This window comes from Panthera leo, chromosome C1 (assembly GCF_018350215.1).
Source record: "Panthera leo isolate Ple1 chromosome C1, P.leo_Ple1_pat1.1, whole genome shotgun sequence".
Taxonomy (NCBI): Eukaryota; Metazoa; Chordata; class Mammalia; order Carnivora; family Felidae; genus Panthera; species Panthera leo.
In genome coordinates, this window is record NC_056686.1 from 76,366,918 (window position 1) to 76,439,006 (window position 72,089).

Below are 72,089 nucleotides of genomic sequence, written 5' to 3' on the forward strand. Positions count from 1 at the left end.
GTAACAATTACATGTTTAAAGCTTGTGGCAAAGCTTCAGTGATCCAAATGCTGGGAACGTACTTGTGCATATTTCTTTGACAGGCCAGAGCTGCTGAGCCGCCATGACATTGACTTCTGTATGTTTACTACTTTCAACAGCTCTTACGCTATGCTCACTTTTCTAAAAAAATGGGCTGAATATTCTTATTTCAGATGGCTGATAAATGACATGTTTACCTCTTCTCCCTCCCCAAAATGCAAAAATTACAGAATAAATACATTTTTAAAAAATCCACTGCAGTGCCAGAAGCAGAGGAGAGGTGCCACCTACAAATCAAAACAAGGAGAAATTTCTGGAGACGGGAAAGTCAACAAGAAAAAGGCTGACAGAGACAACAGCATTTGGCTTCTTCTCTGCTCTTTGACCTTATTTTCCCTGCCACAGGAACAGCTGCGAACACAGTCACCTCCATTTCAAAAACGAAAATAAACAGAGACCATATCTGAACAAGGAGAAAATGCATCTGAAAGAATAAAAAGGTAGACCAAAGGAAACGCTGAAAGATTTTAGAAATGAAGGAAGCTGTGCTACCAGACACTAAAATGAACAATAAGAGTGTGGCACATAACTAAGTGCTCTTGAACTTCCAGCAATGCACCCAAGCATATACATAGATGGCTGTTCACATCAGTGCGGAAAGAGTAATGATTCAATAAATGGTGCTGGGGTCACTGGTTAGCTACGTAAGAGGGGGGAAAGTTGATCCTTACATTGTTATTCACAAAAATAAATCATTTTCATGTAGACTGGGAATCAAAATTTTTAAACAAAATCATGTAAATTTTAAATGTGTACAGTCTAGCAGTGATGGGAGAAGAGGGAACTTTCTGGCATAAAAGCAAGACATGATCATCAAAACACCAATGATATGCCATTTTTACCAAGGAAATATGGCCCTCAGTCATTGCAATAAAAAGCAAAAATTGATGCAAACTCTCTGGGTGGCATTTTGATGGTAGGTATCAAAAGTGTTAAAAATACATATGCCTTTTAATCAAGAGAAATAATTAAGAATGTGAGAATATAATTGGCTGTAAGAATATTCATCATCACAATACTCTCAGGGAAAGACTGACAACTATCTAAGGTGCACTAGTGGTGAATTAGTGAAACAACAGGATCACAACAACAGGATCAAAATAAAGACATGTTGGTAAAAGAAACAGAAACAGATTTTGAAAGAATATATACTATCTTTCATAATGTGGACCATCTGCTCTGTTCACAAGTATATGCCAAGTGTCTAGTACACGGTAGGGTCTCATTAAATATGTCAAGTGCATGACTGGTGAAATGTAATTATATACATTATAAACACAACTAGCCATACAGAAACATTAATTACAAAGACTGTACAATACAGTACAGTTGTTTAATGTACAATTGTACATTAAACAATATGTTTAATGTTAAACACACTTAAGATAAATCTTAATAATAAATGAAAATATCTATGTCATACAGTTAAACAAAAGGCAGAAGACAAATTATAAACATAGTGAAAATGGTTAGAAAAACAGACTGGAGTGCCTGGGTGGCTCAGTCAGTTGAGTGTCCAACTTTGGCTCAGGTCATAGTCTCATGGTTCGCGAGTTCGAGCCCCACCTTGGGCTCTGGGCTGACAGCTCAGAGCCTGGAGCCTGCTTCGGATTTTGTGTCTCCCTCTCTCTCTGCCCTTCCCGCACTTGTGCCCTATCTCTCAAAAGTAAATAAACACTAGGGGCGCCTGGGTGGCTCAGTCGGTTAAGCGGCTGGCTTCGGCTCAGGTCATGATCTCGCGGTCGGTGAGTTCGAGCCCCGCGTCGGGCTCTGTGCTGACAGCTCAGAGCCTGGAGCCTGTTTCAGATTCTGTGTCTCCCTCTCTCTGACCCTCCCCTGTTCATGCTCTGTCTCTCTCTGTCTCCAAAATAAATAAACGTTAAAAAAAATTTTTTTTTAAAGTAAAGAAACATTAAAAAAAAGAAAAAGAAAAACAGACCAGAGACTGATTTCTGTGAATAGAATTATCATTGATTTTATTTTTCTTCTTTCTCTCTTTCTACATTTACCAAATTTGTTGCCAATGAACATTTTGTAATGGGAAAGAAAATCTTTTAAATAAGTTGCATGCTCTAGAATACTAATTTAAAATTATATTTTAGAAGAATACTCGAGCTGAGAAAGTGTTCACAGTATACTATTAAATTAAAACAATACACTGGAAATACTGCAGTCAGTGTGATTCCAATTATATGTATATACATATACACGTACAGAGGAAAGGAACAATAATTAAAATCCTAAAGGCTTGATTTCTGGGGAATAAAATTTTTTTCACTTCTTCCTTGTAATCTTCTGTATTTTCCAAATTTTCTACAAAAAGAAAACCTCTCTTGTAATCAGGAGGATGGGCAGCAGGAAGGAGAGGAAGAGGTGTTTTTGCTTTTCAGAAATGAAAAATATATGGATGGGTTGAAGGTCAAGCCATCAATCCTTAACAGATTCTTTTAGCTTTGTGGGAATCCATTCTCAATGATAAACTTATTTTTCCCTCAAGTACATATTTTCTACAACTGTTCATGCTTATGTCTCTGAACACTATTAAAATATTAATGTATTCTTCTCATGTTGTCCTCTCATGTTGCCCACTTTCTATCTGAGCAATAAATCTATACTTTTCTAACCTCTGAAAGAGCATGGAAACTTGCCTAAGGTGACACAATTACTTACTGGTGGCAATAGGCCTAGACCACAGTAGTCCTGGCTCCTAGTCCAAGATTGTCCTCTTGGGAAACAAGTCTCTAAAATTCATTCAACAATTTTGAAATATTTGTCCTTGACATACTCTTCTTCAAGTAGCAACAAGGAAAGTTTGACCACTTCGATTATGGACCCAATTCCAAACAGCCTCCAAAGACTCCTGTCTTTTGGAGGAAGAAGACACACTAAGATCATTAAACACCAGTGTGCCCACAATACTAGGTACCTAAGGAATGTTTAATCACTACTTTTTATTTGGTTGTTATCCTGCTTCATCAGTGGGTAGAAAGCCTACAACATGAATTGCGGAACCAGGAAAGTCTAGCTTAGGCCACCACCTACAGTCTCCTTATCCATGTTGAAAGTCCCCTGGAATTCTGTAAAGCTTCCACAAGCACCAGGACACCGACACACTTAGGGAGAAACAGCAACCATTCACACATATGTAAGAAATACACACACTTCACACACATAGCGTTATGTCAACACCCCTCCCCACGAAAAACAAAAAACAAAACAAAACAGATTTCAACAATCTGTCAAATCCATAAATGGCATGCCATCTAATAACTTGTAATAGGTTGTAAAACACATCAGTCTTTCAAATGGTAAATTTCCATCAACTATTAATGAAATAGCATCACTCTCTTTTTAAAAATTCCTCAAGTCTAGCATTTGAAATCTCAGCCAACTCAGAACCCTTTAAACATCAAATCCAACTTCCCATTCACAGTAAACACCATGTTCAGAAAGCATCATTAGCCCTAAGTTAGTTAATGAAATATTTGCTGCTATTTCTTCCCATCATAATAAGAAATGCTACTCAACAGGGGATGATTAAAAAACCCATATGCCCCATAAACCTCATGAATATAGCTCTCTCAGTTGCTTTAAGTATCAATCACAAAAAGAGAACTAATACTGTGGCTTAATATTCTTTTTACTTTGCTAAAAACCTCTCAACCACCACATACACACACACACAAAAAAAAAAAAAGGCAGTAAAATCTAATTAACTTCTTTGCAAGTTAGTGCACAATTTATATCCTAGTATGTGTATACAGGCCATTTTAATTTCCAACCAAAGGAAGTAAGAACAGAGGCCTTTGGGTCTCCCTTGCTGTGCCTTCTACTACCATAACCCTAATCATGTTACAAAAAAGAAAATTAGCAATATCCCAAACTAAAGATTTCCATTGTAAGCTTTTTAATCCATCATTAATTTTCTCTTTACTCATAAGACAGAATTTCACATTCTGGAATTTAAGAGTGCTAAGATAAATAACCTTTTATGCTTATAGGAAGCAGATTAACTTTTGAGGAAATTACTGTTTCTTCTTAGAAAGACAAAATAGTATATCAAGGAAAAAAATACTAATTGATGGCTTTCTAAATAAAGCATGATCATTGAGCAATACTAAATTGGTTGTCTTGTGTGCCAAATTAATCTCTTCATTATATGGAACCAGGCTGGCTATTTTATGTTTCAATCCATCTTTAAGAGCAGCATTTGATTAATCAAGTTAATGATGACAGTTTTTAGCCAGTGACAAATGATACATTTATTCGGGCCCTTTTTCAGATGATACAAGCTATTGTGAGCAAAAGAAAAAGAAGCATCAATTTGGAAGATTAGATTAGATGCCTAGTTTAAACTCTTCACTTACCCTAGCAAATGAGATTAGAAGTAAAGACTGGGTTCATGAGTAAATCTCTATCGTAAAAAATAATTATCATCAAATATAAGGCATACAAACTCTTTCAGATTATTTTATGTTAAGGAACATATAAAACGTTGCATATTGGGGATAATTCAAAGTTGGTGGATTTAGAGGCACCTGGGTGGCTCAGTCGGTTAAGCGTCCGACTTCAGCTCAGGTCATGATCTCGCAGTTCTTGAGTTCAAGCCCCGCAACGGGCTCTGGTGCTGACAGCTCAGAGTCTGGAGCCTCCTTCAGATTCTGTGTCTCCCTCTCTCTCTGCCCCTCCCCCACTCACTCTGTCTCTCTATCCTTCAAAAATAAATAAACATTAAACAAAATTAAAGTTGGTGGATTTCAAAAACAATGAGACCAAACAATTTCAGTTAAGCTACCAGCAAGGTAACTTTAACTAAAATCAGAATTGTTTAAGACGAGTCCTCTTGAAAGTAAGTCCTAATACAGAATGAGAGCAAGGCTCATGTGCTTCCTTTATTAAAGGTAACTATGTAAGTAGTCTGAATAGTCCAATTTATCCATTTATGGCAAAAGCTCTAATACAAGGGTTGGCAAACTATAGCCCAACCCCCAGGCCAAATCCAGCCTGCCTCCAGTTTTTGTAAATAAAGTTTTATTGGAACAGTCACCACAGTTCATTTATGTATCATCTATAGCTGGTTTCACACTATAAAGGCAGAGTTGAATCATTGCAACAGAGACCATATGGCCCACAAAAGTCTAAATTATCTACTACATGGCCCTTTACAGAAACTTTGCTAACCCCTGCTCTAATATACTGGTTTTCAGATCTTTACCAGTAGAACCCTTTCCAATGAAATCTTACAAGACAATAAAACATCTGAAAGCAATATTTTTAGTATACATTAATTTTATAAATTAAAATGTACAAAATTTACTTAATATGAAGTCAATCAATGAGAACAGCCAGCAGTTTTGTTGAACACAAAATTAGAAATTGGGAGTGGCATGAAAAGATGCTCAATATCGGTCAATATCAGGGAAATACAAATCAAAGCCACACTGAGATACCACCTCACACCTGTCAGAGTGGCTAAAATGAACAACTCAGGAAACAACAGATGCTGGAGAGGATGTGGAGAAATGGGAACCCTCTTGCACTGTTGGTGGGAATGCAAACTCGTGCAGCTGCTCTGGAAAACAGTGTGGAGGTTCCTCAAAAAATTAAAAATAAAGCTACCCTTTGACCCAGCCATAGCAATACTAGGAACTTACCCAAGGGATACAGGAGTGCTGATGCACAGGGGCACGTGTACCCCAATGTTTATAGCAGCACTTTCAACAATAGCCAAATCATGGAAAGAGCCCAAAGGCTCATCAATGGATGAATGGATAAAGAAGATGTGGTTTACTCAGGTATCACCTCATGCCAGTCAGAGTGGCCAAAATGAACAAATCAAGAGACTATAGATGCTGGAGAGGATGTGGAGAAACGGGAACCCTCTTGCACTGTTGGTGGGAATGTAAATTGGTGCAGCCACTCTGGAAAACAGTGTGGAGGTTCCTCAGAAAATTAAAAATAGACCTACCCTATGACCCAGCAATAGCACTGCTAGGAATTTACCCAAGGGATACAGGAGTACTGATGCATAGGGGCACTTGTACCCCAATGTTTATAGCAGCACTCTCAACAATAGCCAATTATGGAAAGAGCCTAAATGTCCATCAACTGATGAATGGATAAAGAAATTGTGGTTTATATACACAATGGAGTACTACGTGGCAATGAGAAAGAATGAAATATGGCCCTTTGTAGCAACATGGATGGAACTGGAGAGTATTATGCTAAGTGAAATAAGCTATACAGAAAAAGACAGATACCATATGTTTTCACTCTTATGTGGATCCTGAGAAACTTAACAGAAGCCCATGGGGGAGGGGAAGGAAAAAAAAAAAAAGAGGTTAGAGTGGGAGAGAGGTTAGAGTGGGAGAGAGCCAAAGCATAAGAGACTCTTAAAAACTGAGAACAAACTGAGGGTTGATGGGGGGTGGGAGGGAGGGGAGGGTGGGTGATGGATATTGAGGAGGGCACCTTTTGGGATGAGCACTGGGTGTTGTATGGAAACCAATTTGACAATAAATTTCATAAAAAAGAAAGAAGATGTGGTTTATATATGCAATGGAATACTACTTGGCAATGAGAAAAGATGAAATCTTGCCATTTGCAGCAACATGTATGAAACTGGAGGGTATTATGCTAAGTAAAAGAAGTCAGTCAGTGAAAGACAGATACCATATGTTTTCACTCAGATGTGGATCTTGAGAAACTGAACAGAAGACCACAGTTTCAAGCAGAGAGAGAGGCAAATCCATAAAACACTCTTAAATACAGAGAACAAACTGAGGGCTGATGGGGGGCTGGGAGAGAGGGGAAAATGGGTGATGGGCATTGAGGAGGGCACTTGTTGGGATGAGCACTGGGTGTTGTATGTAAGCAATGAATCATGGGAACCTACCCCCAAAACCAAAAGCACACTGTATACAATGTATGTTAGCTAACTTGACAATAAATTATATTTAAAAAATAAATAAATAAAAATAAAAGATCTTTTCCTATTGATGAATTAATAACTTAAAAAAAAGAAGGAAATTGGGAGTGGCAGATAACAGCCACAGTCATAGCTGTATCCCTGTTTTTTGTTTTGTTGTATTTTGTTTAGTTGCAGAGAATTGATTCACACAGATAAGTGGTTGCAAATAGTAACAGTTGTTTTTTAAAGCTCCCTTGCAACTCAGGATATTCAAAGATTGAAAGATGATAGAGGTTTATTCCAAGGAACCGTAGAAGTTAACCTGGCAGCCCAAGTTAACACACTGCTGATCTCCAATGTATTAAAAATCAGTACCTAGCACTTCTGTTATATGTGACTTTTATTTCTATCTTAAAAATAGATTTTTTAATTTAAAGGAATTTTTAGCTTGCCATAAAGGTTAATTATAAAGTACATAAAACTGCATGCCAAATACTCCTTCCCTATTTCTGAAAAATGGTTTTCCCAAATTTGAAAAACGCAGTCTTAGTAGGAGCTTCCATGCTCCCTGATGATAACCTACCCAGCCACAGTGATGGGCCCAAGCCAACCCACACCTGTTCCCAGAATTACTTGCCTGGGCATCAGGGGAAGACACTTCCACTTCCTCACTGATGTTGAAGCAGAAAAATATAAGGCCCAATGTTGCCAGAGATGGTACTTGTCATCTTGTAGAAGAATTCGACGTAAGAGAATGTTACTGATAGACCAAGAGAAAACAGAGGTAAGTGATGGAAAGAGTGTTAGTGCCACTGAATGCTATGCTTCCAGTTGTCCTTAAGACCTTGCTGCATCCCTGTCCTCTTTGTGGTTTGATTATAAAAGCCAATAAATTCCCACTCTTCGTGTCTGAGGTTCTTTGAACTAGATTTGAATTGAGTATCCTAACTGATACACACACACACACACACACACACACACACACACACACACACACACACACAGGTCTTCATTGCAAATGGATCTGTGAAAGTCTGGAAGGACACCTGTGAAAATAAATACTTGATGCCCACTGTATAAACTCCTTTTCTAAATTTGTGTAATCCTCCTCTTCCACATACATCTTAAGGGGAAGAATCAAGTTTCACTACATAATCTGAAATCGTAATAGTAATAATAATAACTAACATTTCATATATTTATCATCATTTCTAAGCAATTTGCCTCAAATAACTTATTTAATTTTAACTACAACCCCATGAAGCAGTTATAACTATTATCCCTACTTTACAGAAAAGGAAACCGAGATGCAGAGAGGTCAAGTAACCTGCCAAGAGTTACAACCAATAAATAGATGAACATATTGCAACCCAAGAACTTTGGTTCCAGAGTCCCTACTCATAATTTCTTCTTGACATTGTCCCTGAAAATCCCAGATAGTTGTTTTCCGAACCCTCATTGCATCTAGGCTATGCTAAACAAAGCACCCAGCCCAGGCTTGCAGGGACCAGGAAGATGTGTGTCTGCGGTGGTGATGGCAGGGACAGGAGGATGGAGATCCTGAGAAGCAACAACAGTGGGGCCGGGGCCAGCACCGTCCACACAGTGGCCACAACAGTGATGGCCTCCATGTTATTTTGGATGTTGCGTTTTGTTACCTCCTGTCTGTATCATCCTCAACACGGTTCTCCCTTTCCAAGATTCAGAAAGCTACCAAATATTTTTTTTAAGGTTTATTTTTGAGAGAGAGACAGAGCATGAGCAAGGGAGGGACAGAGAGAGAGGGAGACACAGAATCCGAAGCAGGCTCCAGGCTCTGAGCTATCAGCACAGGGACCAATGCGGGGCTTGAACTCACGAACCATGAGATCATGACCTGAGCCGAAATCAAGAGTCAGACGCTTAATCAACTGAGTGCCTAGAATTTATTCTTTTTAAGTTTATTTATTTATTTTGAGAGAAAGAGAGAGTGCGCACAAGCAAGGAAGGGGCAGAGAGAGAGGAAGAGAGAGAATTCCAAGCAGGCTCCTTGCAGTTAGGACAGAACCCGACTTGGGGCTCAATCCCACCAACTGTGAGATCATGACCTGAGCCAAAACCAAGACCAAGAGTCAGATGCTTAACCACCTGAGCCACTCAGGCTCCCCAGGGACCGAGAATTTAAATGTATATAATGGCATCAAAAATAAAACATCAATACATGGGGCACCTGGGGTAGGTTAAGTGTCCTGTGTCAGCTCAGGTCATGGTCTCATGGTTCACGGGTTCAAACCCCGTGTCAGGCTTTGTGCTGACAGCTCAGAGCCTGGATACTGCTTCAGATTCTGTGTCTTCTTCTCTCTGTGCCCCTGCCCCACTCATGCTCTGTCTCTTCCTGTCTCTCAAAAATAAATAAACATTAAAAAAATTGTTTTGACAAAAATAAAAGTAAAACATCAATACAATAAAAGTTCTATTCCGATATGACCCGCTTGTCACTTTTCAAGTAATTAGATTCTGGTTCTGAATGAGGAAGGCAATATTTTACATCTTCTCTGTAGGTTCAGAAGTCCATGAAATGTTTCTTCACACAGCTGAAGGAATTACAAATGATCTACTCCTGAATATACACGCATTCTCTCTTCTCTGTTTTTATTACATTTTAAATAAGACTTTAAAAATGCTAACTTATCAGAAATACACTAGAGGAAAAAGAAACAGCACGGATGTAACCCCCTACTAATGAGGCACTAATGCATAATTATTATAATACATGTACTTCTCTCCACAGACGAATATTTATAAACACTGAAACAGTCTAGTTTGCAGTGAAATCTCATGTACAGATTGTTTTTCTCTTGTGGTTTGTCCTTTTTTCTTATTGTGGCAATATTTAATGAATTTCACAGGCTCTGCTCATTCTCTGAAAATACTGAATGAACCTATATACATAAAATGCACTGCCTTCAATGAGTATATAGAGATGAGATATTAAGCTACATTAAACACACCACCCCACCATCAGTAAAATTAGTCAGTCATCTCAATTTTAAATACTTAGCCTTGCTAAAAGAAAACTTGGGTGAATTAGGTAATTTCAGAAGACAGAGTTTAGGGAGGTGATCTGGAAAAGACTACAATTAAAGTAATTCAGATTAATGCTCATGAGGTTTGAGGAAGCCCATTAAATAGAACCCTTTACTCAGCCAGAGTTCCAAACCAGTTGAGAGCTACACAAGAGATAGAGATCAGACTATCAGCAGGATTATTAGCAAAGGCCAGTCAAGGTGGAAGGACATGACTTAGGTGTGTCATCAATGGATGGAAGTAAATTCATTCACTCAACTCTGTGCAGTGCAGAAATGCAGACCTATCCGGCCATTAGGAACATCAAGCATTGAAGGAATGCATTCTCCAAGACCCCATTGTGTAAATACTACCATCTGTTCATCCAAGTTCTACTTTAGAACCTTTACATAGAAAATCAGATTGGAATGTGTGCAGTTGAACACACACACACACACACACACACACACACACACATACAAACACATGAGTGTGAGCACACATGCACGCACACACATGCACACATGCACACAGGAGAAAATGGCCAGGCTTTGTACGCCCAGTTCCTCTTCCAAACCCCCTAGATAGATAAATCACGGTACCTCTGTGAATTCCTCTGTGGATTGGACTAAAGGGTAGGGCAAGAGGAAGATTCTTCCCTATAGAAACTAGAGGTTTGAGCAGTGATTCCCATAAATGCAAATGATTATTAACTGATTGCAGTCAAGTATATTTTGCTCTCTTTCAAATGCAGGTTGAGAATATAGACACATGGCTATATGCTTCACTTCTCTTCAGTTTTATTGGTCAAGATTACAACCATAAGTCTATAGACATGTACCAAATATGTATCTATAGACTCATTTTAGGGACAGAGCTTGAGCCCAAAATCCTAATTCCTTAAACTGAGATTCAACTGCTGACTAAGGAAAGTTAACACTGAGCTAAAGCATTCTATAAATTACATTCAGCATTGTATGAATACCATTATTCATTCCTTCAATAAACTTTTATTGAGAGTCTACTATATACCAAACAGTGGGGTAAGCCATGGAGATACAAAGATGACCAATTAAAACTCCTGACTTTTAAGAAAATAGGTTCCCCTTAAAAAAGTTCAAAGAGGGGCGCCTGGGTGGCTCAGTCGGTTAAGCGTCCGACTTCAGTTCAGGTCACGATCTCACGGTCCGTAGGTTCGAGCCCCGCGTCCGGCTCTGGGCTGATGGCTCGGAGCCTGGAGCCTCCTTCCGATTCTGTGTCTCCCTCTCTCTCTGCCCCTCCCCCATTCATGCTCTGTCTCTCTCTGTCTCAAAAATAAAGGTTAAAAAAAATTTAAAAAAAAAAGTTCAAAGAAATAATGTATCAAATTACATTCAAGAAATTATGCTACCAAAACATTAAAAGTTTAGAAAATCCCAATACATAAGATAATTCATGAAAAAAAATATCCTCTCCAATCAAAGAGGTATAAGTTGAACCACTAAAGAAGGAGTATCAAGATATCTGGGTGGCCATCCAGACAAAACAAATTTTATCCATTTTCACACCTTAAGCCAAACTAAATTCAAAATGGATCAAATATCTTTAAGTGTATAAAAATAAAATCTTAAAAATTATAGAAGAAAACATGCAGAAATTTTTTATAATCTTAGAACAGGGAAAGTTTTTCCAGTTATGACTCAAAACCTAAAAGCTATGTTCTCATCTCGAGGCTTGACTAGGGAAGGACCCACTTGCAAACTCCCTCATGTGGTTGCCAGAATTCATGGCAGCTACTTCTTCAAGACCAGCAACAAAGAGAACAAGCTTCTGCTGCTCTCAGTCTCTAACCTCTAAAGTCCCATTTAAAGGGCTCACCTGATTAGGTCAGGTCCACCCAGGATGTCCCTTTTGCTTAACTTGAAATTAAGTGGTTAAGGACTTTAATTAGATCTACAAAATCTCTTTATCCCTGACATATTCTCTTTGTTAGAAGGAAGTCACAGGTTCTGCCCTCATCTAAGGAGAGGAAATTATATAAGGGTATCACTCAATAGGGATCGCCTTAGGATGTGTGCCATATCTCCTTAATATATAAAGAGTTCCCAAAAAATCTGTAAGGAAAAGATCCAGTAGAAAAACTGGCAAAGAAAGTGGATATCTGAAAAGTACACATACCAGATAAAGCATACAAGTGGCCCTTAAACATACGCAAAAATTCAACCTCATACATGCCAATAAAAATGCCTTTAAAAAATTTTTTTAATGTTTATTCAATTTTAAGAGAGAGACAAAGCACGAGCCGGGGGGCGGGGGGTGGGCAGAGAGAGAGGGAGACTCTCTCTGAAGAATCCGAATCAGGCTCCAGGCTGTGAGCAGTCATCACGAGCCCGACATGGGGCTCAAACTCACGAACTGTGAGATCATGACCTGAACTGTGAGATCATGACCTGAGCCGAAGTTGGATGCTTAACCGACTGAACCACTCAGGTGCCCCAGAAAAATACGTTTTTAAAAAACCTATCAGAGATGCCTAGGTGGCTCAGCTGGTTAAGCCTCTGACTTCAGCTCAGGTCATGATCTCAACAATTAGTAAGTCTGAGCCCCACGTCCGGCTCTGTGCTGACAGCTCAGATCCTAGAGCCTGCTTCAGATTCTGTCTCCCTCTCTACCTCTGCCCTTCCTCTGCTTATGCTCTCTCTTTCTCTCTCTCTCTCTCTCAAAAAAAAAAAAAAAAAAAAAAAAACAGCAAATAAACATTAAAAAAAAGAAAAAAGAAAAAACTATCCTATTGGCAAAGATATGAAACTGTTAATGTATTATTTGTGAGATAATATGCACTTTTAAGCATTGCTTAGCAGAAGTGTAAATTTGTTTAATACTTATGGAAAACAATTGATAATTGGCAATATTGATAAATTTAATGTCCCATGTGGCCTAGAAATTCCATTTTAAAAATTTTACCATGAAGATCTATCAGCACACACATGAAATTACATTGATTTCAGCAACATTTATAAAAGCAAAAGATTGGAAACAACCCAGATACCAGATGTCCACGAACAAAACTGACTATGGTACATTCATATAGTAGGATAGTATGCAACTACTAAAAAGCATGAAGATGTATACCAAATACTTCTATGGAAAAAAATAATGTGTAGAATAATATATATAACAGCTATCTTTTGTTTTAAAAGAAGAGGAAAATAGTCTAATTTGTATTTGCTGCCAGATGCATAAATAGATCCTAGAGGATATGGATATATACTTGGAGGGGATATATCTGCCTTTACATATATATGTGGTAGAAAAATGATAGGTAGTTGTACATAGAATCTTTTTTAGCTCATACCCTGTGGTTGTTTCTCTGAGGCTACCCTTGCATAGGCAAACCTTCAGTCTTAAATTCAATCAGAACTAAAGTCTTATTATTCCAATATTTAAGGTGGGAAAATTCCAAAAGATATGCAACAGTAAACTGGTTATTGCTAAATCCATAATTTCCCAAAGTCACCATATTCCTACTTTTACTGCATTTTCTCCCTCTTCCTGTTCTTCGAAATCCCACCTCTACACCTGAGGGATCCTAGCCATACATACCAAGTAGTTATGTACTGGATGGAACAAGATTGCACGGGGACCTCTGAACATTATCTCCTGGTATGCTCAACAAATAATCCCTTAACTAACTTCCATAGAACTTTACAGTTGGAAAGTATTTTTCAGACACCTGTAATTGTCTAAGTTGACTTCAGAGAACGTGGCAATTTGAACTCCTGTATTATCTCTACTCCCTCTGGCCCCCTACTAAAATGACAAAAGAGGAATTGAAGGCTACAAACCTACAAGGACAAAGAGGACAGAAAAGGAAACAAAAACAGAAGAGAGATTTTCTTATCTCACTTGAAGTGAACAAGTGGTCGTTCATTTCACAAAGCCAGAAAATCTGAAGCCCGAACCTGTAGAAGGAAAAACTAAGAAAAAGCAACCTTATTCACCTTATTCATGCCACCAGAACCCCAGGAAAGCAAAGAAGGACAAGGCACCAGGAGAGTTGGATGGGTAGACTGTATAAAGCTTTGTTGTTCACAGTCTGTGGACCAGCTACCATAGGCGTCTCTAAAATGCTTGTTAGAAATACAGAATTCCAGGGGCACCTGGGTGGTTCAGTCAATTAAGTGCCTGGCTCTTGGTTTTGACTCAGGTCATGATCACAATGGTCATGGGTTCCAGCCACACATATCAGGCTCTGTGCTGACAGTGGAGCCTGCCTTAGGATTCTCTCTCTCCTTCTCTCTCTGCCCCTCCTCCACTCTCATGCATGCGCTCTCTCTCTCTCTCTCTCAAAATAAATAAATAAAATTTTAAGTTTTATTTATTTTGAGATAGAGCGCATATGCACAAACAAAGGAGGGGCAGAGAGAAGGAGAGAGAGAATCCCAAGCAGGCTCCACACTGTCAGTGCAGAGCCCAATGTAAGGCTTGAACTCACGAACTGTGAGATCATGACCCGAGTTGAAGTCAAATGCTTAACCAACTGAGTCACCCAGACACCCCAATAAATAAAGTAAAAAAAAGAAAAGAAAAAAGAAATCCAGGTACTGCTCTAGACCTACTAATTTGCTTAAGATTCCAAGGTGATCTGTAAACACATTAAAGGTTGTGAGGCATTGGTATAAAGAGCCGTTCAATTCCCAGAACTGCCCCCACATCCTACAGAGCCATGAAACTGCTCTCTCCCACCCTAGCAGGAGATAAGAGGTTTTCTTCTTGGCAGGCTGAACACTCAGGGCCGCTGGCATAGCTGAAGACAGGACTGAAGTGACAATGAACAGAGCTTCTGCTCAAATCTACGTCGTGAAGAGCAAAGCCCACAGAGCCTTTACCCTGTTCAGCTCTCCAAGGCCTAGCAACAGGCTGCCATTCCCAGGTAAACCGTGACACATTTCCCCTTGGAGGAAACCAGCTAGCCCCCAAAGAGAAGACCTACCCACACTGACATTTGGGGATTCCCAATGAAAAGTCAGTTCCTCACTTTATTATGTCAACAGTAGAAAGAGAGCAAAGCACACAAATCTGACCCGTGTCAGAGAAGAAGGTGGTTTTTTTAAATATAGCCTGTTTTCTGTCTCAGATTAATCTCTGGCCCAGCACCTATAGTGAAAATGCCAAGTGCTCCAATCCATTGGTAATTGCTGTCTGTGACACTCAGGCAGGAAACAAAGATGTCATTCATTTGCAATATATTCCAAAAAGTGTGGGAGGGGATGTAGTCCTACAGGTAGTAAAAAGTATTAATACTATACTAACAACCAACATTTACTGAGAGATCATGATTTGTACTTTCCCTGTACTACCTCAATTACATCTTCACAACTGAGGAAAATACTATTATTACCCCATTTCCACAGATGAGGAAAATGAGAGTAGAGGGATTCATAGACTACCAGATGAAACAGCAGATTGAATGCACACCTCCCACTCTTGCTCCCTTTAAATACATCACACACTTTATTTAAGTGAGATAGGGTAAACAGGAGAGGGGGCAAGATCTTTGCAAAACGGTGAATACACTGAGAATGGCAAATGACTTAGCAGACCCGAGAGCACTGAATCCTAAACCGGTGGTGGGGGAAACAGCAAACCAAATACTTCATAAAGCAGTACCCCTGCAAATACAAATCAAAACCACGATGAGACACCGCCTCCCACCTCTCAGAATGGCTAAATATAACACAAGAAACAATAGGTGTTGGCAAGGATGCAAAGAAAGGGGAACCTCCTTGTATTATTGGTGGGAATGCAAACTGGTGCAGCCACTCTGGAAAAAAGTATGGAGGTTCCTCAAGAAACTAAAAATAGAACTACACTACCATCCAGAAATTGCACTGGTAGGTATTTACCCAAAGGATACAAAAATACAGATTCTAAGGGTACATGCACCCCGGTGCTTATAGCAATATTATCAACAATAGCCAAACTATGGAAAGAGTCCAAATGTCCATCAACTGATGAATGGATAAAGAGGATGTGGTGTGTGTGTGTGTGTGTGTGTGTGTGTGTGTGTGTATGTATATGTATATGTATATGTATGTGTATCTGTTACACACACACACACACACACACACACACACACACACACACACACTGGAATATTACTCAGCCATCAAAAAGAATGAAAGCTTGCCATTTGCAATGATGTGTATGGAGCTAGAATGTATTATGCTAAGTGAAATAACTCAATCAGAGAAAGAGAAATACAATATGATTTCACTTATATGTGAAATTTAAAGAACAAAACAGAGGAACAATGGGAAGAAGGGGGAAAAGAGGAGAGAGGGAAACAAACCACCAGAGACTCTTAACAATAGAGAACAAACTGAGGGTTGATGGAGGGAGGCAGGTGGGAGATGGGCTAGATGGGTATTAAGGAGGGCACTCGTTGTGATGAGCATGGTGTTGTATGTAAGTGATGAATCACTAAACTCTACTCCTGTAACCAATATTGCACTGCATAGTAACTAACTGAAATTTACATTAAAAAAAAAAAAAGGCAGAACGCTGCAATGATCAGGAGTAAGAATTTCAGGTTCTTTTGGAAGCAGAGGTGAAAGGGAAAAGCACTAAAAATAAAGAGAATTAGCTGAAACCTTTGTTTGAGAAGCAGTTGGATCCCCCATACCTCCTCCTCCAGCCCTGCCCCCTCTCTCATCTAGGAAAAAAGATGAGATTTCATACTTGGGGGGAGGGTTGGTAACAAGGTCCTTGACCTGGGGACCCCATATACAGTGAAGGGCATGAGTTCTGTACTGAAAACAGATTTCTCTCCTTGGTTCCCAGAGCACTGGCAATGGAGCACTCACCCTTCAGGCAGGAGATCATAGGAGTGTCTGCAACCCCATTAGACTCTAACTAGTGCAAGAGAAAAGGCCTAAAGACACTGACACTACAGGTTCTCCAGGAAACAGATCTCTCTACAGGGAAGTCACAGTGACAACCTGGGTTCATGGGCTTAGAGCCACCAATCCACTTGAAACAATATGCAATTATTCACTACAAGATTGGCAAAGCGCAGGATATGTGGTAGTACTCAATACTGGCGAGGATATAGGGAAGCAGACTCCCTCATACACAAGTGGTGAAAATGTAAATTGGCATAACCTCTTTGGAAAGCGATTGGACAGTACATTTCACAGCAATTTAACTGCCAGTGGTTTACCCTTCAGCAATTTCACTAGCAATTTACTTGCAAAAATAAGCCAAACTATATACACAAAGATGTTCACTGAAGCATTGTTTATCATAAAAACTGAAAGAGGGGCACCTGGGTGGCTCAGTCCATTGGGCGTCCGACTTCGCCTCAGGTCATGATCTCACGGCTTGTGAGTTTGAGCCCCGTGTTGGGCTCCGTGCTGGCAGCTTGGGGCCTGGAGCCTGCTTTGGATTCTGTCTGTCTGTCTGTCTGTCTGTCTGTCTCGCTCTCTCCCCCTCCCCCACTCACGCTCTGTCTCTCTCAAAAATGAATAAACGTTAAGAAAATTTTTTTTAACTGAAAGAAAAAAAAACTTAACCACCAGTAAAAAAAGAAAAATGGTTTAAGACACTCAGTAATATACACAAACACTAAAAAGAATGAAGTAGATCTATATGTATTGATGTGGCATGATTTCCAAGGTACAGTGAAAAGTAAAAACAAATTACATGCAGAAAAGTAAATATAATCTACTACCTTTTCTATTTAAAACACATATATAGGGCACCTGGGTGATTCAGTCAGTTAAGTCTGTCACTCTTGATTTCGACTCAGGTCATGATCTCGTGGTTCATGGGTTCAAGCCCATCATCAGGCTCCACGCTGACAGTACAGAGCCTGCTTGGGATTCTCCCACTCTCCCTCTCTCTCTCTGCTCTTCCCCCATTCATTCTCTCTCCCTCCCTCTCTCTCAAAATAAATACACTTTAAAAAATAAAATAAATAAAATTAAATATGTATATATATTGATATTTACACACAGTCACACCTATTTATACAAACATACCTGTGCTTGTACTTGGAAAGAAAATTTTGTGTGCACTTCTGAAAACTTAACAATAGCTACATCTAAAGACAGAAATCGTGGGTCTGGGATGGGAGGAAGATTTGTTTTTTATTGCATCCATGTGATTGATTTTTTTTTACCATGTACATGTATTTTTCCATTTAAAAAGCAAACAAAATATTGAAAGGACATTTTAAAAGTTATTTTAAAGTCATGAACCTTTATCTGAACCCTTAGCTACTATTAGAAATAAAATATTCTAATCTAGAATTCTCTCTTGACAGTGGGACTTGCAAAATTAAAACCCAACAAGTCTAAAACTAAGCTCCTGATGTGGCCACCTCACCCACAACTGCTGCCACCATGAAACACATTTCTGTTCCTACATTCCCTAATCTGTCCACTCTTCATCCAGCCTCTCGTATCAGAAACCTGGAAGTTGTACAAGACTTTACCTTTCCCCTCGACCCCTATATCCAATCTCCAAATGCAATCAATTCTACCCCCTTGACTGCTCATGAGTCTACACCCAACCAGCCATCCCCTCTGCCTTAATGAACACAAGTTATCATACTTCCCCCAGATTATTCTAGTGTCCTTTTTACTCACTCTGCAGCCAGTATCTCTTGAATCCATATTCCACGCAATTGCCAAGGTGACTTCTCCATAGCCCCAGTTTGATCAGCCTTTCCCCTGCTGAAAATTCATCAGTAGTTCTTTGTCTTCTTATGGCATAATTGCAATCTGGCCCATGCCTGCCTCGTCTACACCCCCCCCCCACTCTACCCCGTCCCCCTCAACACACAAGCCTGCCTCTTCAAATACTTGCATGCTCCTAATTTCACTATGCAGGCCCCATGTTCTTCCTTCTTCCTGAAGTATTTTTGCCCACTTCTGCACCCAATTGACATTATTCCTCAGTGTTGTTTTGCTTGGTACCTCAACTGTGATTATGAACCCCTCTATATTTATATGAACCTCTTTTATTTTCCTATCTTCAAATCCAGGCACATAAAGAGCTCTCAGTCAATACCTGCTGAATCAATGAAGAAAGCTAAAAAAGAAAAAAAAAACACAAAAACAAAAACCCAGGTATCATTCTTTTATTTTTAACATGTTTGTTTATTTTTGAGACATTGAGAGAGGGACAGCGCACATGAGCAGGGGAGGGGCAGATAGGGTGGGGGACAGAGGATCCAAAGGGGGCTCTGTGCTGACAGCAGCGAGTCCACTGCAGGGCTCAAACTCACAAACCATGAGACCGTGACCTGAGCTGAAGCAGGACACTTAACTGACTGAGCCACCCCAGGCACCCCAACCAGGTATCATTCTAATGCAGGTGATGACAACTTCTCTAGCTTCCTATAAGGTCTTTTCTTGAAAACAGTGATTCTTGTCAATGTATCTTTTGATTGTTGTCCACGCCACTTGTTCTTCTAACTCACATATTAAAGATAACTTTAGTGAATAATGTTTTTACACGATGCCTTAACAATTAAAGCAGCCAAACCACCCACTGAGGGGCATTACCAATGAGATGTGACAAAATCAGTATAAATGGCTCAGGTAAGAAAGGAATGGCTTTCAACCAATTAAAGCTAATATAAATAAACTATAAAATATTAAAGAACAGTTCACAGTCTACCTGTGGTTGGTCCTTTAAACTTGTAGCAATGTGTATAAGGGAAACACTTCAATTCATTTCACCTGGGAAAGATTCTAAATCATAGTAAATAATGCTTGCTACAACAATGGAACCAGGAAAAGAAAACTCAAACTATATAAAGCCCTTACGTGGAATGTAAAACATTCAAAGCTCAACTCATTTTCCTGTTGCCTAAATGTCCTGTAGTTGCAGAAACATTCTCCATCACCTTGACAGCTTTCTTTTGTATACAAATTTTATTTACCTGAATTATTAATGCTGCTTTGTTTGTGCCCATATCTTAATTTTCCTCTCTTCATTCACCTGTCATGAGTGTTGTGATTCACATCTCAGGAGATGATGAGCAAAATATTTCTTTGGGAAACTGGGTAGTGTCACCGATGTTTTTGTACTGGTAAGAGATTATTCTGTTTTCCCAGTTAAAAAAAAAAACAGCATTTCTCCTTTTTTTTATAAACTGTCAATCACTGAAATTACACATTTAACTGTATCGAATGGATAAAAGATAGACTTTTAAGTGCGGATTTTGTGTCAGAGGAGAAAAAATAGTACACACAGAATCCAGTGAACAAGCAATTCGCAATATAAAATATGTGTCTTCAGGAAAAATTCCTCAGGCCAAGCATAGCAAACAGCAATTAGTAATGTTCATGAGAGTATTATGTTCATCATACAGCAAAAATGTTCATGTTTTTGCTAGTATCACCTGATGTAATACACAATGTTGAGTCTCAAAACCTATTTTATTTAGCCAGAAGTTTTGCTGAAGCAAAAGTTGTAGACAGAAATACTCAAGGACTGAGATGATAGCAAGACAAAGTAGTCAACTGTCATTGAAAAGGAGGGGGGTGATTAACAGTCTTTCACATTTTCTGTTTAAAAATGTGCTTGTAGTTTATTATTTTACAATCAACTAAACTTTAATAACTGAAGAGGAAGAGAAAGTAAATCAGTCTTTTGGCAAGAGTTCCCTGCAACTTTTTAGGAAGAAAAAGGTCTCACCAGCTCCCAATGAAATTACAAAGATTCAGTTGAGATTTTAGAAGACCATATGTACAAACACCCTATGATTTCAAACAGATAAGCTCATTGAGAGGAAAAAAGTTTTGTCTTTGATTTCTTTTAGAATGATAAAATGAAAGGGACAGTAATACATATTTTAAGCCCTGTGAATTCACAATGGGGCTTTAGAATAAAGAGGTAAAAACCTTTGAACTAACAAAGGTCCATCACCATGCACTTTTTTTTTCACACAGGCGACTTGTGAAGGAAATTATGCTAGATGGAGGGACCAGCTGGCTCTTGCCACTATACCTTTAGCAACATAACCCATTTCCAGACTGTATCAATCCAGCCAGAATGGACCATATCATTGACTTCTGTTGGACCTCTCCTTTTATCGCATAGAGCTGTTTTTAGTCCAGTGCCCTGTGAAAGCATTCACTCACTGGCTTACATCTGAGTATCTCTTTGTACTGACCCAAAGCCTGAAGTCTACAGACTGCATTAAGTTGATTAAAGTAGTCCCAGAGACTACTTAGGCTTTTATACTGCCCTTAGATTAAAGAAAGGAAAAAAAAAAGCCTCTTCTTCTGAGGACATTTCAGTTTTGGTTGGGGAGGTAATTTGGATGAGGTGTTGGGTTTTCTGGAATTTTTTTCTAGTCTCCCTTATTTTTCCTGTAATTTCCAAAGAACTGCACAAAAACACAAAGGCCCTTATATCAGAAAAAGACAGGAGGCTTTTATTACAAATGATTTCTAATTACTCCTTTGTTCCAAAGACAGCAGTTACAGCTATTGAAACAAGAAGCCATCACTATGTCTTAATGAAGCATTCCTCTTGGGCCCTGGGAAAAGAGCCCTATGTAAGTATTAGTAAGTTCCCTAAATGTAACTGAATGGAAATGGCTCCTTGGTCAAATTCAAAATCTAAAGGAAAAACTGGAGGCCAAAAAGTCAAATAGTCTGCAAGTGAACTAATCACAAGCCCACGAAAGAATCAAGAAAATGAAATGGGACACAGCACTATTTGATGTGTATTCTCTAGCATGCTGGAAAAGGTAAAGCATAGTGGTTAAGAACATGGGGACAAGCTAATTTGAATAGCTTCACCAATTATGTGACCTTGCATAAGTTAATGTCAAAAGCTCAGTTTTCTAAACTGTAAAATTGAGGATAATAACAGTATCTACCTTGTTGGGCTATAAAAGAAAAAAGAAAAGACTTTAAATTTTTTTTTTCAACATTTTTTATTTATTTTTGGGACAGAGAGAGACAGAGCATGAACGGGGGAGGGGCAGAGAGAGGGAGACACAGAATCGGAAACAGGCTCCAGGCTCCGAGCCATCAGCCCAGAGCCTGACGCGGGGCTCGAACTCACGGACCGCGAGATCGTGACCTGGCTGAAGTCGGACGCTTAACCGACTGCGCCACCCAGGCGCCCCATTTTTTTTAAATTTTTTTTTTCAACATTTTTTATTTAGAAAAGACTTTAAGAGAAAAGGTATCCTGAGTATTTAGTGCAATTCTTGGTACATAGGAACACTTTAACAATTTCTATTCCATATGAAATATTTTCTAAAGTTCAATGAGGCAAATTTAGAAGTAACACATAATATGGTTTAAGACACTAGGCTTAGCTCCAAATGATCTGGATTTTAGTGCTGGCTGTGCCATTTATTTGCTATGTAACTACAAGCCAATTTTGAAGCCTCAATATCTTCATCTGTAAAATGAGGGAATTACACTAGATTATAGATTCATGTATCCAATGCCTTCTCAGCACCATCACTCTATATGTTCAAAATTGAATTACTGCTATTTCCCTGAACTCTGTTCCACTGGGCCAAAAAATAACTTTTATTTCTCTTTCCTAGCCCTACATCTGAATAAACTTTTCCATTTCAGTAAACAGCACTGCCGTTTACCTAGTCCTTCAAGAAAAAAACCTTAAAGTCATCCTTGACACCTCTTTTTTTTCCCTATCCCATACCAAACCCAATAGCAAGTCCTATTGGCACCTACCCACAATACATATCCAGAATTTGACTACATCCATCTTACATCCACAGCCGTCTTTCTACTCCAGATCACCATCATCTCTGCCATGGATTACTGCAATAGCCTTCTCCCTGTTGGATTGTACCTTTTACAATTATGAAATATTCTTCTTATCACCAATAGTGCTTTTTACCTTAAAGGTCTACTTTGTCTGATATCAGTAAGGCTGAAACAGCTTTCTTTGGTCAGTGTTTTTAAGCTTATCTTTTTCTAGCCTTTTAACCTTTCTATGTCCTCAAATATTTGCATTCTTTATTCTCTGTAAGCAACATATAGTTAGGTTTTATATTTTCATCCAGTCTTACAATTTGTCTCTTACGTGGAGACATTACAACTTATACCACAGAAATACAAGAGATTATAAGAGCTACTATGTACAACTTAATGCCAAAAAATTAGACAACCCAAAAGAAATGGAAAAATTCCTAGAAACACACAACTTAGCAAGACTGAATGAAGAATAACTAGAAAATCTGAATAAGCCAATTACTAGTAAGGAGACTGAATCAGCAATCAAAAACTCCCAACACAGAAAAACCAGAACAAAAAGGCTTCACCAGTGATTTTTACCAAACATTTGAAAAGTTAACACCAAGCCTTCTTAAATTCTTCCAAAAAATCAAAGAGGAGAGAAACTCATGAACTCATTTTATGAGGCAAGATTCATCCTTCTACCAAAATCAGAAAGGATAAAACTAGAAAAGAAAACTACAGGCCAATATCCTTAATAAATACAGATGCAAAAATTCTCAAAAACAAATTCTCAATAAAACGCTAGCAAACTGAATTCAGTAGCACATTAAAAGGATCATTCACCATGACCAAGTACGATTTACACCTGAGATGCAAGGATGGCTCAACATATGGAAATCAGTCAATGTGATACATCCCATTAATAGAATGAAAAAGAATCATATGATCATCTCAATAGACGCAGAAAAAAACACCTGACAAAATTCAACATCCATTCATGATTTAAAAAAAAAAAAAAAAAAAAAACCTCTTAACAAATTAGACATAGCAGGAACACATCCCAACATAATAAGGATATGTAACAAGCCCATAGCTAACATCATACTAAATAGTGAAAAGATGAAAGCTTTTCCTCTACGATCAAGAACAAGACAAGGGTACCTCCTCTGACCACTCCTATTCAACACAGTACTGGAAATCCTACATAGATTTACAGACAACATGATTTTATACATAGAAAATCCTAGGGGCGCCTGGGTGGCGCAGTCGGTTAAGCGTCCGACTTCAGCCAGGTCACGATCTCGCGGTCCGTGAGTTCGAGCCCCGCGTCAGGCTCTGGGCTGATGGCTCGGAGCCTGGAGCCTGTTTCCGATTCTGTGTCTCCCTCTCTCTCTGCCCCTCCCCCGTTCATGCTCTGTCTCTCTCTGTCCCAAAAATAAATAAAAAACGTTGAAAAAAAAAAATAAAAAATAAAAAGAAAATCCTAAAGACTCAACCAAAAAACTGTTGGATACAATCAATAAATTCAGTAAAATTGTAGGATACAGAATAAACATACAAAATCAGTACCATTTCTATACCCTAACAAAATTTCTGAAAAAGAAATCGATCTCATTTACAATAGCATCAAAAAAATAAAATACTTAGGAATAAATGTAACTAAGGATGTGAAAGAGCTCTATTCTAAAAATTATAAGACATTGGTAAAAGAAATTGAAGAAGACACAAGTAAATGGAAAAGTATCCGTGTTCATAAATTGGAAGTATTAGTATTATTAAAATGTCACTACTATCAAAAGCCATCCATAGAGTCAATGTAATCCCTATCAAGATTCCAAAGGCATTTTTTTTACAGAAGTAGAAAAAACACTCCTAAAATTTGGAACCACAAAATAAACCACAACAAATTGGTACAGCCAGTATGGAAAACAATATGGAGAATCTTCAAAAAATTAGGAATAGAACTACCATAAAATCCAGCAATTCCACTTCTGAGAAACAGAAGGTATCATAATTCCTGATTTCAAGCTATACTATAAAGCTTTGGTACTCAAAACAGTATAGTACTGGCATAAAAACAAATAGGCCAATAGAACAGAATCAAAAGCCCATGAATAAACCTAAGCATGTATGGCAAACTTATATTTGCTACCAGAAACACGAATACTCAATGGAGAAAAGACAGTCTCTACAATAAATTGTCACAATGGGATAATTAGATATTCATGTATAAAAGAATAAAAATGGATCCATTTATTACACACAAAAATTAACTCAAAATAGATTAAACAATTAAATGTAAGATCTGAAACCATGAAATTCCTAGAAGAAAACATAGGAATAAATATCCTTGACATGAGTCATGGCAATGATCTTTTTGGATATGACACCTATCTGATGAAAGGTTAACATCTAAAACATAAATAAGTTGTACAACTCAATAGAAAAAAAAAACCACAAAAACAAAAACAGAAACAGAAACAGAAACAAATAACCCAATTAAAAAATGGACAAAGAACCTGAATAGACAGTTCTGCAAAGAAGATACAAGAAAAGCCATTAGGTACATGAAAAGATGATCAACATCACTAGTCCTACAAATTAAGATACACATTAAATACAAATTAAAACCACAATGAGATATCACCTCACACCTGTTAGAATGGCCATCATGAAAAAAATAAGAGATAACAAATGAATGGCATGAATGTGGAGAAAAGGTGGATTACTATTGGTGGGATTACAAATTGGTACAGCCAGTATGGAAAACAATATGGAGAATCCTCAAAAAATTAGGAACAGAACCACCACACAAACCAGCAATTCCACTTCTGAGAATATATCCAAAGGAAACATTAACTCAAAAAGATACCTGCACCCCTATATTTATAGCAACATTATTTACAATAGCCAAGACATGAAAACAATTTAAGTGTCCATCAGTGAATGAATATGGAATATTATTCAGCCACAAAAAATGAGGAAAACCTACCATTTGTGACAACATGGATGAAACTTGAAGGCATTTTGCTAAGTGAAATAAATCAGACAAAGACAAATTCTGCATGATCCAATATGTAGAATCTAAAAACAAACAAACAAAACAAACACAAACCAAGCTCATAGAAAAAGTTATCAGACTTGTGGTTACCAGAGGCAGGGGGTGGGAAGAAGGGGAATTGGAGGAAGATAGCCAAAAGGTACAAACTTCCAGTTATGAGATAAATAAGCACTAGGGATGTAACGCACAACATGATGACTATAGCTAACAGTGATGTATGATATGCAGGAAAGCTGCTAAAAGAGTAAATACTAAGAATTCTTACCACAAGAAGAAAAAATTTCCCCTTTATTCTTTCCCTCTTTCTTTTCTTTTTATTCTATTAATTTGAGAAGATGAATGTCAGCTGAACCTACTGTGGTAAGAATTTCACAATATACGTATTGTATATTGTACCATCATATTGTACATCTTCAATTTATACAGTGATGTGTGTCAATTATTTCTCAATAAAACTAGGGGTAGGGTAAAGATGCTATTCCATTGCCTTCTGATTTCCATGGTCTAAGTCAAGAAGTCAGCTGTAAGTCTTGTTGATGTTCCTTTGAAAGTAATCTTTCTCTGGCTTAATTTTTTTTAAACATTTATCAATGTTTTTGTGTCTTACATGTTTATTTGTTTATTTTTGAGAGAGAGAGAGTAAACAGGAGAGGGGAAGAGGGAGAGAGAGAATCTCAAGCACACTCTGTGCTGTCAGTGCAGAGTTGATATGGGGCTTGAACTCACGAACCATAAGATCATAACCTGAACCAAAATCAAGAGTCAGATGCTTAACCAACTGAACCACCCAGGCACCCCTTTCTCTGGCCTAATTTAAGACTTTCTCTCATTTTTAATTTTTTTTATGTTTTATTTTATATTTATGAGAGAGAGACAGAGGATGAGCAGGAGAGGAAAAGAGAGCAGAGACAGAATCTGAAGCAGGCTCCAGGCTCTGAGCTGTCAGCACAGAGCCCAATGTGGGGCATGAATTCACAGGCAGTGAGATCATAACCTGAGCTAAAGTCAGACTCCCAACCGACTGAGCCACCCAGGCACCCCACTACTCATTAGGTTTTAAGCAGTTTTATATATGAGATTCCAGATACTGTTTTCATTGTACTTATACTACTTAAATCTGTGGATTGATACTTATAATAGTTTTGGAAAACTGGTAGTCATTAACTCTTCAAATTAACTCTCCAAATATCACTTATAGTCTAATCTCTCCTCATTTCCTTCTGGGACTTCCGTTACGTGTCCTTTTCAGAATGTCCCTGTTGCACTTACCTGTTTTTGTATTATTTTTCTCTCTGTGCTTTTGTGTGGGTATTTTCTATTGGCTTGTTTTCCAATTCCAAAAAACCATAGAGTCTCCAGAAAACCTTTTTTTATTTCAGCAATAGCAAGGGCAGCTATTGGCAGAATCAATCTTTTCAAGCCAACCCAAGATTGAGCTGGACTAGGGCTGTGATGAAGTTTTGGGAAAACCCAATCTAGTTCTCTTGATCCTGTTCCTAAGGCATGATTTCCCAGGACTTTTAATTATAACCTTGGGATGACTTTGATTTACCAAATCTGAAAGTCTGAGATAGATTCAGTTCTTCTCTTCAGAGGTTTACCACTTAGCTCTTTAGCTTTCTACTCCACACAGCTTCAAATGGGGCAAATGTCTTCAAAGAAAGATGAGATAATGTGTCGGAGATTCCTTAAATCTCCCCTTTTGTTATTTTAGCCTCAAAAAAGCCCAAATTTCTGCTGGTTTCTCTGCCTCCCAGGAATGGTCTCTTGCCAAAAGCCAGGTCTGGATTTTAAAACTCTAGATGCACTCAGATTTAGTAAGTATCTCAAATTAAAAAGTACCTGTAGATCAATTCACCACTCTTTCTAGAGAATTCATCCCTTGCCTACTTTCCTTTTAATCCTCCTCCCCTGGAATGCTCTTTGTTTCCTGAGCATCACAAGACTATGAGATATTTCACTCTACTTTTTGGAAGCTTTCAAACTAGCTCCTTAATCTCCTGTAAAACTTCGAAACTCAGCAAATGTCTTATAGGGAAAACTGGCCATGCATCTGACATGTCTCCAGTCTTGAATTTTGTCACTCTAGCTTCACACAATCACTAAAACCTTTATTTTCCCAGAAGTAGGTTCAGCCTGGGACAAATTCTGATCCTTAGGCCATGCCTACAATCATCACCTGCCCTCAGAGGGGGATAATCATCAGCTTCTCTCTCTGAAACTGTAGTCTAACTTGTCCTCCCATATCTCTCAGGCACTTTTTATATCATCAGTTTTAAAATTCACCCAGTTTTTCATAATTGTTTTCAACAGGAACACTGCCTTGCCACAATCTACATCATCATGCTCAAAAGGAGAAATCTACACAAATCTCCTAAAAGTCTTCGCTGCTTCCATTCTGGCCACAGTGTAAGCTATTTGCCACACAGAAACCAGGATGATCCTTTTAAATCATAAATCAGATCATGTCACTCCCACTGCACTTATAATAAAATCTAAACTCCTTATCATGTCTTCAAGGACCTATATGTTCCTGTCCTGATACCTTCCTAACCTCATCTCTTAGCTTTCTTCTCTTTGTTCACTGCACTCTAGCAGAGTGAACAGAACATGAATACTGGATACATATTGTGGGTAACTGCTCCAGGCCTTCTAGTTATTCCTCAAGCACACTTACTGGAAATCCATTCCTGTCCCCATCCCACTCTATCCCATTACATACTCTGTATAAGACCAGGGACATTGTCTACCTTGTTCCATACTTTACTCCCAGCACCTAAAATAGTGTCTGGCCATATTATAGATATTAGATAAATATTTACTTAATAATTGAATGAATAAAATCAAAGCCACTTCGGCTGAAATGTGGCTGGGGCTCTGAAGCCCTAACAATTACCTCATCTTTACTGATGATGATAACCTAGTTAATTTAGAATTGACCACATATTTTTCATAAAATTTTAATTAAACTCTTAGAGGAATACTGAAACATATACAAAGCAACATGGGGTTCCAAGTATCATAGTTTAGAAATGAAATGGATCACTAAGATTCCTTCCAGTTCTAATAGTCTAGCCAAAAATAACATATTAGGGGAAAAATGACAACTGAATGTCCTAAAAGATCTGTTTCACTGATACTGTTTTTTTTTTTTTTCTGGCAAGAAAGATACATGCCCTTAAATGCCATAATAATCAAGAAAAACTATGTCCTTACTTTACAGCTCCAACTTATTTTCTAGTGAAACCTTTTTGATTCAGTGTCAGGTTTTAGAAACCCAACTGAAATTAGTTCTAGGCTTCTTTCTGAACAAAAAGGACACTCTTCTCCAGAATGCATTAGAACCTATACAATTAGATATGCTTGTGGCAATTTCACACGTGTGGCTTAAGTTTTTGCAGGTTTGCAGTTTGGGTCCTTAAGAGCTTAGGCACAGAGTTATATAAGTTTCATCTGTGGGTAAGAAGGAAAAATAAAGTAAAATGTTCCCACTGACCTATGCTCTACTTTCCCTGCAGATAAAAAGGGACTTCTGTTTATGGAACTTCACAAAAGTAATGACTACATAACGTCCAAAGAACTCTAGTCCCTGGAAAGAAGTGCATTTCATCAAATTAGGTCATTAGTAATCATTCACACAGACCTGGTATTTTCTTCTCACCTCCATGAAAAATATCAGTTTGTTCTTTGTGTGCGTGTGCAACTTCCCATTATTCCTCAGGACAAGATTTCCCTGAAGTACCAGTTTAGAAGACACAAGGGCTGTTAGGTACACCTTTGGTACCTATCCCTTTTCACTGCAATACATATCTTTCATGATTTTATTGACCAAAGTAGGGCATGATTTGGTTTATTTGCTTAAATAAAATAACATAGAAAGGATGAGTCATTATAAAGATAAAACTTAATCAAGCTAAAACTTAAAATGAGAAATAATTACCTCAGACTATGGAAAAATTATTTGGGGACAACCTAATTCCATAACCAGAAGGTAAATTATGGGTGAGATAATGAAAAAATTTTGGTGTTTATTCTTAGCTCATCTTATTAGCATCATCAAATATTATGGTAACACCAATCACAGCCCACAACTAATACTGTATATCTAAAAAAAAAATCAAGGTAATTTGAGATTTACACAAGTTCTACCGACTTTTTACAATTAACCTTGATGCATTTTTAACTCTCAAGTACTCATGTTATATATAGGTAATCATATATATATGTATATATATATATATATATATATATATATATATATATATACATATGTGTGTGTGTATATACATATATATACATATATATATATATATATATATATGTGTGTGTGTGTGTGTATAGCAAAACACCTGAGAATTTTTCATGACTAACACAGACTTCTCAGAGACAAAGATGATTTCTCTTCAAATTAGCCTTTAGGATTCAGATACTTAAAATGCTTCTTACTTCTGGGATCAAAATTTAAAACACTTTGACTCTAGATTTTTAGGAACATGGTAACCAAATTAATAAAAACTGTTACTTCTGACTTCTAAGGGCTAGCCTATAAATCAGAAGTTTCAAATGGTGACCAGGAGAGACCAAATTCAACACATAGATAAGTTTTATTTGATCTACACAGTGATTTTTTTAATTTGAATTCATTATCAACATTTAAAAGTCAGGAAATTTCACTTTAAAAATCCAGGTATCAAGCTTTTCTTGAGAAAGACCATATAGGCTGTGCTCTGCACAGAGAATCAACCTAAGTAGTAAGTGAGGCTGACATGCAACACATACTTATTTGTTGTGCCAGGTCTGTATCCACAAAATGAAGGAGTGCCTTTATCTAATTTGTAAAAAGATGCTACACAGTCTGGAATGATACTGACTCTGGGCCTTCATTCCCACATGGCAGCAATTACCTGCCGCCTGACAAAGAACGTAAGTTTGAAATTACTCCAGTCCCCACCACTCCCTATTACCCACCTGCTTCACTATATTTGGGGATCTGCCTGGTTTCTATACAGACATTTCAATTTACAACTTTTGGTCATCGTAAAAAGGAAATGATATTTTTGATTTATTCATCTAAATAATGTAAGTTTAGATTTATGTTGCAGAGGCAGGGTGTTCAGCTCCTGATAACAATACAGATACTCAGTAATCAGGCTTTACAATCAGATAGATCTGGATATCTGTTTAACATTGGAAAGTTATAGGAACTTTCATGTATCAATTCCTTTATCTAGGAAATTAGTCTAATATTACTATTTTGTGAGTTTGCAGAAGACTAAATGAGATTACATGTAATATAATGCTTAGTGTATATTAAGTACTTTTTTAAAGTGTGATTTCATGTTAAATGCTGGAATGACACCCTCTCTCTGGCCCTGAAGAAAAGGGCCTTGTGAGTTATTTCTGGAATTTTAAATTTCATGAATATTTGTTCAAATTTATTAGACTATAAAGCATAAAGCATGAAGGCAGGGATCGTGTCTACCTTTCATTGTTTTCTCCCCAACACTGGCACATAGTAAGAACTTTAAACTTGCTAGTAGGATAAATAAAAAATGAAATGACTTTCCAGGCTGCACTGGGAGTTGGGAAAAGAGCAAACTCCTCCTCACTCCCTAATCCATGGCATACTTTTCCAACATGAATTGAGAGATACAATTAAAATAGTATTCAATGTCAAATGAAAGGCAAATGAAATATGCAGGTAAACAGTGTAAACAAAATTAAACATTTGTCTTGGGTTGACGTAGATTTTCCTGGTCAATTAAACTGTATGATATCACGATACATTAAAGCAAAAACAGGAAGGGTCCAACCACCCCCACCATTTAAGATGCACAAGGAGGCTATTAATAAAAGCATTAACTCAGGTCATGTGATCCAGAAACCCAATGAAAGAGCTACCAACTGTCACTTTTCAAGTGGCCCCAGGAAGAATAGGGTAACAGACACCAGAAGATATATTTAAAGATAAGAATTTTGGAGCCTAATGCACTCTTTATAAAAGAATGGGCCAAGGGCAGAGTTCAATGACTTTTGAACACTGTCTCCTCTTTAAAATAAAACAAAAACAACAAGTTGGTGTGCCCAGAAGACTAAGCTACTCAATTGTCCTCTGTGGACAGAAATACACTGAGACTTTGCCAGGGTTTCCTCAATGAAAAAAAAATAATAAAGTAGTTGACACCTCCTAGTTAGCCAGCTTGAATCTAAAATGTAAAGGCAAGTGAGATTGTTTTTTTAACCCTTTCTTTGAAAGCATGCAAACTGGTATGATATACTTTAGGTATCCAGGACCCTCATTTTTACATTAGTGCAACTGGAAAAGAGATGCTACCTCCATGTGTGCAATGTAGCACAAAGGTATGATCACTGAGGCATACAACCAGAATGTGTCAGTTCAGAGGGGAAAAAAATCTCCCATCTCTGGCAAAATATTTTACACTAAAATCTACAGCTATTCCATTGCAAGACTTACTAAGTGATATACCCAGGGGAGAACGTGCTTCATGTTGCAATAATAATAAGGTCTGGTTTGTACAAGGAATGGTTTGATCTACCCTCTTTTTAAAGGATAATGAAATTTTTTTAGCTGTTCAAAAACTGGGTAATTTGTGATCATATATTCCCTAATATGGAAGGTTCTAGTGGCTTCACTTTAATCACCTAGGTCTTATGCCGTTGGAAAAAAATATATTAGATGTTGCTTTGATACATAAATGCTTTGTTTTTTAAAAAAGAAAAGAGATTTTTCTATTTCTACCAGTGAAAAGGCTATGAGCAGAGCTGCCATTCGTTGACTCCTGTTATTTGAGTAGGTGCCTGTAAAGGGCCAGGTGGTGTTTATGCAGATGACTGAGCAAGTTACAATGTGTTCTTCCTTTTGGATAAAACATTAGTGTATCAGATGTGACAAATCAGATGTTCATCTTCCGCACTTCTGCATTATTTTACATTGAGAATTAGATGATGTGCTGGCTTAGCTTTTTGCTTTTCTTTTTTTCTTGAGAATGAGTTCATAAATAAAGTTCTCTCTACACCCTGCATAATCACAGTCTCACAGAATAACTAACTGGCTAGGTAATATGATAATTACAGCCATATCTATCTTGCATTGTACAAGAGAAAAAGCACGTGTTCTGGGTAACAAAAAGCACACCACTCATATCCTCTAAGAGCTATTTAATATGTTACCCATCCTTATACTCTCACTGTCAAAGGAAAACATGATCTTCTCATTCTGACATCGTGGGGTGAGCCACCTGAGGAAATTAACATCCTAGAAATGGATGCTAGCATCCATGTCCACCTAGGAAGTTAGCATCTTCTGAACACCAACATGCAAGGCTCAAAACCGTTGTCCAATTGTACAAAGCAAATGCCTACTTCCAATCCAAAGGGATACCTTTGGTAGGTTACATAGAATTTTTAAATCAGACTTTAAAAGAGCCCCCAAATCATTTTTAAATGAACTGACAACACTCCCATCTGCAGAGACAGCATTTGCCCCCACTTAGTATCACCATGCTTTCAAACCCCTCCAACTCCCCCTGGCTACTCTCCACACTACCATTTTGTCCAAGAAAAGACAGCCAGAGAATCCCCATGAAGACAGATTTCCAAAAAGAACAAATGAAAGCTTGCATTGTTTTGTGTACTCGAAATCTTTATTTTGAGAGCTCCTGTGAAGAATTAGAATAGCACTCAGTGTGGCTAGGGAGAAATTAATAGATTAAGGTAAGTGAATAGCTTAAGAACTCTTAAAAGTTTTATTAATGCTCTTAATTCATGCATTCACTCAACAAATATTTATTGAGCTTCTATCATATGCAGTTCAAGATAAGGCCTTTTTAACCAGGGGACAATGACAGAGGAGTTATAAGCATATAAGAAAAACATAAATATACTAAAGAAATTTCAGAGGGTAAGTGGCATCACAGAAGAATTTATAGAAAAGATGTTTTTTGCTGAACCCTGGAGGATGGATAGGCTCTAAGACATGAAGAGTAGCTGGAAAGAAAGAAGGATAGGAGGAAGGCCTCATAATTCCACACCTCTAATAACATATGACTACCATGCCACCACTATTAATAATAATTTTATGGGGTGCCTGGGTGGCTCAGTTTGTTGAGCGTCCGACTTTGGCTCAGGTCATGATCTCGCGGTCTGTGAGTTCGAGCCCCGCGTCAGGCTCTGTGCTGACTGCTCAGAGCCTGGGGCCTGTTTCAGATTCTGTGTCTCCCTCTCTCTCTGACCCTCCCCCATTCATGCTCTGTCTCTCTCTGTCTCAAATATAAATAAACGTTAAAAAAAATTTTTTTTAATTTATTAAAGGACTGATTAGCTCATGTATTTCATAAAATACATTTGATATATTTTCATATATTTTACATATTTATTAAAATGTTGATATTTTAACATTATATTTTGATGCATTTAATATATCTTATTTACTAATAACTATTGCTGTAATTATTATTATTACGTAATAATAATTCATGCATTTTAGCAATATTACCCCTCACAAAAGCTCCCATTTACAAAGTATTTTTCCTTGTGCCATGAACTATTCTAAGGTATATAGCTACTCAGTAAACTCTCACAACAATCCTGGGCAATAAGTACTATTAGCATTCCCATTTTACAAATAGAAAGGGAAGAGAGATTAACTAACTTGCCCAAAGTCACTACAAGAATGTGGAAAAACGGGGCGCCTGAGTGACTCAGTCAGTTAAGCGTCCAGCTTTGGCTCAAGTCATGATCTCATGGTCTGTGAGTTTGAGCCCTGCATTGGGTTCTGGGCTGACAGCTCAGAGCCTAGAGCCTGCTTCAGATTCTGTGTCTCCTCTCTCTGCCCCTCCCCCGCTCATACTCTGTCTCTCTCTCTCAAAAATAAACATTAAAAAATTAAAAAAAAAAAAAAAAAAAAAAAGAATGTGGTGGAAGAACTGAATTCTAAGCAAAACAGTCTGGACTCCAGAGCCCATGCTTATGACTATGCTCTATTACCACAGAATGAGCCATGCTGTGGACCTTCCTGAGGGTCACATGGCTGTTGGCAGAAGTCAGTTCCTAGTATTGCAGGACTGAGGTCCACCTTTCTTGCTGACTGTCAGCTGGGGGCCAGTCTTAGCTCCCAGAGACCCTGCAGTTCCTTGCCATGAGGCCCCCACACAATATAATAGCTTACTTCTCTCCAGCCCAGGAGAATCTCTCTCCAGAGTGCTAAAACAGAGTCCATTATAATCAAGGAAGTGATTATCCCATCACCTCTGCCATATAATGCAACCGAATTAAGGAAGTGACTTTCTCATCATAAAAACAGACCCCATTCATGCTCAAGAGAAGGAGATTACTTATGCAAAGCATGTATACCAGGGAATCTTGAGGGCCATCTTAGAATTCTATCTGCTGCAGTGTGTTCCCAGAAGCACATCCTGGGACAAGGATTGATATGAAAGTTATTTATGAAGAAGCCTTCCAAGAAAAAACAGCAAAGGAATGGGGAAGTGGGCAAAAATGTTAAGGGAGCCGAACAGGATGCCATTACTCAGCAAAGTCTCATGAGGGATAACCTTAACTCCATTCTACCAGTGGGTTGCACCGTTTAGGTTACAACTAAGGGCTGTCCAGATCCAGAGTGAGGGCCCTGGAGTATTATACCCCCGTCCCAACTGACCATTGGTTTGGGGGCTATCCGCCAAGGATGTAAATTCCTAGACTTTTCGGGCATTTGCAGGCAAACTATACACTCACAGCCTAAAAGCAGCTTTCTGGCAAAACAATGCAGGTGCTGGCTTTCAGGAGTGAAAGCCTCTGGGGGTCAACATGAACAAAATGGCAAAGGGATCTGAAGAAATAGTAGGGGAATGTTAAAATCATCTGTTACATGAACTTTTGATAAACAACTTTTAAGTATCAAAATTACATCATTGTGTTGTAAAAGAAATTACACGAATGTAATAAATTGTTTAATGAAATTGTGTAGGCTTCTGGTTTTGTCAAAATAATAAGCTAAGTTAATATGGATACCCCCCCCCCACACACACATACATACAATATAGTACAGAAATGCAGAATAAATCTGAAAAGAAAGAAGCTGAAAATGATTCTTTAAACCTCTGTATGAAGCCCTGAACACACTCTCAACCTGAACATGCACAAAATCTACCAGAATCAGCACAGCAAAGGCTTTGAGGACTGAACCTCTGTAGACCACCAAGGAAGGTGCACAAACTGTGAAAACCAGAATAGTGCTGCAGAGTCTTTGAAAACTAAACTGACATCTAAGCCCACAGAAACCAAGTCAGGACTTGAAATATAAGTCTCATGGTGTTAACTGCTTGCTTTTAAAAAAAAGAGAAGCAGCAGCAGCCGACACCATTCTCCAGATTTTAACTGAGCTCCGAATCTCAAAACACAGTATTCAAAATGGCCAACATACAGTCCAAAATTATTCAACATGCAAAGAACTAGGAAAATCTAAACAACTGAAAGAAAGAGGCAATCAACACACAACAACACTAAGATGACCACAAATATTGGAATTATCAAACCAAAAAAAGCTATGGCAGTTATTATAGCCAGGCCATATGGAGTAAGGGCAAACAACTACCTAGAAACAAATGGAATTTAGGCATTTTCAGTAAAGAAATAGAAGCTACACAATAAGTACTAAGTGAAAATTCTAAAACTGAAAAATACAATAACAGATTTTTTTTAACTCAATAGACAGATCTCAGTAGTAGTACAGAGATAAGAGAGCCGGTAAACTTGAAGACAGATCAGTAGAAATTATCCAATCAGAATAACAAGGGGCGAAGGTTCAATAATAAACAAAGCTTCATATTGGAACAATATCACAAGGTCTACTACTCATCCTCCTGGAGTCCCAGAAGGAGGGAAAAGAAAATGGTACCAACAAATATATAAATAATGGCTGAAGATGCCCCAAATTTGGTGAAAGACATACATTTACAGATCCAAGAATCTCAGTAAACCAAAGAGGATAAATTTAAAGAAAACCACGCCAAGACATATAATTAAAATGCTAAAAGCTTTACCCAATTCTGCTTTCCTCACCCTTCACAGGTATGTCTCCTGAAAACACCCCACCACAAACCTCCACATATAAATACCAGAGTCTCAGAGCCTGCTTCCTGGGGAATCCCACCCGTGATATAGCAAAATTAAGTTTACCTCTAGAGAGGCAGAGGAGAGGATGGAATTTGAGACATGAATAGAAAAAAGTTTATAAGCTTAACCTGGCTATATATTATATTATTTTACTTTTTGTATGTTTGAAATAGTTTACAATTTCGAAAAACATACGTATGTCTCCAGCAGACATTGTGATACATATCACAGTAATTTAAGCCAATTATTTCTGCCAGTCACATAGTAACTTCTCGAAAATCCACAGTATGCAATGTAGTTAATAATCTGGACCAAGGGTGGGGCGAAACCTTTAAATATTGAGATGTCAAGTGAAATTGTCTACACGTGCTTAGCTAATTTTTTCTGAAAGTCGCTTGTAAAAAATATTTTTAAAGTCTAGAGAGAAAAATAACTCTGCAATAAAAACAAATATTCTATTCTTACAAGACCAAAATGATAGACTTTTCTAACAGAATTTCCTTTCATTAGGTTTTTAATAGCAATTTGCAAGAAAGACTATCAAAAAGAGGTTTAGGCTGCCACTGACACCTCGGGTCCTGGCAATGTACACCCCTTGGGCCACACCAGTAGGCCAGCCTGTCCAGCCTTTACCATGCTGGTCAAAAAAGGCACCAAGTGCATCAAATACCTGATTTTTGGATTTAACTTCATTTTTCTGGCTTGCCAGGATTGTATTCCTTGCCATTGGACTTAGCTCTGAATCGACTTTGAGGCCAAGAGCATCTTGGAGCTGGAAATAATCATTCCAGCTTCTACAGTGGAGTATATATTCTGATTACAGCTGGTGCCTCAGGATGCTGGTGGGGTTTCTCGGCTGCTAGGCTGCTGTGCAGGAGCCCCAGTGCATGCTGGGATTATTCTTTGGCTTCCTCTTGGTGACATTTGCCATTGAAATAGCTGCAGCCAGCTGGGATATTCCCACAAAGATGAGGTGATTAAGTCCAGGAGTTTTACAAGGATACCTACACCAAGCTGAAAACCAAGGACAAGCCCCAGCGGGATGCTAAAAGCCATCCACTCTGCATTGGACTACTGTGGTTTGGCTGGAGGAGTGGAACAATTTATCTCCGACATCTGCCCCCAAAAGGATTTACTCTCAAACATCCCAGTGAAGCACTGCTCTGAGGCCATCAAAGAGGTCTTTGACAACAAATCCCACATCATCAGTGCATGGGCTTTGGGACTGCTGTGGTGATAATATCTGGAAGTCTTCAGTATGACCCTGTGCTGTGCTATCCACAGGAGCCGAGAGAGAATCTAGAGTCAGATTGTGCCCCTGAAAAGCAAAGTTTACCCCTGGAGGTGGGTGATTATTTCCTTGGGTGTTTTTTTTCCCCCGGGAGTCAGGGGGGATGCACTAACTTTAGTATTAATTCTGCATTTCTAAACAAAAAAAAATTATCCTATGTTTGTCTTTTTGATGCTTTGTTCAATACTGGTATTCACAGTAGCTTTGGTTTGTATTTTTTGGTTATTTGGTTTTGCTTATGTTAAGCAGAAATCCTGAAATGAAAGGTATCATATTTGCTATACTGTAGACAAAAGATATTGTACACAGAGAATTTTTTTACTTTAAAGAGATTTTAAAATGTCTATCACATTTAATCAAGTTGTAACTTATGTTGAAGAAAATTTCATACATAATAAAAGATTATATGACAATTAAAAAGTTTATACTGCACTCTTATATTATTTCATGTTATCAATAAAATGTCTTTAGTTATGAATCCTCACGTTCCATGGCCACAACATGAAAATGAGCCATAATTTCACCCTTTCACTACTTTACATATTAGTCCTTGGAACTGTTCAAATTACAGGATGTCAAATCAAAAAACTGGTAGGGAAAACTGCTATCTTGTAACTTTATGGAAGTGAAAAAGCTGTTGGCCCTATGAATCATCAGGTGGTAAATTCACCTTCTGCATCCTCACCCTATTCACAGATTCCAAAACTAGCTGAGGACATTGGAAAGAGCCTGCTTAGTAAGAAATCTTTCTCTCTTTCTAATGTGTGCACACGCATGCACACGAGCACACACACACATACACACATGTGGCTTCAAGTTCACAAGCCTGTCAGCAGAGTGGGTGTGGAGAAGGGAAAGGATCTCTAAAAGCCATATATATATGTTCCAAAAAAAAAAAAAAAACCCAAAAAACAAAACTGCCCACAAGGACTGAACTTCCAGGAGTACAGGTATATGAAGTGAAGGACAGAGTAAGCAAAATTCTGTGTTTGCAGAATAGATTAAACATCAAAAAGAAAAGAAGAGACCAAAAAGATATTCTCCTTAGAGTAAAATCTTTTGTTTAGTTATTTTTAATGCTTTCCCACAGAGAATAGAATATGAAACCAGGGAGCCCAATCTTATCTCAGAGAGAGAGCATTAAAGGGCATAAGAAAGAGGACTCAAGAGTTATTCAATGGACAAAAGGTTGAAGAGCTTTGGTGGTATTTTTTTCCAGAGGACAACTTACACTACAGGAGCCTGAGGGAAAGAGTAAGAAGTCTTGGATAAAGGCTAAGACTGGTAAGAAAGTCTTGAGCTAAAAAAGAGGAATGGCCTTGTGGTAGTCAGCCAGAGTCAGTTTCAAGGGTTGCCATCTGCTTCTTGGTACTGGAGCTCTATCAGTGCTTGTTTCTAATCCTATGTCGGAAAAACAAGGCAATGTCACCAGATGAGATTCAGACTATCCAAGGAAACCAGACATCGTAGGTCTGTCAGCACTGGGTAAGTGACCACAATGTAAAGCATACTCTATCCAGATCTGCATGTCTTTATTAAGAAAACAAATTCCAAGTCTCTTGATTTCAAGGACTTTCTTACCCTATACAGGAGAAAAGACATCTGTGTGGGGTAACAGATGATTTTTAAAAACTATAAGCTGATGTCTCCCATTAACTACTGCTGTGTAACATGTAAGAGTTAAGTACTTGAGGGAAGTAGAAGAAAGCAAGGATGGAAGAGATTCAGATGATGACCAGAATGAGAAAAAAGAACAATGGGAAACTATTTCCCAGAGGAGGGAAGTTTCACACATTTCTTATAAGTAATAGGTGTCATGGTTCCACAGAGAAGAGGAAGAGGAAGATAAAACAGACAAAAAATATTGTCACCTTCTAGAGTTCCAAGGCAGAAATGAGAAGAGGATGCTTGAGATTTTCCTGAAGCATTTACTAAGATGTATTCAAAACAAAACAAAACAAAATGCAATCAAAATGGGAAGCAGTTAGAGATTTAGCACAGATAGTTTTCATTTGGCGAATAAGAGACCTGAAAAGGGGCATGATTACAGCTTCAGGGGGAATTGCGGAGAATGGGTTAAAACTGTCAAGAACTATGAAGAGTCTGAGATTTTAATTTACTTGCAAGCCTACAAGTGAGCCTGCAGAAGTCATGAGCTCCTGCATCAGAGACAAAGGTCCTACTTTTTCATGGCACAACCAGACACCTGCACATCAGTTTTGTTTTGGTTACCCCTACTCCCCAAATGCCACAGGGGTGATACAGAAGGGCTGGTGGATCCCGCACATACAGTAGGTTTGCATCACATCTGAGGAATACTGAGCTGAGGAAACCCAAATCTTCTATAATGAGCAGCAAGCAAGTCTGTCTGATCTTTGCTCCAATAGAAGGTATCATTTTATTATACTGGACAGTAAGCAAACCTGCATACTTGAAAAGATCATCCAGAACAAAAAGGCAGTTGGTCTTTCTGCTCACAAGATATTAAAAAATGCAAGAGACCTATAGAGAGTGGTCTCTGTACAAGTAGAGGATGGGAAGACACTCAAAATGAATGCATAGGAAGTCAAGATGTCAGAGATGAAGGAATATAACAGAGCAGGAAATATAATAAGTGAGGAGAAAAGAATACAGCTTCTTTGCAGAAGAATCAGCAAAAATGTATTATGATCTGAAGGTCTGAATCTTTGGAACGGGTGTTGAAAGGAAAGAAGTAGGAAAGAAAGGATCCAACAAAACTACTCTGTATTGGTTAACTATTACTATGTAGTAAATTACCTCAAAACATAATGACTCACAATAATAAACACCTATTATCTCACACAGTTTCATGGGTCAGGAATCTGGGGGCAGCTTAGCTGGCTGGTTCTGGTTCAGAGTCAGTCATGAGGTTGCAGTCTAGAGGTTGGCTAAGGCTACAGTCACCTGAAGGCTTCACTGGGTCTGGCCGATCTGTTTCCACACTGATGATTCATTCACATGCCTGGCAAGTTAGCACTGGCTGTGGTCAAGAAGCCTCAGCACCTACCCCTCCCCAAGGAGAACATCGTAACATGCAAGCCAGCTTCCCCAAGAGTGAGTGATCCAAGAGAAATCAAGAAAGAAGTCACAATGCTTTTTATGATTTAGTCTCAGAAGGCACTAATATTCTGATATTCTAGTCATTAGAAGCAAGTCACTAAGTCCAACTCACACTCAAGAGGAAGAGAATTGAGCTCACATCTTAAAGAGTACAGTAACAAAGACTTTATGGATACATTTTAAAACCACCACACACTCCAAGTGTATGTACTTGACACAATGAAGGAGCATATTATTAGTAAGCAATATATGATGTGGCCACTAGTAAGACTGTAGTTGAAGCAGACAGGTCCCAGAGTAGGGTGTGGGTAGGTGGGCTGCTTTTGGTGTGTTTAAGATAATATTCTAGAGAGGCAAAATTTCTAATTTGTTTCTTGGTTACAATGTATATTTTCTCAGGGTGCCTAGGTGGCTCAGTGGGTTAAGCATCTGACCAGCTCAGGCCATGATCTTGTGGTTTGTGGGTTTAAGCCCCGCATCGGGCTCTGTGCTGACAGCTCAGAGCCTGGAGCCTGTTTCAGATTTTGTGTCTCCCTCTCTCTGACCCTCCCCCGTTCATGCTCTGTCTCTCTCTGTCTCAAAAATAAATAAAGTAGGGGGCGCCTGGGTGGCTCGGTCAGTTAAGTGTCCGACTTCGGCTCAGGTCATGATCTCATGGGTCCGTGAGTTCAAGCCCCGCGTCGGGCTCTGTGCTGACAGCTCAGAGTCTGGAGACTGCTTCAGATTCTGTGTCTCCCTCTCTCTCTCCCCCTCCCCCCGCTCAAAAATAAGTATTAAAATTTTTTAATGTATATTTTCTCTTTCTTATCTCTTTTCCTTATCACTAGTACCTAGTTCTTTGTACATAGATGATCACAGATTTTTTTTTGTTTTATTTTGATTCAGCTATAATGCAAGTTGATGTTCCCATAGCAATTTTTAAAAAGCAAGCACTGCTGTCCAGGCAGAGGGGAAAAATTGATCCAGATGCTGAGGAGAAAATTGTGTTGATCTCTAACAGAGATTTATTATACTGAGGTTACAATCCGTTCCTTTCAGAGTCACAGGGTTCTTGTGGTCAGGTTGAAGAGCCAAAACCCTCTAATCTATGGCAGAACTCAATTTCCTCCATGGATTTATCACTTCCTAATGTTTTGGCTTATTGCTTAATAGTGCCCTGATGATGAGATCTGTATGTATGCAGACAACTCTGTCAGTGCATCAGTGAGACTATAGTCAAGAACACCAGGTGGAATCCTATGACAATATCCCGGATATGAAATAATAAAGGCCTGAATGCAGGCAGTCATATTGAAAATAAAATAGAAGGGTAGGTTTCGAGAGAGTCCTGAGAGAGGATACTCAGAGCTTGGCAACCACTTTGAAGTAGGAGATGAGGGAAAGGAAAAGTAGAGGAAAACTCAGATATGTCTGGTTAGTCCTGGATGGCCCATGGCTTTGGCAGTTTTAGCCGTGAAAGTGTTGTGTCCTGGGAAACCCCTCAGTCCCAGGCACAGGTACATTTGAATGCCCTGTGATAGGAATACCATTAACTTAAATACACAATACAGGAGTAGGAATGCTTTTGCCGTGGAAAATAAATTCTGTATGGACACAGTGAATTTAAGACAACTGCAGAGGACACAAGGAAAAAAAAAACAGAAATGCCTTTTTAGAGCCCAGTGAGAGGCTGGAGCTGGACATGGACAACTGTCAGGCATTCCATGAAAACTGATGTCAGTTCTCAGGAGATGAGAATCTCCTAGGGAGGCTTCTATAGTAAAAGGAAAAGGAGGGTGAGAAGAGGACTCAGGTTTGGGGCAGGGAAAGTGAGGGATGTGCATGCTCATGGAGAAAGAGAACTCATCAAAGAAACTGAGAGGAAAGTGGGAAAAATAAGAGATGGTGATTGTCACAGAAACCAAGGAAAGAGGGAATTTTTTTACAAGATCCAAATGAAGGGCAAAAATGTCAAATGGTGTAGAGAAGAATCCACTGGGTCCTGGAAATTGGGTCTATTTCCTGTGGTGATGGGAAGGGAAGCAGACATTAGAGAGCAGTGCTAAGACTGTAAGGATCGCACCTGGGACCGGATAGCTCAGGGCGTCACATCCAACAAATACATGCCCATTGGAGCCCCTGAAAACTGAGAGAGCAAAACCATGCACTATCACTTTCCACTCACTCTCTATTCCCAGGACCTGAGAAAACACTCAACCTTTACTGACAGCTTTATTTTAAAAACAACTCATATTTCTTGAAAACCTAGTATGTATCAGGCACTTGATATGCCTTATCTCATTTAATCCTACAGCAACTCAATTAGGAACTTATGAATATACATTATTTTGCTCCTCTTCAAGTTCTCTCCATTAAAAAAAATATATATGTAATGGCAAAAACTGAATACTTTTCTACAATGCGCCCTGTTCCAAGAACATCCCCCTAGTCTTTGAGATTGTTCAGTATCTCTGAATCCTGAGTCTCCATTGTCTGCTTTGATTCCCAAGAATTAAATGAATTTTTTTTCTTATAAAAATTGTTCAAGGGCGCCTGGGTAGCTCAGTCAGTTAAGCATCCGACTCTTGATTTTGACTCAGGTCATGATCTCATGGTTCATGAGATCAAGACCCACGTCAGGCTCTGTGATTCTCTCTCTTCCTCCCTCTCTCTCAAAATAAACAAACATTTTTTAAAAATAAAAATAATTTTTAAGATACCTTTGAATTCTCTTATAATTTTCTGAGGCAAATAACCCCACCCACTTTATGCTAGCAACCAGGTTAAGAAAGGCTACACTTCCATTTTTTCTAGAAGCATACTTAAACTCAATATGGGCATTCAAATACCCATAGCTCTGCAATATCACACTCACAACCTCTGCAATTAAATAGTTTGCTAATTGTTTTTGTTGGTAACTTCCATTTACCTACTAAATTATCAACTTCTGGATGTCTGAAACCAAACATCATATTCTTCTCATTCCCTGCAATACCTTATAAATTATTGGGCACCACAGGCATTTATTAATATTTGATGGTTGAGTAGTAATACTCAGATGCAAAATAGTGACCAGAACACGCATGCATCCTCTCTGTGATAGTCTTCCTGATGTTTCTGGGCTGGGACACCAATATTTAACCATGTTAGTTTGAGCTTTCTCACAAAATCAGTTCATTAGTCATAGAATTAATTTATACACTGGGGTGCCTGGGTGGCTCAGTCTGTCGAGCATCTGACTTCAGCTCAGGTCATGATCTCGCGGTTCATGAGTTCGAGCACTGAGTCAGGCTCTGTGCTGACAGCTCAGAGCCTGGAGCCTGCTTCAGATTCTGTGTCTCCCTCTCTCTCTGCCCTTCCTCTGCTCAAGCTCTGTGTCTCTCCCAAAAATAAATAAACATTAAAAAAATTTTTTAACAAGAATTAAGTTATACACTGGTGGAAAATGGAAGCACACATAAACAAAAATGTACCATACGTGGTAGTGGTCGTAAAAGATAAAATGAATAAATACCCATAATATGAACTGGTATCATCTCAAAAACTTTACTCTTAAAGATTAATATAAACTTTATTTATGTTTACAGTTATAAAAGCTTCTGTATACGTTTCCCCTATGATACTGGTCATAGAAATAATACCATATTCCCAAGTCAAGAAAAACTAAAACTCTCAAAGCTAGAACATACATAAGGAACTAATGAAACAGACTCCATTTTTCCCTCTCTGTATTACTGAAATTGAAAAAACTCCAGAGTTATCAATTCTTCTGTAAGACATGCAGGTCTAGGCTTGTATAACTACAATTTCTGCTAACTGGCCACAGGCTAGTATTTTCACACCTTTTTTGTACTAAATGGTTAGAACTGATCACTCCACCGGAAGCTGTCAGTGAGACATCTTCATTTAAAAATCTTAATACATGCAGCAATAAGATTGAATTTTTACAATTTTTCCTGTTTTTTCGCATTTCAGTAAACTCTTACAAGTATGCCGTCCATTTTTCCCTTTTGTACAATTATGCACACATAAATACCTATTAAAATGACTGAATAAAATTTTATTCAATTTGTTACATAGAATCAGTATGTTTCTCGTCTGCACAATTCTTTGGATAATCAATCACCCGATTTTTTTTGTTAAGTGCTTCAGCTTGCTCACCTAACTTGGTAAAAAACCAGTTTGCTAAAAATAAAAGAGAAAGAAAAAAAAGAAAAAACAAGTAAGGGATGGGGGGGAGGAGGGCGGGGGAGGGAGGGAGTAAAACACCAAGCTTTGCTAATAAATAGTTCTCAGAAATATCAGCTCCCAATTTACTACTTGTACACAATGGGCCAGTTGGAACTTGCATGGTGATCCAATTTGCCACAGCTCTTGTTTTTAGTCTTTGTGGAGAAGCTGTGTGAGCACAGTGGGGGCCGCTCCCCCGCATCCCCTGAGTCAATCAGTGGGCTTTTGTTTCCTGCTGGTCAAAAATATCAGGTGGCTTTGAGAGTCTAATTATCAATGAAAAATTAAATTCAATACAGAAATGTAGCCACAATACCCCTCTCCTCACCCTTCCTGCGCCCTCCCCACCCCAGGCATGTGATGGAGTATCACGTTATTCCTTAGGATTCCAAAAAGACAGCAAGGAAAAGAGGCTCCAGCCTGGGGAAGCAAGCAGAAGAGTAAGTGATTTATTTTAGCTTTCTCCTTTTTTGGTGGAGGACGGTTCTAATTACCATGGACATTCTGGAAATGAGAAGTGGGAGGGAGTTTCCTCTTAGAATTGCTAGGCCACATGTATCTCAACGTTGCTTCATAAAATTTTCTGGCCACAGTTTCCAGCAGAAATTGAATAAACAGAAATGAAAGAATATATACGTTATTTTGGATAACTCTAATTTACTTGATAATCCAAGTATGCTCTTTTCTGATGCAGGGAAGGAATTTACTGTTTATTAAAGTATATTCTTACCTCTTCTAAATTATCAACTTCTGAATTTCAGAATGTTTTCTGAATTTCTGAATATCAACAACCTCTTCTGAAGTTATTCCACTCAGTTTGGGAAACACAAAGTTGAAAAAAGCAAGCCTGTAACACTTTTAATTCAGGCTTCAAAGGTCAACATAGATACAGGTTCCTCACTTCATATTCTAAGTTAGCATAGAATTTGAGCCCACCAAATCCAGGCATGGTACAGCTTTAGTTTTGTGCACATATATTTTCTTTTAATACTCTCATCTTAAAAAAAAAAGTACTTTATAGATAGGTGATCAGTTAAGGTTATATAAGTGATCAATTAAGGTTATAGTTAAAATCCTACTCAAAATATACACTCTGACCAATCTTTCCTTTAAGATACTCCCCTGCCAAAATGAAACATTAAAGTTAAAGCCATTTGAAACAACCCTTTTCAAGGTGCTAAAATATTTCAATTGTAATGTCATCGTACATTATTTTCAAATCCCACAATAAGTATTATGGTTGATTCACAAATACCATTGAAGTGTGAAGTGTTGTTCCATATGAGGAACTATTAAGAGATGGTATCAATCTTGGGTTAAATATCTCTGGAGATTATTTAATAAGACAACACACCTTTCTCTATGAGCCCAAAAAGTATAAAAAGCCTTGAATATATCATTAGGTAAGTTTGGACTAGAAATTGCCACAGTGCTCCAAACTTCTTAAGATACCAGTTATATAATTGTCAATCTGTTTTCAGGATCACAAAGGCCCAATAACCAAATTACAGTTAAATCTGTCCAAGGACATTGTGGGAACTTGATCATAAATATAATCATTGAAGAAACAAGAGGGGAATACTATTAAATCCATTACTATAACACGTGGATGTATACATTTTAATTTTTCATGTTTTAAATAAAACTTCCCATTTTTGCAAATATAAGTACTCAAAACAGAGAAGATAAATTCTTTTTGGTCTTTTAAGACTCTAACACTACTTTGAATAGGGAGACATTTTCTATATACTGAGGAATGTGTTATTGCTATTCATTTGAAACTTATTTTAAATGATCATATATAACTAAAGAATAGTCTATCTGTGAACATGGCATTATTAATAGAGCAGAACAGTTGTTTGGTGTTCTTTAGCTTTTATACATTTATCTGAGTTTTGCTATTTTATCTTAATACCTAAGACACAACATATATGCACACAGCAGTGTACCACATCAGAAACACGAACTTGGACAAGGGTCATTCTTTACAAATGAACACAAGGTAAAATTCTAACCATTAAAAACAATTAACACTCAGATATAATATAAGCAGAAGATTATTTTTTCAATCTGCTTCAAACCTATAACAACCAAAGACATCTCAAAGATTGTTGAGGCACCTGGGTGACTCAGTCAGCTAAGCAGCTGACTTCGGCTCAGGTCATGATCTCATGGTTTGTGAGTTGGAGCCCTGCATCGGGCTCTCTGCTGTCAGCACAGAGCCTACTTCAGATCCTCTATCCCCCTCTCTCTGTCCCTCCCCTGCTTGCCCTCTCTTTCTCTCTTTTTCTCTAAAATCAGTAAACATTTCTTTTAATCTCAAAAAAAAAAAAGATTGTGTTTCTGTCTTGATACATCTTTGTTGAACTTGGCTTAACTAAATGGGTACAAATAACCTTTTCTCATCTCATTCATTCTCTCAGACTCTACTGAATAAAATCAACTTTATCATTAAAATTTCTTGGCTGCATAGAATATTATCCTTTTCCTTTTAATGGATTCTTCATTGCCTTCCTGGAGTTTTTTTCTTTAAGTAAAAATATGATTTTACTTAAAATTGAAAAGTATTATAATATTACATATCTATTAGTATAAATGGCATGCTTTACATTAAGACAAAACTTAACCAACATAAATGAGGATCTCTTTTTTCTTTTTTTAATGTTTATTTATTTTTGAAGGAGAGAGAGACAGAGTGTGAGCGGGGGAGCAGGCAGAGAGAGAGAGAGATACAGAATCTGAAGCAGGCTCCAGGCTATGAGCTGTCAGCACAGAGCCCAATGCAGGGCTCGAACCCACAAACCACGAGATCATGACCTGAGCCGAAGTCAGACGCTCAACCAACTGAGCCACGCAGGCGCCCCAGTGAGGATCTCTTTAAGTGAGATATAAGGTAGGGGTAAGCACTTTATGCAAATTCATCTCAGGTTTTCTAGTCTTCCTGACACCCAGAATCTTCTAAAAAAAAGAAGCTGCATAGGCGATTTAAAGTTGCATCATGCGTCTTAAATGATAAATTATTAAAGGACTTAATGGACAATGCATTAGAAAGAAAACAGGGAAATTACAGAATAATTTAATGTTGCAAAGAAACAGAACAACTTGCAGGACATTAAACACTCTATTTTGACGTGGAATGCCTGAAGCTAAAGCAATTAAAGCCGCAAAATACTGCTGGCTGACATGATGTGTCTGTAAATTTGTCATTCATTGGCAAAGGTTTGTACCAATCACTAGGAATGTTCACAGTAAAATGATCCATGTACCATAAAATGCTTTCAGTGAAGTCCTCTAAAAATGTAGTCTTGTCTCATTTCAGGTATCTGATCCTTTATGCACTGTAAATTTTTGGTTTAATGAAAGAATATTCTATGGAAATGACCTTACAATTGAGGATTAGTTCCTCACATACTACTTACATCTATGTTTATTTCATAAAGGAGAGAGGTCGTTTTTGACACACCCCACAGCAGGAAAAGAAAATACAAGCTGGAACTTGACATTATATTGAATTTGGTTATGTTTTTCCCTCTATCTCCCAAAGAAGGCCTATATCAAACTCTAGAAACAGCGTCTAACAGGGCCATACTGAATTCTAGCCAGTGACCTGATTTATCCCAGCTTAGAAATAGTGGTATTCTCCCACAGGAGGTAGGAGACAAAACACACAGTAATCCCTGAAAGGTACTGTTGCTATGGAAGAGAAGGGGATGCCTGCTGAGACTGAAAGTCACAGAGTATCTGGGCAGTTGAGAAAATGTAGGCCCATCCTCGACTGCCAAAGCCTGAAGACTCTCTTTGCCAAGACTCCCTGGTCATTTGGCATCGCAGAGAAACACTGGACAGAACCCCAGCAGAAGATATAAGGAGACCAGACACAGTTTCATATTCATCTATCAGTGCTCTCCAATTATCCTTTCAAATTAGATGAACCAGTAATAAACTAGGAGCTAAGGCAGTGTTTTAATAAATACCAAAAATTACTTCATGATAAAATAGTCAAAATAGTTGGTGAATGCCAACTCTTACATTTCTTAGACATTTCACCAATAAATTTTATTTAATTTTCCCAAAGTCTATGAATGGGAGACATCTTTCTCTTTCTCTCTCCATATATACATATACATGCATATATATAAAATTTTATATATTCATACCATATACTTATATTGCATACATACACATACATAAATGTATTGTGTGTGTATGTATATATATATATATATATATATATATATATATATAATATTTTTTAGAAAGGAGCTAGCTCATAAGATTTCACAGCTCCAATTTCCCTTTCTAAAATCTTATATTCGAGCCTTTCTTTGCTGCTATAGAAAAGAAATAGGGGATTAATATGTTTTGGAGAAAAATCCTCATAAACCACAGGCTCCATTTCATAAATAAGAAACTGTACAGGAGATTCTGATCTGCCAAACATTTAATATTTTACACATTAACATTGTGTTGGAAATCCCAACCAATCACACTTCAATATTATGCCTAAATTAAACAAATTAGAAATTTAAATTTATATATGCAGATACTAAAAAGAAAAAAAAAATCCTGATTCTAGAGTTTAATCCTGACGGCCTCATACATAATTTACAAGACAAGAATGTTAGTTTGCAGGAGCTCAATAAACCTTTATTGAGCATCTCTGACAGGCACTAAGGGAATTTTTTTAATGTGCATTGTATGTCTTCAAAAGGCTTAGTCTAAGGAGAAAGACAAGTAATCAAATATACAAAATAACAGCAAAAGTACTAAATGGAGGCTAAAATGGATTTTTTTTTTTAACGTTTTTATTTATTTTTGAGACAGAGAGAGACAGAGCATGAATGGGGAGGGGCAGGGAGAGAGGGAGACACAGAATTGGAAGCAGGTTCCAGGCTCTGAGCCATCAGCCCAGAGCCCGACGCGGGGCTCGAACTCACGGACCATGAGATCGTGACCTGAGCCGAAGTCGGACGCCTAACCGACTGAGCCACCCAGGCGCCCCTAAAATGGATTTTAAAAAGAAGAAAGAGTAGAAAGAGCAGGAGGAGAAAGGAAACAAAGAAAGCAGAGAAAAGACACTGACATAGAGAAGGGAAAGGGTAGAATGACTCCAGAAATTGGCTCAAGCCCCATTCCGTGTATTTGTGCAGGAATCTATCCGGCTCTGCCCCTTGCTGTCCACAACCAACACTTTCACAGTGGTTGAGGAGTATGTAAGTCTCACCGAGGTATGCACCATGTGCACACTAATAAGTATTAGGATCTACTTCTTTCCTAGAGTTATAACTTAGAAAAGGGATAGATAGTCTTGAAGTTTATATTCCAGCAAGACAATTTCTAAGTTGAAAAGGTGATAACACGTTTTGATGTTTCACAAACAGTAAGTATGAATCGTAGCGATGTTAGATAGCGTGAGTCGATTTGAGCGCCCTAAGAAATAAAATAATTCTAAAATAATCTCCAACTTTGAACAGCAATAACCATAGGTTTTTCTTTAATTTGGAAACTTAGAAAATATTCTAATGTTGTTTTTCCTAAGCCTTAATACAGTAGGAGGGAGTTGAAATGTGGTCTTCTTTGTTGTAGACATGTTGTATCTATGATGTGCAATATTAATCCCATTTGTACCATAAAAAGTACGATCCACTTGAGCCTTGGTCTCTTGTGAATTATGAATCATTGTAGTACTCTGAGGATAGTTGTCATGTGTCTAAAGTTCCTATTTGTTTCTTCAATCTTTTCTTCAAATACCTTGGTACTGAAAGCATCTAGGAAATTTGAAGCCCCATATGAAATACATTAATGAATTCTTTCCACATATTCTTCAGTCTTTCCATAAGAACCAGAAGATCCCCAAATGAAATAATACTAGTTCCATTTTATACCTCAGAAGGAAAGGCTACTTATTCCAGTCTTATTCCTTCGGTAAGTAGCTAAAATACCCAATTAATAGGGTTTAACCGTCAGACAGAATTTGTTTTCAGAATAATGAAAATGTGTTGTCATTACATTTTTATTCCCTTGTGTGTGTTTTTTGAGATGTGATTCATTATAACTTATTTTAGCTGTTCTGTTTTCTAATTCTTCATATTTTCACATCTTTTCCAACAAAATAATAATACATAAATAATACCTGACAAGATTTTACAGATTATTCTCTATTGCTATGCTTTTGTTCTCCAAGCATCTTAAAATATGGGTGCAGTAAAATCCAAAGAGAAACTAGACGTGAGCTTTCTTATATGAAAAAGCATCCTTTTTCTCTCTTCTCCTGCCACACGCATTTCAGATTCCAGTTAACAGTGCATTAAGCAATACAGAAGAGTAATTTTGAGCCCAAACATCATGCCAAATACTTCCAGTGCAAAATAGTTGCTAAACGTAGCTTCATTTTGAAAGTCACTGTTTTCATTAACAGTGTCTTCCAACAGCCTTGTTTCAATAGTACTACTATTAACCATGAAATTTAGCTGCTTCTGTTTACTCTTTGAATTATATGTATTAAATTGCCAACTCAATTTATTTTCCCGGTTGTCATTACCCTGTTAAGAGTATTGTTAATAAGCTAAAGGTCTCTCTATTCCTTTTCTTAGCTTATGTAGCTGCCTGAATTTACTTACCAATACAATTTAGAATATAGGATCCAATGGAAAGTGGAGTCAATTCCTGACATGGGCCTTCACTCCTATCCCTATTAAAGAGCCTCACTGTTAGAAAAGAGTTGGGAAAGGAGTATTCTGTGCATTTCTCTACTTGCTACACATGATCAGCAACAAGTAAGTCTAGTGAGTCAAATAACTACTTTGGAGCTATGACAAAAATGGAAGTTGAATAAAAAGGCCAGTGGTACACTTAGTTCAAGAATAAGCTGATGTCCTATAGCTGGTACAATTTTATCAGTGCTGTCTTCTTATTGACATCTACAAGCTGTTAGCCAAAAACCACCTGAAAATTAAAATTAGATTTTTTTAGGGGTGCCTGGGTTGTTCAGTCAGTTAAGTGTCCGACTTCGGCTCAGGTCATGATCTCGCGGTCCGTGAGTTTGAGCCGCTCATCGGGCTCTGTGCTGACAGCTCAGAGCCTGGAGCCTGTTTCAGATTCTGTGTCTCCCTCTCTCTCTGACCCTTCCCCCGTTCATGCTCTGTCTCTCTCTGTCTCAAAAATAAATAAACTTTAAAAAAAATTTAATAAAAAAAATTAGATCTTTTTAAATTTTGCACTATATCACCAACAGTCAACAGTGTTAACAAATACTCATTGTGCCCCTATGGTTATGCTAGGTACTTGAAACACAATGAAAGATCAGATATGCTTCTTCCCTTCAAGAAATATATATCAACTTGCAAACATCTCTTGGATAGAATATTTTTAATTAATTGGTGACTTCACATTCAATTGTATAAACTTTTTTTGGTTCCTACTTTAGCATAGGCCCTGACCTAAGGATTGGAGACAAAAAGACATATATAACACATACTGAGGATAACATTAGATGTTAATTCACTAGTTATGATCAGGAAATATGTACAGATTAATGTTCTTGATAACCATCCAGAATTTTGAAACCAGTGCTTAGAGAGATGTGATGGCACTTTTCTTTAATTAGAGACTTTGAGTGTTGTGTTTCATTATTCCCTTACCAATCCACAAGGACTATTTCATATCTTGCTAAGGAAAACTACCATTAAGAACTTTCTTTTTTTTTTTAAGTTTATTTATTTATTTTGAGAGAGACAGAGACAGTGCAAGTTGGGGAGGGGCAGAGAGGGAGGGAGAGAGAGAATTCCAAGCAGGATCCATGCTGTCAGCACAGAGCCCGATGTGGGGCTTGAACCCATAAAACTATGAGATCATGACCTGAGCTGAAACCAAGAGTCAGACACTTAACTGACTAAGCCACCCAGGCACCCCTACCATTAAGAACTTTCAAAGGTAAAGACCAATATCTCTCATCCTAGAATGCAACTGGAAAGTAAACTTCAAGGGTAAAGTTATCAGCTGGAAAATTAGTTGAGATAAGTGTTTATGTACATACTGTGTATTTATAGTAGGATGAAACCTTTCCTTAACGAGGAAGTATGCAAAGTTTTACAACACTGGTGTTAAGTTGTGGGGGATTCCTAAAATGTTGCAACAGATACAACTCAGCCAATTTTTAAAAAACATGAAATTGATAAGGCAGTGAAACAGATTCTCACCCATGTCACATAATGGGTTCTCTTAAACAGATTCACTTTCATATAATTATAGAAGGGCCGATCTTAGTAGACTGCAAGCCAATCACAGTCCTTCTCTCTCTAGGGAATATAGAATAAAGCTGCCAAAAGCCAAAAGTTGAGTTTTCTATAGATGTGGCCAAGTTGCCATGTAAGCAGTGGGAGTGTATGTCTTTCCTAAAACTAACATCACAAATATGTGTGGTTAAGATACCTCAAAAATCTGCTCTATGCATAATGCCCCACACCATATATACTCTTAGAACAATCTTGAGAAACTCTAACACTCACTCCACTGCTATCTTAGACAACAGTCACTCCAAGAGGCTCCTAGTGAAAGATAACATTTGTCCAAAAAAGAATTTTTTTGAAGTATGATATATGTTATATTTCCAGCTTTCATCCAAATAAAAGTGTCATTCTATCCTTTGAGTGATGAGGAACTACACAGTCACGAAATTCTTTCTGCCCATGGAGCAAGTTAAGCCAGAAAAAGGGCGGGCCGGGGGATGGGAAGAAGGTTAATAAATATGGACTGAGGGACAAGACTAAACATTGTTTTTCTAGGTCAATTGTTCTAAGTTTGTTTTTAAAGGCCTATCCGCATTGCTTTGAAGAACACCATCTGACTCTCAGTATATTCCAAACACAGAACAAGAATTTTGATTATATCAGGGTCTAACTATATAACAATAGAAAATATGCAAACCAATTGAATTAAGCTTTCTTTTAAAATGTTAAATTTTCAATTTAAGGGGATATATTAAAGACATATTTCTGTGTCTTTTCTAAACACTCCTTATTCATATCACCAATGCATTAAGAATTATTATGACTCTTATAGACCATATAGAAATCATTCTATAATGAATACAATCCCTCATCTCCAAAACCAATTTTTTTTTCAAGTAAGCTTTACCCCCAACATGGAACTTGAATTCATGATCCCAAGATCAAGAACCACATGCTCGACTGAGTGAGCCATTCAGCCAAGCACCACCCCACAATATTTCTTTAATGCATATTTTTAACACAAGCATCTTGGACTGGAAAACTGACTACAGAGAAAGAGGGGTTTTTGTTTGTCTTGTTTTGTTTTTAACATCATAGCATTTTGACTCGTAAAGCCTAAGGTATTATATTTTTGTGATGCCGATATGGGGAAGTAAAGAAACATTTACATTATGGGCTCTGTGCTACAATGAAAGATATGTACTCTAGACTACAAAACAGAAGAACCATGATTTGATCTTCCCCATAACTAAGCATGTTAGAGAGAGTGCCTCAAAATGGGTTTTAATTATGTTCTGTTCCATAAAGTATTTCGAGTCAACAGAGTGATAAACTGATACTTCACATTACCCATGTAACTCCAAATAGAGTTTTCAAATCTGAACTCCATGTAGAAATCAACCGCAAAGCATTTCAGCATTTTCAAACACTTAAAAGTGCCACAAAATTTTCGTGGACGTTGAAATCTTTTCTATCCATCACAGACTTGTATAGATATTTATACAGGAGAATAAGGCTAAGTGCAGATACGCAAATCAGTGCAAGTTGGCCTATATAGATAAAGAGATGCTTGTGTTTGCATATGGATATTCATGAAAATTAGGGGGAAAAACGTCAAAACTAAATAAATATTTAATATGTCAGCACCTGTCATATAGTTTTTTGTGTGTGTGCTTTACTACTATTGACTAGCAGTAGTCCTGCTACTCTAACCAACTTCATTAAAGAATAAAAGAAAAGTAATAAGTCATTTCACACTCTGTCTGACCATTATACAATAATAGCAAGATTTCATGCAAGGGTACAACATTATGCCCATCTGCAATCACAGTCTCTTTGCAAAAATCTCAATTCACACTTCACATGCAGCTAACCTTGTTACCATCCCTTCCTAAATCCATCAGTGTTGCAGCTGCACGTCTTCACAGCCCAACATCTTAAAATTCATCACTTTGGCACCTTAGCATCACTATAGGTCAAGATAAAGAATCCAACCAAGAATAATTAAAGGGCACCCAGATGTTTAGTTTACTTATCTCAAGCCTTTCCTTTAACATATGTGAATTGCCTATGTGTACTATTTCTTTCATATTTTTAAGATATGTGCAATGTGATTATTTTAAGGGTATGAGACCTGGTACAATACATTTCAGACTTTTTTTTTTTACAAGTATAGTTCTTTGTAGTTGAAATTTGAACAAGAGGCGTGATAATGAGTAGGTTGAGGGAAGGAAAGGTGTTATCTCATTAAGGTAATTACTAAGACATCCCCACCATTATATCGGTTTGAAAATGTGGCAATTAAAGCGCCCTACATGGGCTCCTGGAGACAAGAGAACAAGACAGTTCTCTTGGAACTTCTATGTTACGGTTAATGTGTGTCATGTAAATGAAAGGGTAGACTACTGCTATTTCCTTCTTTTCCTTAAGGCCCACCCCCACCCTCAAATTTCTTTGTGGGTTATGTTTCTTTTTTCTTTTTTCTTTAACCTGAATTTAGTTCTGATGAAAAGTGCCAGATTGACAGTCCTAGAAGGCAAAGCCTTCTATTTACCCACAGAATAGTTGGAGCACAGAAAACAGTAGGGCAAGATAGGCAGGCAACATGCTACCAACCTAAATCAGAAGAGACCTAACCTCTTCCTCCCTCTTCAGCCAGGCAAGTCTCCTCCCGTGATAAGAAGGCTTCATCATACCCATAGTCAGGGAATCTCAAAACATATATAAAAAAAAGGGTGAGTGGTGTTCTTAGCTTACTTTGCCACAACATATACAGGCTAACTCAAGTTGCTTTCAATTCACTAAGGCTGAATTTGCACTATTCACTGTAACCACTACCTTTGGTCAGGGGTAATCCATTTCCCCTTTTGAGATGATCATCTTGCTATTTCATTGCTTCCACTACCCTAAACAAGATAAATAATAAATGTGACACAGCAAATAACATATAGGACCTGATCTCCAAGATCTTGCTTTCATGCTCATTCAAGCATTATTTATCTCAAATTAAGGAAAGCAATTTGAACGTCCAGCTATTGAAGAAGAGTTGACTGGATTATGACATATTTATGGAAGAGAATACATATATCAAGTATGATACTTACAAAAGTTTAAAATAATACAGAGAAACACTTGTACTACATGGGAAAAACATAAATAATATCCCAGATGAAATAGATCACAACTATATAAAAATTCACGGCAAAAATCTACAAATAACAAATCAAATATTAGTAGTGGCTTTCTTTGAGTGATAAAAGATGGACTTTTTCTCTTCTCTTGACTCTTCAGTATTTTATAATTTTTTACAGTGAGCATGCACTACTTTTTCAATAGGAAAGTTATTTAATAATCTTTACAAAACATCCCAAGTTTCTTTTGCAGTAGGATTTGACCACATAAGTTTAACTCCATTAAAATTGAAAGTCAAGAAGCATCTGAAAACGCTGTAATCTTGTAGTATCTCTTTCCTTAACCTTTATCTTCACAGAAAAAAAGTGGGAGAAGGGGTAGGGGTGGAAAGAAAAAAAACTAACCTAATATGTTGTAGAAAGAACTAAAGCTTAGTATAGGTATTAAACTAGATGACCTTTGAGATTCCTTCCAACCTTGGGTTTCCATCAAGATCAGTTCTGCTTAAAATCCAATTACCTATTAATGTGGATGTTGGAAAAGATCTTTTTTGCCAAGTTTCTGAACAGAACCAAGTTAAAGTCATGCTCCCCTTACGGGACTAAATCATTCATAGGATTAAAAAAAAAAAAAAAATAGCCTGTAAAACATGTTGCCAAATAAAGGCAACGCCCTGAAATGCCAGGGAGGTATGAAACACCACTGTTAATAAGAAACGTTTTGAATAGTTGGGTTTTTTTTTTTTTTAAGTCCTGTTCCAAAACAGTAATATGCAATAAATTTACAAGCTTAATTCAACTTTTCAGCATTGACATCCTTCAATAGCAATGTTTGGTCCATCACCTTCGCCCCTTAAAAACATCCCAGACATATAAAATGGCAAAGCAAAAATCAGAGGATAAAAGCTGAGTGAGAATGGCGGGCAGAATAGACTCTACGAACCTACGCCTTTTTAAAAGTCTCCAGGCAGGCCAGGGCTTTCCGCTCTGGAATTCACTCACCTGACGCTCCTCACCAGATTCCTGGCCAGCATGTCTATTACCAATTCCTGAAATGAAAGTAGTCGTTATTGCTTTACTAAACGGGGTGGGAAAGTCTTGGTGTTTATATAAATTCTAATCGAATCCTACCCTAATAAATATCTTCGTGGGAGCACTTTCCACAAGTGAAACTAATTGTACCTTCTTTGAGGATAATTAGGCCACAGGACGCACGGTAACATGTGCAGAGCTGCATAATGTCAACCCTTAGGCACCGTCAGGGGCGAAAGGTTTAAACCAAAAATGGTAACAAGAGAGAAGTTGACGAAAAAAATAACAAGTTTGGGCTGGGTCTCTGCAGCCGGGCCGACCTGGGAAAACTCCACCCGGGGACTGAATGACTAGCAAAGAGTAAGCAGAGTCAAAGGAAACCCGGAAACCCAAGTGATTGGGCAGTTGCTTTCTTTCCTGCACTCTGAGTGGACACGGGTGGGAGGGGGAGGGCAGCAGAAGGCTGACACATGATGGGAATGGGTGGAGCTATCTCCAGCTGCAAACAATTGGTTCTTGATAATAGGCTATAACATAAATCTAGAGAATAACGTGGAGGATTCCAAAATACGGATTGCCAGAAATTTCTAAAGCAATCCGGAAAAGAAGAAAGACAAAATTAAACATCCCATGCCTGCATTTATTCATTTGGGCTTAATGTGACTTTCTGGTTAAATCTATTGATGCATAGCAATGAAAGATTATGTGACAATTATACATTTATTTACATATGAGTATGTTTCATGTAATCCCACAATGTGGTCACTCAAGTCTGGTGAGGAAGTAGGAGTCTCTTTGAAATCCTCTTAATGGAAACGATTTGGTAAGCTTCCATTACTAGAACGGTTTGTGGGGAGGGGGTACTTGGGTGGCTCAGTCAGTTAAGCCTGGGACTTCGGCTCAGGTCATGATCACAGTTTGTGGGTTCAAGCCCCATGTTAGGCTCTGTGCTGACAGCTCAAAGCCTAGAGCCTGCTTCCAATTTTGTATCTCCCTCTTTCTCGGCTCCTCCCCTGCTCATGCTCTGTCTCTCTTTCACAAATAATAAACATTAAAAATAAAACAAAATAGAATAGTTTGTAGGAAATGGAACAGGTGAATAACAATGTGAGGTTTTGTTTTCTTTTGTTTTGTTTTCAGTGGACAACTCTCTTTGTTGATATCTAGGCTAGGACTTTCCTGCCCAATGACCTGCAGATGCCCAGCTTGGGGAAGTAGGAGGTGATGCAAGAGGAAGTTGGGCAATCAGCTCCTTCAGTCTATTAGCAAACATCATTTGATCTTTCAGAAATTATGACATGCCAATTTTCTCAAATGAGAACTATTAGAAAATCAAAAGCTTTGAATTAGATTATTAGAAAGTGATTTAGGGACACCTGGGAGACTCAGTTGGTTAAGCATCCGACTCTTGATTTCAGCTCAGCTCTTGATCTCCGTGCCATGAGTTCACGCTCCACGCTGGGTGTGGAGCCTACTTGAAAAAAAGAAAAGAAATGAGTGATTTCATAGCAGTTCATACAACCAGAAACCTCTCTACAGAAAAAAAGATCTACTGTGATCTGTTCACCTGGAAGACTTCCACTTTCACATCAAGCTTAGCCTCCCTTCAGCAGGAAGTAGCTCTGACTTCCATAGCCTTTTCCTAACACTATCAGCAAGTTGGCTTTTAAATTATGAAATAATTTTGATCTAAAATGGAACCAGAGAATCTAAAATGGGAAATCTCATTCAAGTGCCCACAGGAAAAAAAACTTAAGGACTGAGAGACTGATTTCCTGTAAATGCCTGATCTACAGAAAGCTGGTAATGTTGGGATTATCTTTCAAGACAGGGAGCTGGTCAGGAGCTACCTCATATCAACCTCAGAGAAAAAATTTACTTATGGTTTCCAGAGACATGAACAAAAAATAACCCAGGTTGGGTTGATCTTAAAGAATAACCTGAGTTGAGCTTTATTTGTATGACTGGACTGGTTTTGTCTGCTCAGGGAATTTTCAAAGCTGGTTTCTGTTTTTTACTTTAACAGATTCTAACTGAACTCTCTCCCCTTTACATTTCCTGCCCATTTATACAGCCTGTCCCAGACCCTCAGCACGCTCACCTGTAGCTTGGTACAGTTTGCAAGTCCTGAATTCCAATTACTCTGCTATACCCAAATAAACTCATCTTTTTGACAATTTTGAGCTTGACTCAGTTTACCTCATTTTTCAGTTAACATTCCTTGACATCAGAAGTAGGATCCAAAGGAGTCAACCCTCAAAGAACAACCCTTGGAATCCAGCGAGGTACCCACAAGGAGTCCCTTACATTTATTACCTCTGCGGGTCATTGTCTCCTTTCAATTTAGTGAAGTCTTTTCTTGGATTCCAAGCTCCTTGCCTTTGGTTGAGCTCTCTGACTTTACTCGGGATCTGTTTAAAAGCTTTGTCCCTTTTGGTAAATACTCGTTCGTTGTGTTATTAGAAGCACACTAGAATTTCAGTATAGTTTCTTTGGAATTCTTAAGAGCAAAACAATTTTTTTTAAACATGATATTAGTGAGCATGGGTTGAGCAAATAAATTATACTAGAGTGGTTGCCACCTCGTTTCAAAGACTTTGGTCTCGGAAGCAACAGACTCCCCTGAAAGGATAAGGTGGTCAGGGACAGGCCAGGTTGACATTAGTTTGCCTGCCAAATGCAACACAATTTCCATGCAACAAGGGGACACCTGGTCATGGGTCAGACAGCTAGCGCAAAGGCCATCTGCCAGGGGAGAAAAAAAGGGTATCCCGTGAAAGGCACATCATAAAACAAAACACAACTCCCAGCCCTGAAACTCCCAACCCTGAAAGCATACCCATCAGGCTATTTAAGAGTATTGTTTTCTGTTGCTCTCAAGGAAACCTCTGAGACACAGGATCCCAGTCATCTAAATGCACTAAGGGTGGCCCTCCTTCAGGGACCCTGGATGGTTTTATGTGAAAAAATTATGGCCTCTCCTCATGCGCATTTTTAACTAAATTGACCAATCTTACTAAAGGTAATTTAGAACTTCAGTGCCTATTATGGGGAACTTCCAATCTCCCCAAACTTGCTTTTTTCCAGACTAAATTAGAAGACTGCAGGAATAGAATTAAACAATCGGAATGGGATAGCTATTTTAATTGGTACCTGGAGGCTTCTGAACATATTCAGGATTCGAAAATTGCCTCTTTACAAAATACTATTTCTAAGTAACTGAAGCAAATAAACTACTGGAAGACGATCTGAGAAAAAATCTGAAGCCTCTTCCTTGGCAACACTGGCCCAGGCCCCAGGTTGTTCCACCTCTTCTAGATTCACCTCTGTCTTCTTCTAACCCTTTCCTTTATCTGAACTCCCCTTCTTCTCTATTGCTGAAACGTTACCAACCAAGTCTGTTAAAACTCTGCCTTTTAAAATTAGGTCTTCTGAGGATCCAGCTAAACCATTAATTTCTTATGTCCCATGCACCAAATCTGAACTTAGAGCTTTATATAGTAAAATATTTTCCCAAGGTAACCGAGGATCCTCATAGACTTGCAGAAAAATTCAACATTGTAATTCAAACTTATCAACCTCACTTCTATCTTTGTCAATTAGTCCATGTGTTTGTTGGAGAAAGTCAAGCCCAGCATTGGATGAAAACTGCTAATGTGGAAAGTCCTGAACAATCTTTAGAATTCCAAGTAACTCAGCCACCAGCTCTTTTATACAACTAAGCTCATGCCATAGCCAAATGGCTGCATCTTGCCATCCCAAGGGCTCTCCCTAAACCAGTAGACTGGAGCAAAATTCAGGCATGCATCCAAAAGCCTGCCAAATCTGTTCATGATTGCTACAGCAGACTCCACGTTTATTTTAAATTCTGGACTCCCTAGAGGTGTTGACTCAGGGTGGCCTTTAATTCAATGTTTATAAATGGCTTAAACAGAGATCTATCTGTTAGTCAATAGAACCTGTGTAGACTGGGAAACAATGTATATCCCTGATCTTGCCAATCTGGCTCATCAGTTAGCCTGCACCCTAGAAGATGAATTGAAAACAAAGGCAAATCCAAACCAACAGCAAATAAAATTTTAAATTTCCAATTTCAAAAGATGGAATCTCACAAACTCTCTCTATGAAACTCTGTCATTATTCACACAAACAAACAAACAACAACAACAACAAAAACCCTGGCCTTTGGAGAAAGGATTGCTACAAATAAAAAAGCTCTAGACAACTACAGCCTTCCATGAGCCCGGGGCCAGACTCATCCCAATGATGGGACTCTGAAGAAACACAATGACTGTTCATTCTACCATTCAATAGGCTGGGGGAACTACTCTCCAGATTGGGAACCAACCCCTTACAATATTAATCAACACAGGAGCTATTCTACCAGTGGTCAACCCCTCTACAATTAAACAGGTCTTCCCTCAGAGTAATACATTTACTCAAATCGTGGGAATCTCAAGTAAACCACAATATGTCCCTATTTCTAAACCTATACCTCTTTGTTTGGGACCTTTGCAAGATAAACATCCATTTCTCTTCAATGAATCTGCTCCTGACCACTTATTAGGATAAGATTTCTTTCTCTTGAAAATGAGAAATAACTTTTGAGTTCAAATCTCCTGAACTAAAATCCCTTGAGCCTAATCCCCAATAAATTCCAAACCCTTTTTCTTTCACATGTACTTTACAAACCAATAAAGATCAAATTTCAGACTCATTTCCATTATTAGATTTAGTGTCCCCTACTCTATGGGCAAAGTCCTCTACAGACATAGGTAGAATTCATAGTGCCCCCCTCCCCCTTAAGATCCAAATTGACCCCTCAAAACCTCTCCCCCAAATTAGCCAATACCTATGAACAAGGAAGCTTCACATAAAAACCTATCATAGAAGGCTAAAAGGCACAGGGATTTATTATTCCTTGTGCCAGCCTTTTTAATATCCTTATTTTACCTGTAAGAAAACCTAATAGTCAAGAATAGAGATTTGTCCAAGATCTCTGAGCAATACATAATAACATTGTTATTCCCTGCCATTTTGTAATCCCTAATCCCCATACATTATTAGCATCCATCCCTACCAAAAGCAAAATTTTCACTGTAATCCACTTATGCTGTGCATTCTTTAGTATTCTAATCAATAAGGCTAGCCAATATCTTTTTGGTTTTACTTGGAAAGGATAAGAGTATACCTGGACAGTACTGAATACTAAAAGTCCTCTATACTTCTCACAAATTTTAAAAGCTGATTTAGACAAAATAAAATTTTCTGGAGATTCCACCTTACTATAATATGTAGACTATTTACTTCTCTGCTCACCTTCTAAGGTCTCCTCACAAGAAGACAATATTTGCCTGTTAAAACTCTTACCACTAAGGGAAACAAAGTCTCAAAGAAAAAGTTGCAATTTGTTCAAACTCAAGCCAGATATTTAAGACATTTAATCTCAAAACAAGGGTTACATCTAGGCCCTGGTAGACCTCATGGCAACTCGAGTTTCCCAAAACCTAAAACCAAATGTCAGTTACAGAGCTTTCTTGAGCTAGTTATTGTTGCAATCGGATTCCAAACTTCTTAATGGCCCAGCCCCTATGTGTCTTATTAAAAACTACTAAACCTGACCCTATTACCTAGGAAAACAAAGATGAATTGGCTTTCAAAACCTTGAAATAAATCTTAATGAATCTACCTGTCCTTGGATATCAAAACTATCAACTACCTTTTTTTCTCCTTTTTGTATTTGAAAAGGAGGGAAATACCCCCAGAGTACTTACCCAAAAAAACGGAGGCTACCACACCAAACTCTAGGTTATTACAGCCAACATTAGATCCCACAACCCCACACTCCATGCCTTAGAGCTGTCACTTCTGGGAAAGGCCACTGAAGAAATAGTTATAGGATCCTCCTTGACAGCCTTTTACCTCATGCTATCAAAGCTCTCTAGAACTCAAGCCACACCCAACACTTTGCATTAAGCCATCTTTTATAAAATTTTCTTGCTAACCTCCCCTCATATCACTGTTTGTTGTATCAATCTCAACCCTGCCACTCCTCTTCCTTATTTCATGAGTCAAGTCCCTATGACTATTTGACTTTGACAGATCATTAACCTCTCCTGATAACTTATAAGAAACCTCCTTGGCAAATGTTGATTTCTCATGGTTTACTGATAGCTCTTACCTGATAAATGAAAATGGTAAATAGTGTGCTAAATGTGCATTATCAACACCTTTTGAGGTCATTGAGGCTGCACACTTACCTTTGGCTGTTTCAGCCCGACAAGCTGAATTACATGCTCTTACTCAAGCATGTACTCTAGCTAAGGGTAAATCTACAAACATCTATACTAACAGTTAATATACTTTCAGACTAGCCCATTATTTTGGAATGTTATGGAAACAACAAAGTTTCCTTCCTTCCAGCAAAGACAAAATTAAAAATTGTCCTTGTGGGGCACCTGGGTGGCTCAGTCGGTTGAGCGTCCAACTTCGGCTCAGGTCATGATCTCACAGCTCCTGAGTTCGAGCCCCACGTCAGGCTCTGTGCTGACAGTTCAGAGCCTGGAGGCTGCTTCAAATTCTGTGCCTCCCTCTCTCTCTGCCCCCAACCCACTCACATTCTGTCTCTGTCTCTCTCAAAAATAAATGAACATTAAAAATTGTCCTTGTGTCCAAAATTTATTAGATACTATACTCCTGCCAGCAGTTCTGGCTATTATTAAAGGCCCTGGGCATTCTAAGTCTGACTCTCTGGAAGCCAAAGGAAACCATTCACAGATGTCTTTGCAAAAAATGCTGCTTTTACAGGATCCATAGAGCAAACCTCTATCACGGTCCAGAAAACTGCTTCCTCTGGTGACAACCTAAGAGATATACAACAATTAGCCCCTAAAAAAAATAAAAAATAAAAAATAAATTGAGGTGTAAAGGCTATTGGTATCATGAAGAAAAGAAATTCTGGTTTCTGACAACCAGTCCTGCCAGAAAATCTAAAATTTCCATTATTAACTATCATACATGAATTAAATCATTGGTCAACTGATAAAATGATAATGTTTATGAATCAATAATGGTGGGAAACATCTGCAAGGCACAAAAAAAAGTTTTTTTTTTCTTGTTCCACCTGTCCTAAATTTAACCCAAGGAAACTCATCCATACTGCCCCTAGACATTTTAGTTTACCCAGTGGACCATTTGAGGCTTGACAAACGGATATCATACAACTGCCCCCATCTCATGGATATAAGTGCATTCCAGTAATGGTTTGCATGGTTTCAAACTGGACTGAAGATTTCCCATGTAGACAGGTGACTCTTCTGCAGCTAAAATCCTATTGGAAAAGATTATTTCCCCCTTGGTCTTCATACTAATGGGGAAATTCATTTTACTGGCCAAATACTTCAACAAGCCTGTGCTGTCTGCTCAATTCTGCAACATTTTCATTGTGTTTGTTGTCCTCAACATTCAGGACTGGTCTAACATACAAATGGAATTATTGACTCAGCTAAATTAGTGGAAACCATCCAAATACCTTGGGCAAAAGCATTGCTTTTGATCCTTCTAAATCTTAGACCTACTTTCTTTTGGATGCATAAACTTTCACATTTTAAAATAATTACAGGATAGCCAATGCACTTAGTCCCTGCTTCTTTTAACCCAAAACTAACAAAGAGGTGTATACGTTAATTTTGCAAACACCCAATGAAGTCCATAGAAAATAATCATGCTCTGGTAGAACAGTCTTTCCATGGAGCGCTCTCTGGAGATGAAGACGTCAAACATCATACCTTTAGTCTGGAGATTTTGTCTATTGGAAAAGACATCGCTAAAAAGACTCTCTTCAACCTTGCTGAAAATGTCCCTACCAGGTATTAATTAATCTCTGTGCAGCCAGACCTCAAGGAATAGATATCTGGGATTCATACACCACATCTAAAGAAATACCCCAAATCTGAATGAAGCTGTACACCAACTGGTGATCTGAAACTGAAAATTTGTAGGAACTGAAGCAGATGGCATCTGAAGTAGACAGCTTACTCAAGATATGCGTATCAGGCCTATATAACTTTCTTGTTTGTTTGTTTTTAATTACTCTCTGTTTTGTTAAATCAGATCATTCAGGCTTTTAATTGTTCTTTCCTTAGTTTTTGTGCCAGACCAAGTATTACTCATGATGAACCTGAATTGGTGGCCTGGCCACTGTCTTTATCTTTGCTGTCTTTAGATAACAAAACCAACCTGGTAAAGGGGCACCTGGGTGGCTCAGTCAGTTAAGCGTCCAACTTCAGCTCAGGTCATGATCTTGCAGTTTGTGAGTTTGAGCCCTGCATAGGGCTCTGTTCTGACAGCTCGGAGCCTGGAGCCTGCTTCTGATTCTTTGCCTCTCTCTGTTTCTGCCCCTCCCCCACTCATGCTCTGTCTCTGTCTCTCTGTCTCTCTGTGTCTCAAAAATAAATAAGCATTTAAAAAAAGTTTTAAATAATAAAATAAGAAAAGAAAAGAAGAAAAGAAAAGAAAAGAAAGAAAAGAAAAGAAAAGAAAAGAAAAGAAAAGAAAAGAAAAAAGAAAAGAAAAGAAAAGAAAACCAATCTGGTAAATAATGTAAGATTTTCCTTTGGTACCTTTGAGACCACACATGTTATTCCTTCTAGAAGACTGGTACCAAATACTATGGCTTTCCATTGTGTGCTACCCACTCATAAAGGGTTATCTCTCACTCAGGTCTGGACTCTTATGCAGAATTTTTCTTTATGTTTCACAAACAGTGACAGAAATGGCAAAATTCTAGGATATCTCCCATTAAATATTTGTGACCATACTATTTTATATGATCCAAATCCACATGAACTCCCTCCCTATTTGGCGTCCAGAAGACTATATCATCTCCTCCATTAATATATCTCAACGGTGGGGCAATGAAAGCCATAATAATGCCAGAAAATGGGAAGCTAATGTGTTCTCATTCAGTGGTATTTCACTGGGAGTTAGCCAAGAATCTGATGAATGGTGGAAACTTACTTTTTCCCTAGATATCTTCCAGATCTCCAACAAAACCTTACTTATGCTAGATCAGTTCGCTTGTGTCTTCAAATCTACTTTCTTCTACTTCTATAGATATTTAAGATGCTTACATAACCATTCCCATAGTGCTCATAAACCAGATTGTCAAGAACTTTGTATAAATGATCATATTTCTGATCGTGAGATTCCCTCTTTCATTCCAGGAATAAGAATCTGGGCAAAGAGAACCAATTATGCCTTAGTCTTAGAATACACTGGGTATTTCTTTTTGTGTGGAAGAAACATATATTCTATACTTCTCCTTAATTGGAAAGGAGGTTGTAGGATCATTACCCTCACCCCTAATGCCAAAATTAGAAAAACTCTTCCCTCTACTACTTATATACCTACTCTGAGGTCTTTCTCCTGTCAAGCTAAAAGGACATGTTGGAACTGGGAATGTTATAATTTGGGGTGGCTGCCTACCTATAACCCTACGGTAGACAGAAAGGGTTTGGGGCATGCTTTCGCCAGAGCTCTTTTTCCTTAGACCGGGAGTAGCAGACCTTGAAAAAGCAATTCACAATCTTTTCTATAGTCATGTCTACCACTTTCAATGCTTCTGTTCAAGCTTTTGAATATCAACAAACCCAAGCAGACAGCCTTGAAAGTAATCCTATGAAACCACAGAGCCCTAAACCTCCTCACTGCCCCACAGGGGGAAGCTGCACCTTACTTGGAGAAGAATGCTGTTTTTATGTCAATAAGTCAGGGAAAATAATGCAAGAACTAAAAATAACAAAAGACAATATCAAGCTGTTAGCAGAAGTTGGCCAAGCTCCCAGAACCTGGGACATTTTCAATCTATTTAACATAGGCAATTGGGGAAAATGGTTGAGAGGTGCATTTCAATCAATAGCTATCAGTGGGCTTTTGGTCCTCAGTTTAATCTTTTTTATCAAATTTCTACTATTTTGTATTAGTACAAATGCCTTCTTCCCAAATGTATATACTATTTTTTTTTTTCCTTTCAAAGGCTTTTCCTGAAACTCAACTGACCACAGAAACTAAATGGTCCACTTTAGAGGGATATAACTGAAATTCTTAATTTTCAATCATCTTGTTGCTCAAATGAGCCCAAAGAAATTCCATATCACTTCCCTCCTCCCTGTGACAAGACTCCTGAGGATGGCCTTTCTCAGCTTCATGGTAAATGACACCTGGCAGTCCTCCTCGGCTTCACAGGACATACAATGCAATCCACCTTTGACAAAAATTAACAAGCAACACCTGAATGACATAACTGATCAATGGTGCTTTCTATTAAAGATCTTGATCAAAAGGGGGAAATGTAACAGAATTTCAAACTAAAATGGAACCAGAGGATATAAAATGTAAAATCTCACACGTGTGCCCTCAGGAAAACAATATTTAGGGACTGAGAGACTGATTTCCCATAATTTCCTGATTTATAAAAAGCTGATAATGTTGGAATTTTCTTAAGTTGATAGAGAGTTGGTCAGGAGTTACTTCATATCAACCTTGGGGAATTTGGGGTTATGGTTTCCAGAGACATGAACAAGAAATGACCCAGGTCTGGTTGATCTTACAAAACAAGCTGAATTGAGCTTTATTTGTATGACTGGACTGGTTTTGTCTGCTCAGGGAATTTTCAAAGCTGGTCTCCATTTGTTTTTTTATTTTAAAAGATTCTAACTGAACTCTCCTCTCTTTACATTCTCTACCCATAAATATAGCCTGCCCCAAAACCTCAATACGCTTGCCTGTAGCTTGCTACAGTTATCATGTCCCAAATTGCAGTTCCTCTGCTACTCCCAAACAAACTAATCTGTTTGACGATTTTGAGCTTGCCTCTTTTTTTTTTTTTTTTTTTTTTTTTTTTTTGTCGACAGAATGTAGACTAGTTTTCCATCGTGGGTACGGTGCAGCATAGGAGTGGGGAATCAAGGTACCACCAATGCCTAATTTCTCTCCCCTAAGGCGGCATTATAAATACATATTACTCTATAGATAACTTTCCCTCCCATTTCAGGTAAAGATGCGCACCCTGTAACACTGCTTCCTACAGCCCCCAGGCTCTTTGGGGGCTCCCCAGGGGTGCCGGAACCTACAAAATGTAAGTAATCCGTGCCACTGCAAGTCTCTATCCGCTCTAAATTCCATTTAGCAATTCCATCCCTCTAACTGTAATGGGGAGGGGGCAGGTAATCAACAAAGAGGAGTTGGCTTCAAGAACTGAGGGAAAATCTGAAGGAGGCAGTCTTTTGCAGCCACGAGGCCCTTTGAGGGGAGGAGGAAAGTAAAGGGAATACAGAAATGAGCTCCCACCTGGGCAAAGATTTACATGATTACCGGAAAAGGAGAAGTCTTTATAATCTCTCCCGAGTCCACCGAGATGTGAGAGAAGGGCCCTGCTCTGTAGGCCCAGCCCAAGCACGGATCGTGAAAGCATCTGGACTCCTGCCCCTGCTCTATAGGGTCCCTGTCCTAATGCACGCATTCCTCCCTGAAACACGGTCGGTAACCGGGCGCGGGGACTTGTGGCCGCGGGGCTGTCCTGGGGCAGAGGAGCGCAGAATCTCGGCTGGGGCGCGCACGCTGGGAGATCCGGTGCGGAGCCCTAGCGCGGCCGCGGACCTTAGGAACCTCCGCTCAAACCGCGGGCTGCAATGTGTGTGTGAATCGTTAGCAGAAGGCGGGAGGACCGCCACATCTAGGGCCTCTGCAGTAAAGAATCGAGTCTGGCGGCCAGATATAGGGGCGGGTGGGGGCGGGAATCCATCAGCTCCACAAAGTAACAAAGCCCTTTTATCGTAAATCAAGTTCAACCTCGCGCTCTGGAAGGTCCTCTTCTTTTGGTGGAGCTCCCGCGGAGGCGACCCGCTGTCCTGGACCCGATAGTAGCGGAAGCGGGGAGACTCTCACCCGGGAGGAGGACCGGGGTGAGAGCGCGGTGGAGATCCGGCCTTTCGCTCCACCCTCCCGGCTGGGCAGCCGCCTCGGGAACGCTTCTCTCGGGCTTCCGTCCGCCGAGGCGGCGGTTCGCGGAGCAGTCAGGGCAGCGCGAGCGAAGGAAGTAAAAAGTGCCATTTAGAGCGATTCCACTGGCGACCTCGCTGCGGCCGCGGCGCAAGGGCTTCGAAGCAACAGACCTGAGGCCCCACTCCTCCCCAGTCGGCTTCCACTAAGAACTTATTAAATAGGGACGGTTTAGAGTTGATCTGTCACTGAGCACTACTTACCCCGAGATCTTTGGGTTTTTGAATTACTTTATTGATCTGAAGATTTTCTTCTTTGGAATGTGACCCTGTTTGGACTTAGAGCTAATCAGGAAACGCTGCCAGGAGGGCTCTTTGTAATCACCTCGCGGACCTCCCCCGCTGGTGCCGTCGACCCTTCCCCGGCGCGCCCCTTGCGGTCGCCTAGGCTTTGCAGGGAACCCATCAGCCCCCGGCTCTCCGCTCCACCGCGCGCCCTGGGAGCTGTCTGTGGTGCTAGGAGAGAGAACTCAGGAGAGGGAGGCCGGGGGGAAGAGACCAGGAGACAGAGAGGAAACACTGAGAATGCAGTGTTGGCCAAGACGGTCCGCCCCGTAACATTCGGACTGATAGAGACCTTCAAAATTCAGCCGGAAGGAGGGGAGGAACAAAGTCCCTTCTGGGTCACCGCACCGCCCTGAGGCAGCTGACCTGTTTTTCCAATGCAAGAGGCCAGTGACACCTCCCTTTCTCTGAAAGCGCACACACCCAACTCTACACACGAACCCCCCACTCGGCCCTGGGGGTGTTCAGCCTGCCAGAAGTAAGAAGGAAGGGGCACTGGGCTCTGGCCATGCTCCAGGGAAACAATCAAGTGGTAGAGAGTAAGGCTGGAACTAGCCAAGAAAGTGGGACAAGACAAAGACCTAGTGGGAAACTCAAGGAGCCCAGAAGCACTTTCCAGGGCCCATGAGGTAAACCCTGGGAAAGCCCCTACTCATCCCTCTGCCCGCACCTCTCTAGCCAACAGCCAAGGCAACAGGCAGCTTTCCCACACTAAGGATTCCGAGCTACGGAGGAAACATCAATCCCCTTGGAGGCTCCACCCTGCCCTTGCCCATTCCCACCAGTGGAGAAAAGTCAATCTCTTTCCAAGCCTGTTGACTTCAAGCCGTGCCTGGCTCTTTAGAAAACTAAGCAGCTCTCTTCCAGTGTATTTTTGTAACCACATGGCTTAACAGGAACTAAAGTTTCCCTAGCCCTGGGGAGAGCTTTTCCAAATATTTTTAGAAAGTTAAAAAATGTAACAAAACAAACTACTCACAAGCTGCAGTTTAAAGCGGGGAGGTGGGATTCAGCAGACTCCTGGGGAAGGGCTGCCTAGGTAGGAGTCAGAAGGCAGGGAGAAAGGAGGAGGGAAGTCTTGGTTTGAAGGTAAGTGGGTTTTATTTGCAACAGAGGAAATCCGCTGTCTAATTTGCCATGTGTGGGCTTTCATTTTAAGGGGTGGAGCAAAAATAAACTGATACAAGGTGTAGGTATATTTGCTGGAGGCTAGAGACAGGCTGCAATCGTTACTTTACAACTCACTGAAAATTGCTGGCTTGGACTAAACTAGCTGGCTGCTGGCCGGGGAGTTAACTTTTTACTTCACCTGACTACAGATTTCTGCTAGGTTTGCTGTGGTCCCAGAGCGGATATTGGAGTGGGCAAATCTAAGGGGGTCATTGTGGGTGTGTAAACATCTCTCTGAAACAAGTTCGTTTTCCTGGGTTTCTGGAGGAAGCAAAGATTGCCACTGCAATTCCCTGATTTACCAGTCCCCACCTTAATCAAAGGCGCAATCCAAATAAAATCCAACCGTGGAGTGCCCTTCAGACACCAAGTGAAGCTAAGGAAAAAGAAAAGGAGCACAGCTCCCAGGGACAGCTGTCCTCTGGGCTTCCATAACTGACTCCAGATCTCCCATGAGAAAAGACCTTTGCCTGTTATCTTTGTTCCTGCTTCTCAGAAAACCTAGGGTTGCACTCCTCATTTCTTAGCCAACCCCCATCTTTGTTGGACAAGCACAGAGGAACAGAGGACCCCTCTTGAGGAAAACGATGGGTTTGCATTTGACTTTTAAGCCATAGTTTGGGGACATTTAGATAGAAGGGCACCTGATGA

At 38.8% G+C, this 72,089-nt stretch overlaps 1 pseudogene; it reads left to right on the plus strand.

Moving 5' to 3' along the window:
* Positions 1-37,586: 37,586 nt before the first annotated feature.
* On the plus strand, positions 37,587-38,255 carry LOC122228199 (annotated as a pseudogene).
* The last annotated feature ends 33,834 nt before the right edge of the window (positions 38,256-72,089 follow it).